At 49.3% G+C, this 60,948-nt stretch overlaps 1 protein-coding gene across 1 annotated transcript; it reads right to left on the bottom strand.

The window, feature by feature from the left end:
- Positions 1-1,141: 1,141 nt before the first annotated feature.
- On the bottom strand, positions 1,142-38,994 carry ALX4 (ALX homeobox 4; the record flags this gene model as incomplete). Its single annotated transcript, XM_083862678.1, has 4 exons — positions 1,142-1,465; positions 3,527-3,655; positions 11,764-12,074; positions 38,595-38,994. The coding sequence occupies 4 exons, from the start codon at positions 38,992-38,994 to the stop codon at positions 1,142-1,144; spliced, it is 1,164 nt and encodes a 387-aa protein (XP_083718804.1).
- Positions 38,995-60,948: the final 21,954 nt, after the last annotated feature.

Raw genomic sequence — 60,948 nt, 5'->3', positions numbered from 1 at the left:
CTTCCCAGCCAGTTCCCTTTGCTGTCCCTGGTGCAGAGATACCCACAGCCATTGTGTGCAAAGGGCACTGGGCTGGAGGGCTGAGGACGGCCTGCCATTGCACATGTCTGATCCCAGGATGAGGTGTATGAGGAATTTGGTGGCCTTGTGCCACTGTGGCTGTGTGCTAGTGCTTGAGCTCTTTCTTAGAGCAGTCTTTTTGGGGACTTGCAGATTTACATAGCAATCGTGCTTCCCTGCCAGAGCTGCTGTCTCTAAATTGAAGTTAATAGTTCCCGACCCTGTGAAAGACAGAAGAAATCTTTTCCTGTACCACCATGCTTGTGAGCCTCAACATAGACCACAACCAGGGAAAGCAAAGCCCAGGCACTCCCTGGGACATTGGGCCATGCTGGGAAGCTTTTGTTTGCTGGGTGTATCTCCATCTGGGTCACTAGAGGGCTGGCAAAGACTCTCAGCATGATAACACCATGCCATGGTGGGTAGAGAGGCATCCCCTTCACAGGCCTCTACAACTCTGTTCTTCGTCTCGGAGTACCAGATGGACAGGGAGCAGGGTAGAAGGGGGTGGGCTAATGTTGCCCTTTTTCTAGCTTCAGTTATCTTCCCAGCCCTGCTCCCCAGTCAGCTGTGGGAAGGTTGTAGCTCCCACTAAAATGATGTTGGCAGTGTGAGAGTCTCTTTGCTGGTGTCAGAGTCCCCATCTATTCCCCTGCCCAGGGAAGAAAATGTGTGTGTGAGTGTGTGTGTGGGTGGGCAGTGGGATGGGAGAAGCTGCTGAAAGGCCAGTGGGCTCTTGCTCTCTGGAAAGGCAGATCTGGTGTCAGAAAAAAGAGTGGGAAGAAAAAAATGCCCTGGTTATTGGGGAGGTGGCAGTGAGAAGGGATGGACCCCATCCCAGATCTTGATGTTAGAGGCGCTGCTCCACAGCCGCCTGATCCCAGGAAGCCAGGAGCTGCCACGTTCATGCTGGAAACACTCCACTTACATTAACATATGTACTTTATATGCCTAGGGTAGCTAAAAGTGCTGCATTCAGATCCCCGAGGAGGCAACTGCTGTGTGGAGTCCGAGCGGATGGATGGACGGGGCTGTCCCCTGTGCTCTCTCCGTGTCCCGCGGGCGCTGGGCTGCAGCCCTGTCATGTGGCCCAGGAGATCGCGGCGCTGTGCTCCTTCGCCTTCATCCTCAGGGCAGCGATGCTGGACGTCTTGCGGTCCGGCTCGCTGTTCAGCTCGTAGCCATTGAGGCTGGGGCTCATCCCGGCCGTGCCGAAGAGGCCGCCCATGTGAGTCTGTCCCACGTGGCTGCCGGGGCCGGAGACCCCCAGGAACTCGGAGACGCCGCCGGCCGCGTGGGGGTGACCGTGGGGGGACATGCACGACGGCACCGACTCGCAGGGGACGACGCAGGCAGGCACAGGGGAGGCGGCTCCGTTGTTGCCGATCCAGGAGGGGTTCTGGATCTGGGGGTGGGAAAAGAAGCGTCAGGGCTGCCCCATGTAGGATACATTGGGCAGCTGGTCCGGGTGAGTGGAGTGTGTCCAGCCCTGGCCTGGCAGGGCACAGCCTGGTGGAGGGGCAGGCAGTGAGAGGGGCATGGAGTCTGCTTGCCCCTGCAAGCTGCGGCACCCTCAGCCCTGCTGCAGCCAGCAAATCCACTCCAAAACCTGTATGCCAGCCCGGACAGGGGCAGGGAGTGCAGCGGGATTAGTCACCAGGAGCAGAATTGTGCTCCTTCTCTGCCACAGCACCTGTTTATTTATTCCTCTCCCAGACACTTCTCTTACTTTTTTTGTACCATGAGCACTTTTCTCAGCACAGGAAACTTTGTGTCATCCATGGTGTTTCTGTGGTCCTACTCATTACAGAGGGATCAGACAGTGGTGCTATGAGGCTGCTCATCCACCTTCCTTCTCCAGCTCAGGGCAGCCTTGCCTAGGCAAGGGCTAGTTTGTACCACACAGACTCGCCTATAGGAGCTGAGCTGCCCACAACCCCCAGCACAGGGAGCTTCGTTGCCCCTCTCCCCCAGCAGTGCCCATCGAGGCAGCATCACCCACCCTGCTGCAGAGCAGAGCCCTGCAGGGCCACCTAGAGAGACCATCTGGGATCCTGCAGTGTCACTTATCAAATGACATTGCAGAGGGAGAGAGGACTCAGTATTTGGCAGTGGGCATAGGTGTGCTGCAGGAGGGGGCATTCAGGATGAAAGCAAGGAGGAGATGAGCAGCTGGTAGGAGCAAGAGAGCAAAGGGCCCTTCATCCCACTGCCCCTTCCCACTGCTTGCCCTTGGGCCCTCTCTGATCTCTTACCTCCTGCAAATTGCTTTTCAAATTTTTGATCTCTTGTGCTGGGAGAGGAGGGCATTATGGAGGGAGAGAGCAGCGTAAGTTACAAAGGCAAGAGAAGGACATGCTAAAAAGGCTGCTGAGAGTGTTCTCTGCTTGAAAAGCTGCTTTGGTATCTCAGCTGTTTCAAAAGGGCTTCTTGTTCAGTTTATGGGAGATGCCAAGCAGGAGAGAGGTCAAACACTCCCGGCTTGGCTGCAGGGTAGCAGTGGTGCAGCACTGGCTGGGCAGGCAGCTGACAGACAGGGTGTCAGGGAGGGAGGACTTCCAGCAGATCTGTGAGGACGGTCAGGTTCAGAGCATCATGCGTACAGAATTGAGCCCTTGAGCAAATTCTGGGTGGTGGGAAGAGGAGTGGAGGATGGAAGGAGTGCTTTCTGGGGCACAGCCTAGCCCTGGAGCTAGCAAACCCCAGTCTGCCTGGCATCATCTGAAGTGTTGTGAAACTGGGGCTGGCTCAGTGTTTAGGAGGCTGTTGTGCTGACAGGCTTTCCAAGACAGGAAGCTAAGGAGGGGAGGCAGCCCTGTGACTGGCTTCCAGGATCAGGGCAGGAATGGTTTCAATAGGACTCAGAAGCAGCCCCCAGGTACCCTAACAAGGCTGCTCCCTCCTTTCCTTTGGAGCATAAAACTACAACTCCCTTGGGAAGCATCCCCAGATGTCACCAAGTGTGCTGTGTGTACCACAGCCCATCGCTGGGAGACGGCTGTGGGAATTTGCCAGGGGAAAAATGCTTTTATCCAACCACTGTGTCCAAGGGGCATGGAAACCAGACATGGTAACAGGAGGCCTCCCTGGGATCTGCCAAAAGGCACAGATTAGCCTTTTGGATCTTTTGCAAACCAGTGGAAAGTTAATGGAAAGCAGCACACGTGATAGGATGTGCTGAGCAGGGTGACCTGTGCCCAAGGGTGCTGCTCCGTGTCACACAGTGCTGGGCTTGGTACCTGCTTTCAAGGTGACTGCTTTGGGTGAGGGTATGAGCAGTCCAAGCTGGACACTTGACTAAAAGACTTCCAGCCCTTCAGTGCTTGACAATATAGCCGCGGCATCCTTGCAGCCTTGCCTAAGGGCACGTGGACGCACCTGAGAAGTGAAGCATTGCCTGGGGAGGACTGGGACCAGAGGCAGCGTGCCCAGCAAGCACTGTGGCCAGGTGGGGGAATGCACTCACCTGGGCGTAGTTCTCAGCACGGGTGAGCAGAGGCAGCTCATAGGCAGTGGAGAAGTGGGTCCGGACCTGCTGCATCTGACCGAACCGCTCCCGCTTGCGCCACTTTGCTCGCCGGTTCTGAAACCACACCTGGGGAGAGGAGACAGCAGGACTTTGAACGAGGGGAGCCCGGCAGCGGCTGGCAGCCCGGCAGCCCTTAAGAGCCCACCAGAGGGCAGGGCTTCACCAGGCGGGTGGTTTTGTATGGCACAGAGATGGGCACTGCTCCACACACAAGCCCTGCTGGGGTGAGACAGTCCTTCCCTGCTTCTCTTGAGGGTCTGGGGCCAGTCTGTGCTTCTAGAAAGGGGACGCTCCAAGCAAAAGGGGATGCTCATCTTCTGGTGCACAGCCTCTCTGGGGACATTCCCAGCTCTTGCCTCCCACAGCCTGATTTGCCCTGGGATAGCCCATCTTCCTCTCACCCTAAATCTGTGTTACCCAGGCTCTGCCTGCAGCTCTCCTGCTGTCAGGCAGTCTCGGACAAGAAGTGTGAATACACCCATGTGTGGTGCTGCCAGGCTGAAAACAGCAGTGTTGGGGCTTTCCCCAAGACTAACCCTGGCTATGATGACGGCATTGTCTGCAGCTTGCATTTCTCACCAACTCTCTCTCTTAACCGCAACAAGAAACACAAAGCTGAACACCCCTTCCCTCCTTAGCTGCAGGAAAGGACAGGTGCCCTTCTATAGCATCTTTTGGTTTACACTGAGTTTTCTTTGCAGGGTTTGCTACTCTTTGCTTCACGGTGCTGCTCAGATCCCTTCAAGGCAAAGACCAAAACTCTGTCTCTGCTCTTATTTTTACTGGCTTGACATCAGTGTGGACTATTGCACTGTTGTCAGCACCATTGCTCCTGATTTGCATCAGCCTAAGAGAGATCAGAGCCTGGCCCAGTGTCTTCAAAGCCTCTTGAAGCTCGTGAGTCAGGGAAACACATCAATCAAGAGCTGCTTTGAAGGCACTGAGAGAAGAGGGCGATCACCAGGGGCTGGGTTGTGCAGGTCACGCCAGTGCATGAAAGGAGCACTCCTAGAGCCTCTCAGCTCTGCTTCAAGTTTTACACGGTGACTTGCTGGGGGGGGGCCAGAGGGGGTATTGCTGACAAGCAGCTTGGCCCTTCCCACGCCTGGCCGTGGGGCAGCTTCACTGCTTGCCAGGCACCTGAGGAAAGCAGACACCAGGTAGGAAGCTCATGTCTTTGGAGGATAGCAGGACAAGCCAGGTGCTTGGCATAGGGCGGGATAGCAGGACAATTTTTGCAGGGGCAGGAGAGCCGTGGCACGTGCAGCCTGAATCAGTGCAGCCAGAAGCTGCTACAAGGAGGGATAAGGGGCTTGGGTTTTTGGTCTGAGCTGCCCTTCCTGCTTGTGCTGGAAGAGTTGTTTCAGGCTCTTCTGCTTCAGTTTCTGCCTTGCACCGCATAGGCAGCCTCATGCTGGTCTCTCACAGCCAGGTCTGTGGTATGAGTAGGCAGCTGAGGGTCTGGCCATGCACTGTGGTCTGCTTGGGGTAGGGAGCCGGCAGTGCAGCAGCCAGGTATGTGCTCTGCATGTGGGCTGTGAATAGCATAGCGTTTAGTGCCCAGCCCCATGGCCATGGCAATGCCACTGGCATGGGCCATCCACAAGCTGGCCAAAGCAGCAACCTGCTATGAACCCCCTACCTCAAATCAAAAACCCTGTAAGTGTTTTCAGTAGGTACAAAAAGCATCAGCAGAAACGTCCTTATGTTATCCCAGCTGAGCACACGCTGCACATGCAGAGTGTCCTACTGGAGCAGGTTTGATGCCTCAGGCATCTGTCTGTTTTTCTTCTACCTCTTCTTGGCACAGCCACACCAGCCCAGCTGCAGGCCAGTCCCAGGGCTGGCCTGGATCACGCCGCTTTGATCTGCAGATTCAAAGTTAGCGGTGGTGACCCGGTTCCTCCTCAGGTGGAGGAGGCCCCGCTGTGCACAGGGGGGTGGAGAACAGGTAGGGAGCAGAGTGCTGGCTGTGCATGGGGCCAGGATGAACATATGCCAGGCATACGTGGCCATTCCCTGTGTGGTGAAGGCACCGGCTGCCTTACACGCCTGAGCATCCCACCTGGGAGCAGGGCAGCCCAGCTCAGGCCCCTCAGCAGTGTGAGGCTCTGCAGTGTGACCTTTGAAGTGTCAGTGCAGGGTCTGTGCCCTCTTCTTCCCGGGACAGCACAACAGCTGCCTTGACAGAGCCGAGTGGAGTCTTGGCCTCTGCCTAACACATTTATGCGTTGGATTGAACAGAGCAAAGTGATTTAAACTGGCAGTTCCCAAATCACCACGTGGCTGAAGGGCTGGGAGGATGTGGCAAGTCATTGCATTAGGCTGAAGAAGAAAAGTGTCTTCAGTCCAAGTGTTGGTGTCACAGGCACCGGAGACACTCAGAGCTGACAGTGAGCTCTGAAGCACTTGTGACAACTTTTTAAAGTTCTCCTTTCTCCTCTGGTCCAAATCCTTATAGGCTTCTTGGTATCTTGCAGTTGGGTTTTTCCAGGCCTCCAGAATGCTCCGGCAAAAACAAGACAGGCATGGCAATGTATAATGTGAAAATGTCAGCAAAAAACCCCGACTAATCCTCAGTATTTCCACAGTCTTAGAAGACACCTGCTTTTAAAAAGCAAATCTAAAGACAAACAGAAGTTCATTTTCCTTTCATTGCCTGTCACTACTTGTCAAGAGTGGCTGTTGTGGGATGGGAATGTGACAGCAGAGGTTGCAGTGGCTAGTGCAGCATGTTCCCTGGGGTGAGGATGGGCTACTTTGTGCAGGGGCCAGCAGTCGGTGTGGGCTGAATTTCAGTGTTAACAATTACAGTAGGAGTGTATGGTAATGTCATGTATCTGACTCCTGCAGACTTTGATAAGCCCTGGTGTACCAAATCAGCCCTGTAAAAATCTACAGAACAGAGAATGTTTCATGTCTCCATAAACATTCAGCCATATGCTGGTACCTAAATCCATATGCATACACAGCTGATGTGCTCTTGGGGGTGGAGAGCTCAGAAGTGGCCTGAGACAAAGCAAGGAGGCTCCTGCTCACTCTTGCTGCCTCTACCCTCACACCCAGTGGGCACTGTCAGTCTGCCCCTGCCACCGAGCCCCACGTGCACTGCAAGGGCATGAGTGATTTGGCTTAGCTGGGACTGAACCTAGGCCACTGACCATGTCTGGATAGTTGAGGACTGCATCACTGATTTGTCCTTCCTCCAAGTTAAAGAAAAAGGTGTTTCCCCTTCTCTCCTACTCTCAGTATGGCAGTGGTGAGAGGCTGACCTCTGCACCTGTGGTAGTGGGCTGGTGGCTGCTGTGGGATTGTGCTCATGCCCTGTGTTCAACACCCTTACTGCGCCACTGCTCTGATGCAGGTAAGAGCTGCCCAACATGTTCAAGTCTCTTGTGCTTTTGCTGTCTTCTGGCAGCCTCACAGCATCCATTCTCCCCATTCCTGTTCTCTCACCCAATTGCCCTCCTCTCTCTGCTCAGCCTCCATCTGTCTGTGTTCAGGACCCCATCCCTCTGTGAAAGGCCAGGCCATCTCCCCTCTTGCCAGAGATGGCCACCAGCCCTTTGCTTTTCAGACTGCAAGAACAGAGCCAGAATTCATCCCTGAGTGCTGAAACTGGACACCATTTTATCAGTGGCCTGGAATGGGAAATTGGAGCCTGGGATGAGAGAATTGAATAACTCGAGCTTGTTTTCATTTCATGTTTAATTTCCTGCAGGCTTAGCTCAGTCTTTCCGCTCCTTCCACCAGCCTCCCAGGGTTTTATGGGGGAAAAGGGATCAAGATATATTACTTCTTGCTTTGCTTTGCTTTTTTACTTTTCTTTTTTTTTCCAAGGCGGTGATTTTGCTACAGCAGAGTTTGACATTTCCCTCTCACTTTCAAGCCCCTGCTGCATCAGAGGGTCACCGCCAAAAACATTTCATTAATGGTCCCAGCAATCATAAAGCTGGCTCTGAGGGGGGTTGGCTGATGGTTATATTCCCTGGCTGTGAAGCCTCCTCCCAGTCCCACCCCTTTCTTCTCTCCCAGACAGCAGTCCAGGAGGCAGATACTGATAACTCAAGTGAGATAAGCAGCCAGGGCCAGGCTGGCATGGGCTTGGGATGTGCCTGTGTGTGCTTCTATGCTGGGGGAAGGAGTACTGTGTGAATACACGTATCTACCTTGTTTTTCTAGTGCCACTGCCTCAGATATCTGCTGCATGGATGGGCTGGAAGACCCTCAAGCAGAAGCTCTTTCTGGGGCTCTGCAGCCCAGACGTGGAAGAGAAGAAAGGAATTGGATATATATGTTGTGTAGGACCTACATGAACACAGCACCCCCTGTGCACCCTTGCAGGTTTGTGCTTGAGCTGTAGCAACCTCTTCCTGGCTGTGCCTCTGCACAGGGCTTATGCATGGCTCCCACTTTGGAAAACAGAGATGTGCAGTATCTTAATAGTACATGGAAACAAGTGGCAAGGTTGTGAGGAGTAGACAGGAAAATGTTGTATTGCATCACAGGACGAATTAGCTTTGACATCATCAGACACCAGTGCAGATGGCTGGAAACTGAGGCAGGCAGGGAAATGGAGCAGGAGAGGGCTATGCCATGGAATGTCATTGCTTCACAGACAGTATGGTTCACCTCATGTATGCTGCTGGCATGGGCTCTTCTCCAGGCACCAAGAACTCCAGCAACTACTTCTCTAATAAAGCATGAGCTTGGGAAAGGGATGGAAAACTCAGAGCTGTGAGCCTGTCTGGGCTCCACGTCTGCTCCTGCCTGCAGTGCAGCTAGTTACACTCCCCAGGAGGCCAAGCCTGGCCAGAGGGGATGACCTCCAGCCAAAAGCTGTGGGAGGGAGCATCACACCTTAGACCTGTGCCTCACTATTGGGAAAGATGAGATGGGAAAAGCTTACAATTATGATTGCCTGGCAAGAAATACCTAAAAAATATAAAACCTGTGAGTGAAATAGAAATGAAAGCCAGTTTTGAGATGTAGGCATGGCAGGCAGGAAGATGGTGATTAGCTGGGAGAAGGGTTAAGTGATAACAAACAAAGGGACACCAAGGGACCCAAGGGTGTAGCCCCACCAAGGTATCTGGGGGAAAAGGTACATAAGAGAGTAACCTTTAGAGTTTAGAATACAGAGTGATATGGTAATATAGCAGTTCTCACAGGCTATATGCAAAGTCTGTAGGTTTTGTATCTCGTGCCGGTTGGTCACTGTAAATTAGAATATTCAACACAAAAGGAGATATAATGTATTTTAACTCTCTCTCTTACCCTGTTATTCCTCTTACCCTCTGGCTCTCTCTCTCTCTCCCTCTCTCTTTGAGGCCTTCCTTCAGCTAAGGCTGGTGGCTGAAGGCAGGCCCTTTTACCCATGACCCTTGCAACAAAACCACGTGTTTCTAGAATGTCTCAGGTCTGCAGAGTTCCCTCTCCCTGCCATCCACGGATGCTCCTACACCTCACATTTCTGCCTCTTTGCTTTGCCTAGTTCAGCTTTGCAGGCAGCTGAAGCTGACTCCCAAAACATCATGCCAGGGTAGGATTATCCCTTAGATGACCATATCTTCCTTGGGAGAGGGACTACTCTGCTTCCCTCAAACCCCATGGGGCTGCAGTAGGTGTGTGCCCAAACACCCCACAGCAGCTAGAGCCTCTCCGAGCATTGTGGAGAGTGTCTATCAGCTCTTTGGCTTGCAGGATAAAAGTAGTGAGGGGTTTGTGGCTAATTTGTGATTTCTACCCTCTAGCCCTTGGTTCTTGGTCCTTGCAATAGGCATTTACTTCACCATCAGCCTCCTGAGCTGCAGCCCCATGCCTGTACCCACTCTTGGGCTGTGAGCTAATGACCCTTGCTGTCACACTGCTGATGTTGGAAGACCCCACAGAGCAGAACTGCCCAGGGGGTAGGAGTCCAAAGTCAGGGCTAAACAAGATACAGCACAACCGAAAAGTGGAGACAGGCACTGGGGTGATTCACTAAGCCTTTGTCTCCAAAAGCCACCCTTCACAGGAAGACCAGCCCTGTGCCATCAGCGGAAGAGCCCTGTGCCACCTCAGACTGCACCTCCACACCTCCCAGGGGCTGCCACTGCCATGCCAAGGCCAAGCAGCTCACTAGCCAGCAGCCTCAGCCCTGGGAACACATTTGAGATACCAGCACCTGGGCTGCCTCTGGGCCTGCCCAACCAGCACCCGCTGCACTGGGCACAAGCCTGCTGTTTCTTGCTCTCCAGTGACAGGAGTCTGCACTGCTACTGACAGCACAGCCATCCTTCATCACCAAGGGGTGGCCTGATGCCAGCCTGTGGCCCAAGTAACCAGGTCCTTCCTGGCAGAGCTGCGGAATGACTGAAATGCAAGTGCTTACCCCTTTCACCATGGGGTAAGTGCTCGAGCAGCCAGGCCACTTAGACAAGCCCTTCAGCAGCTCTGTCACACGAGCCCTGTCATCGCTGTCCCCAGTGAGAGGCGTGCACTGGCACTTGCAAGAGCAGGGAGGCTGTTCTTGGCTGCCTGTTGCAACAGGCACACTTATCTCAGAGCAAACTGAAATCCCTCTTTGCCAAATATACTCCTGGCTACCTAGGGAGCTCTTCTGCCCTCAGCTGAAGTGTGATCCAGTGGCAAAGTGGGGAAAAACCCCACAATGAAGGGTCATATGTAAGGAACTTGCAGATTAAATCTGCCTCACCTGCCCTGGCTCTGATGGCCAGCCCTTCACACTGCCTGGGATGACATAGTAGCTGCAAACCCTGGCTCAGAAGCAAGCAGAAGCAGGAGGAGCTTGCCACCCTCCAGCACCTCATTCTCATTCCTGAGCTAAAGGAATTTCATGCACTGTGCAGCCAGTAACCCGATGCTATGCCTGGCCTCCCAAGAGACCCCATTAGCACTTGTGGCGTGTTCTTGGGAAATCAAGAGCTGCATCCAGTGGCACAAGAGAAGAGATGTTTGTAATACCGCCTTGCTCTGCCCATCCTGTAGTGCTCAGCATGCTACACACAGGACCAGTGGGAATTGCACTGCTGCCTACTGAAATGCAGCCATGTCCAGCCTGAAGAGAAACAGCTGTGGGGAAGAAGAGCACACCAGCCCTGCAAACCAATTTAGGGAAGCAGACAAGAAAAATCCCACTTCTGGTTGAATTCAGAAGTGAATGTACAAACTAAAATGAACTTAAGCATGAATGTGGGCCTTATTTGCAACAACTGCTTGTAAAGGTTAAAGCAGAGGCTGCCTGCAAGAGCTGGGAATATTCCTGGTATAAAAGATAGAATCAGGTGTCTCCATGGGCCAGTTATTCTTGATGCTAATGCAGTTTCTGAAGGTGGTGGGCTGACAAATGCCTGTAGATGGAAGTTACAGGATTAGCTGTACTGGAGAAGGAGCTGGCCACCAAGGTGTGAGCTGTGGATGTCCGCTCCATGTAGTGGTGCTCCTTTTTGCACATGCTTCTGAGCCCTGACATGCCTCCTGTTTAACCTTGGCTCAGAGGAAAGAGCAGTAGTCAGAGAATCATTCCCTCCTCTGATGTGGATTTTGGGTCTGCTGGCCTCCCAGGTTAGTTCAAGGGAGCTAGTTCATGAGAGCTGACACCTGTGTGGGTGGAGGTGATTGAGACTGTCAGCAGAGTGGGACTGTTTGACTCTTCTGCTCCTCCTAAGGTGGAGGGTGTCCCTTTTGCCTCCAGATCTCCAGCTTTCATGCAGTTTCAGCATCTGCCAAGCAGGAAACAAGAGCTGCCTCTTTTGTATCTCCTCATGTTCTCTGGTACTGAACTCCCTGTCACCTCTGCAGCCCCATCTTCCAGAAAGAAGCATCCTGTGGAAAAGCTTGCTCCCACTCAGACTAATGAACCTGTGTCCCCTGAAAGCCTCCTGAAGAGAGCAGGTTTTGTGCAAGCTTTGTTCAGGCTGAGGCTTACCCACCTGGTGTCCCATTAGCTCAAGGGCAGAGGTGTTTCTGTGAACACTGGGCTGCAGGACACCAGACCAAATAAAGGAGCTGAGACCAGTGTCAGACGTGGATGTACCTCCTTGTGCTTTCTCTGCACCACACGCTCTGATTAGGGCTCAGCTTTCTGCAGCTTATGGTGGGACTGCAAGGAAACCTCAGAGTTTTTTTGCAGCTCCTCCAACCCTCACCCAGCTCCAGGATTTCCCCCATACCTGTACACGAGCCTCAGTGAGGTCTGTCCTCATGGCTAGCTGCTCCCTGGCATAGACATCGGGATAGTGGGTCTTCTGGAAGACCTTCTCCAGCTCCTCCAGCTGGTAGCTTGTGAAGGTGGTGCGGTTCCTCCGCTTCTTGCCCTTGTTGCTCTCCGAGTCAGCCTTGTCCATGGGGCTGGGCAGGTCTGTGCTGGCCCTGTCCTGGGGCACCTTCACCCCGGCCTCTTTCACGCTGAGGTAGCTGCTGTCCATTGCTGAAGGGTCAGAGCTTGGCTGCAAGTCAGGCTCTCCCAAACCGCTTTCCTTACCTATTTTGGAGGGAGGTGGGAGTGGGGGGGAGCGGGGGTGGCAGGGGGGAGAGGAGAGCAGGTTTGGCCAGGGGTAGGGGGCAGGGAGAGAGAGAAAAGGAAACAGATGTAAATGTTTTGACCAATTTTGAGCAGCACAGATTGGCAAGAGGAGGTTGGGGCAAGCTCCCCAGATCCTGCTCCTTCTCAGAGATTCAGGTGAGAAGATGAGCCCTGCACACTCAGGTGCACACATTCCAGCAAGACCCTCCTTCAACCTCTCAACACCCACATGAGGGTCGAACATCATGGAGCACTACATTCTTTGGTCCTGGCCACAGGAAAGGTCTCTGCCTCTCAGAGACCCATTCCTCCTTGCACGATGCAGGTCCTCTGTCACCAGCCCATCTGTGCTCCACTGCTGAATAACACAGAGTATAAAACCAGGAGTACAGAGCAGCCACATGTGGTGCTTGATGGGGTCTGTTTTCTGCTCCTGCATCCTCAGGCAGTGGTGGTGTGTCAGCAGAGGTTCTCCTGACTTACACTCCCAGTTACCCCCACAGACTTGCACTACTTTTGGCAAAGAGGCTGTGAATGGGGCTTAATGCCACAGAAAAGGACAGTATGAGACACCTGCAGAAACAGTACCCCCTGTGTGCAGGGCAGAGGGAAATGCAAGCAGTGTGGCAGCAGTCTGGGAGGCTGTTCCTGCCTGGTTGCCCTCAATAATTAATAATTAATGAGACATGACATGAGACCAGTATAACAGTGCAGGAGAAAGAGTTTTCAACCACTGAAACGGTGAACTAGTTCCTTTCTAGGGCTTAGCGGCTACAGTAAAGCCACCTTTGAGCTTTGTAACGGGATATATGCATCCTCAGGTGTAGGCACTATGTGTGTCCTCCCCTGCACACCTCCTGCCTCCAATAACAGTGGTGTTCCCTTCACTAACAAGAGTGATGCTACACCAGCAGGACCTGGTGGGGACCCATGGCTCTCCCTTATCTGATGCCACTGCTCTGCATGGTGGGCTGAACCCAGGACAGAAAAAGAGAGAGTGTGCGTGACTGGCCACCTGGTATTTAGTGCACATCCAAGTGTCTCACCTGGCCACATTTCTGGCTGCAATCATTGGGCAAAAATCATGGTAGCCCTACTGCAGGTTTTAACCTTGAGCCACTATGCTGAGTTCCTGAATGTGTGGGAAGTGATACTGTGGTATTATCCATGCTGTCCTTACCAAACCAAGAGCACATCAAGTGTCTTTCATATGTTTTTGAAATTTCACTTCAGTCTATTTTTAAAAGTTACCAGGCCAAGATCAGTCTTTCTGGGAATTCCACTATTTAGTAATGTCCCCACTGGAAGCTTTTCCCAGGCAATGTGATAGCCAGGGTCATCAATGCCAGCTTAGGCATCATAGCCTGTGTCTTTGGCAATACTCATCTCTTTTTACAAAATCCTTCTGCTAATTCACTGTATATTTACAGTTTAGCCCTTCTGTGAACAGCTCTGTCACATCTTCACAGCCAAAAGCTCATGAAAAGTGTTGTGAGAAGGTGTACAGAGTACAAGTCCTTGCCTGTCTCTCACTCTCGTGGCTGAAAGGCTGCACTGAGACAATTGGGATGAAACCAGGAGGATGAAACGTGGCTGTCACCCTCAGGCATGAGAGCAAGGGTGGCCCAGGTTTAAGCCTAGGGGGATGAGCTATGAAAGGGATTTGAGAAGAAAATTGCCCAGGTGGTACAGAGGACTTGTAGGCAGACCTTGAATGAAGGCAATGGAGTTACCTGCCACTTTCACCCTATTGTGATTTCAGGTTTATTGCTTTCTCTAAAATTGTTCCTTCAGACTTTTGAGGAGCTCCCTATAAAGCTTACCAAAGCTTGATGTCTACCTCATCTCTCTTTGCTTTGATCCTTGAGAACATTTTGCCAAAATTTATGCTCCCTATGTTCCAGGACCAGTGTCTAGGCCGGTGACTGACACAGTGCCTCCTCTTTGAACCTGCCTCCTACAACTGGCTGACCTCTCCCACTGCTCCTGGGGGATGCAGGTGGACAGACCTGTCCAAAATGGGCTGAGACAGTGCCCTGCCCCACAGCCTTGGTAAATCATATGCTACAGACATGGTATTTATAATTTTTATGACTGAAAATAAGGCAGTTCCAGAAAGTCTGTAGGAATGGACTACCACCTACGAGACTCAGTAGAGACAGAGTAATAAATTAAATATTCCAAGAGGTTGTGGGGTGGGGGGGAGGGTTTCCCTTTCTCTCTTTCTTTTATTATTTATGATGTCAGGAAGCTCAGTACATTTTCCCCCACAGCTTTGTGTTGGCTGCCTCCCTAAGTCCCCTGCAGCTCCAGCAGCAGCAAACAGAAGACCTGAAGCCTTTCTTTGGGAACTCCTCTGCTGGTTTTTATCTGCTTCAGGAGCTCAGTTAGCTGGGGAAGGGTCTGCACAAATGTAAACACAGACACACACACAGATAAAAAAGCTCTGTGTCTGTTCTAATTTTGTTGACAACATAGCTGAAACTGCAGCTGAGAGCTGGGCCCCAGACTTTCAGCAGTGGTAAGTTTTCTCCATCACAAACCATCATCCCCAAGGAGCAAGGGCTGTCCCTGCTGCACACACAGTGGGTGTTCCCGTGCCTGCCCTGCCAGTCCAGAGCCCTCCTTTGCAGCTCAGCCATGCTCTCATGGGCTTCTTCACCTCTAGCCCCTGGTAGGGATGAACTCTTTCCATGGGAGGGGCAGAATCTCTGGGAAGGAGGGCAGGATGGCAGCATAGGGAGGGCATGGCGTGCATGCACCCTCAGCTGAGCATCCCAAGAAGTCATTCTCATTCCCTAGAAACAGGCTCCCCGACCTCAAAACAGTCACGCTAACTGCTGAAGTGAAACAAATTGCATACATCTGCATATGGATATGCCCAGACTTCCTGTAACTGGAGATGGCCTCAAAGTTTCAGTGCAAAGTTTGGGGTGTCTGTTTCTAATCAAAACTAGAGAGACCTTGAGTTACATATTGTGAAGATCTCTATGACAAGGAGTTAATGTGAGCACTACTGCACCCTTACAAGCCCGACAGGACTGCTTGGTGCCTCCTTCACTGCTTGCCAATCCATCCTTGCTCTCATAGCAGTAGAAGGAGGATATTTTCTGACTTCCCACAATTATACCCTGCTCTCCCTGTGCCTTGGCTGTCTGCTAGACCATCTGCACTCCCAAGACCTTCCTTGAGTCACCCCGTGTCAGCTGCCAAAGGGCAAGGCCAGTCCAGGATAACTGGGCATGTGGGCCCCAAACATCTTGCAGCTCCTTTTGGGCACGAGGGATGACTGCATTCCCACTTCTGCAGGGCATATGCCCTTCACATCTCACCACATCTGTCCTGGGAACCCTACGGAGGAGAAAGGGGATGCAGGAGCCACAAGACCATGTTCACCAGTGACCATGAGGTAAGGCCCTGAGACAGCCAGGCATTGTGCTGCCCTGCTGACACACTCCTGGAGAGAACAGTCATCTTTATCATGCTGTCAGAATGTTTGGATTCACAATTGTATCTGTTTTGTTCCTCAGGTATTTTGAGAGGGTGATTAAGTAGAATCTTCACTATGTACAATCTTACAAATGGAATTTAGAGCAAAGTCAGCTTGGTACATCCACAGGGATGGAGACTGGGACATTTCCAGCATGCAGCTTTGGGCTCAACTTGAAATGGTAGGTCGGTTTTGCATTGCACATGCATGACAAGCCACAGCTCCTGCATGATAGGCTTCTTCACAGAGATCCTGTGATGGCAGCCCACAGCCCATAAGGCTGCAAGAGAGCTACATGGCCAACACAACCCAGGGACACAGCCAGCCTAGGACAATTCCCCTGGGCTCCAGGCAAAAAAGCCTGCTGGGTCCTGGCACTGCTTATGTACTGCTCTGGCAACACCTTGTCCAGGCTATTACATTCTCAGTGAGGAGCTGATGCTATCCCAGTCCTGGGAGGCTTCAAAAATAGCCTGGAACACCTGCCGGTAAGTGGCAGCTCACAGACATTGTCTGCCTGTGAACAACCCGTGTCCAAAGACCATGGCGCAGGTGGCGTGGGCCTGCACCAGCCTGCCCCTCTGCTCCCACACTAAATGACATTGGGGCCTTCTGCCTTCCTGTCCCAGTGTGGGCACAGGAGCGTTCCCCTCTGCCCACCCCAAATTCTGTGGCTTCCAGTGCTGGCACTTGAGGGTGCCTCTCCTTGCCTGCATGGGCATGGTCTGACTCTTTATAGCAATGGTGCTTAAAAAAAAAAAAAAAAAAAAAAAAAAAAGCTTTTGATGTCATTCTTCCAACTCTTTCTTAAGTACCAGTGCTAAAATTTTGCCTAGAGAGGGTTTGGGCAGTGTATTTTACATGACTTACTGGGGCAGATTTGCACCACAGCCCAGCCAGCACTCAAAGACTTGGCCAACCATAGGAACCTTATCCACCTCCTGTGATCTTGCCTTAACACGTGCTGAATCCATTATCCTTGTTGCTAAGCTGTCTGTTGCAGTCTTCTGCCTCCTATCTATCATTAAAGTCTAGAAGTCAGCACAAGACTATTATTTAAAAAACATCCACATTTTGGGTTATATAGGAAAAACAAAGTGACTGAATTTTAGAGGTGTAAAGACCCAAATATTTAGGTTTATTTCTGTTCAGGCAGTCAGTACTCTTGCAATCTGCACATATAGAAAAGATTTTAACACATTTTCAGTTGTATGTGGCATCACTGATTTTATTAGCAATGATCAGATGCTTAATCATGCTTTCACTCTTGTGCCCACCTGAAGTGTAAAACTGGGCAGCATTCATGTCTTTAATGCAGATGGCATAGTTCTACATAGGACACAAACCATTGGCTTCATTCTGGAAGCTGCAGTTTCCATTTGCTGCTAAGCAGAAACTGGTTGGAGTATCTTCATTTCAAGTCTGGATGAGGATGAATATATGGCCTGTCCATCCCTCCCAGACAGGGACCTCCTTTGGTTGATTCTGCAGAACCTGAAGGAGGGCTGAATATTGTCTATGCTGTTCCTCTGCTCATAATACAACATTCACTGACATCCCATTATGCTCAGGAGACCACTGCGTGAATGTTTTCACCTGCATGGACACCATCCATCTCTGCTGAGCTTGTCAAAGCTGCTGGCACTGCTGTCTGCAGCTTCCTGAGGCTCTACAGCAAAGGGGGGACATGCTCAGTGCTTACTGATGGTGGAATTCACAGACAAAAAATAGCTGTGAAATGCCTGATCACTTTGGGGAGCTAATTACAGACAGAACAAAGTCCTACAGAAAAGTCTACTTGAAAGCAGTGTTCCTCTCTACTGTGCTCCTCCTGACCACACCTGGGGCTCCCCTCTTTGAGCAAAGACTTACTTTACTGATCAGAGCATAAAGCAGGAACAATGCTAAGGCCTGGAGCAGAAAGGTCTAAAAACCTCCTTCTGTTCCTGAAAAGCAGTCTCAAGACAGTGTCAAAGGTCCCACACAGTAAGTCCATGGGTGGTTTTTTGGTGGCCCTGAAGCTTTGAGTCACTGGTTCTACCTCCATTGTGTGCCTGGGAGATGTTTCTGTGGGAGTCAAATTCACCTCAGCCCTGGCTGCACTTAAGCCCTCTTGTTCCTGGCTGGCTGATTCTCCTAGAGTAAATCACTGAATGAGTTTGGGGACAGACATCTTGACAAACATTAACTCTAGTGCTGCTGAAAAGTTTACATCACAGCAAGCCTGGGGAATATGCACTATTTGCTTGGGAATAATGCTGTTCCTCTCACTTTTATTCTGAACTAGCTTTTTTTTCACCCAATACAAACATCTGTTTTTGAGGGCATGTGTTGCTTTATTGCCTGATTAGTTGGATTCACACACCCTGTGGCTACTTGGGGAGAGCTCAATGTTGTCTGCACAAATGCAACATGTGCTGCTTGCTCCTCTTTCATGTTTTTTGAAGGAAGCTAACAAAACTGGCTTTTACATAAACAAATCAATTCTGAAAATGCTGCAGAGAATCTGTGGCTAGAGAAAAAGGCACAGCTCATTCCCCACGTCCTTTTTCATGTGGCACATTGATCTGAAAAGCAGGAAAGTGCTGACTAGCAAATTTTGAAGGCACAAAAATGCTTCTAGCAACCTGCTGCAATTGCAGTTGACTTTCTGGCTCTCAGAACATGATATAAGGAAAGAGCAAGAAAATGTAGTGCCATTGCCTCCATGGAGAGAAAATGTAACTGCTCCATTGCATACCATGGCTTCCTTGCTACTGAATAGGAAGGGAGATTATTGCTTATGCCAATATTCTGGAATTGGGCATCTCAGTTCTCTCTGATGAGCCCATTAATTTCCCAGTGCCATGGTTTTGTCCTCTCTGACACCTGAAGGTCTTCAGTGTTTCAGGGGGTGACACAGTGCCTTGGGAATATGCCAGGATCAGCACAGGTGCTGTGGAGCTCTGGGGCTGACAGCAGGAAGTGCCATGCAGAGCCTGCAGTAGCACTGAGTGCTGTTCAGATGTGAGTGACAGATGAAGTTGATTCAGGGCTTAGGGCTAAGCTCCCACTCTGAAAGGATGAGCATAAGTGTTCCCATCATATGCAGATTTATGTATTCATCTTAACCTCACCCATGCTGTTTGGCCACTGAAACATTCTAAAAAGGTCCCTCACCTGACCACTGCAAGACTGCAAGAGAAAAGGGGGCTCTTCTCTGCAAGCTGTCATCTTCTCCAGATGTTCCCCAGCAACCAGTCAGTGAGTCTCTCTCCCCCACAACATACCCTGGACATTTCCCCTACAATTTCTGCCCCAGCCTGTGTGCTGGGTGAGCAGAACCCCTGTTCTGTCAGGGTGATAGGGAGTATGATGCAGTCATGCAGCCTTCTACATCCCAATGTGTGTGTTGACTTCCATGCTAACCACATGCCAAGTGAGGCACCACCAGCCATCACCTGTGACAGAAGGTATAAATCAGCCATCTAGTTAAGAAGGGAGTGGGGGATTCTACTTCCTGCTGGTGAGACAAAGCTGCCTGAAGGGAGTTGATCCTTGCTCTGATGTCTGGCTATTGCACAGTTTAATTCCTTGCTGCCAGCTTGTAGGGTGATTCACCCCATTCTGTGGGTCGGTGCCTGCCTGGACGCTGTTCACGTCATTGGTTTGGTTGGTCTGTCTGCCTCTCTCTGCATTCTTCTCTCTGCTTTGCAAAAGCAACTTCTCTGCATCAGAGACAGCCATGCATTGCTGAAGTTTAGCTGCCTCCCACAGGTGACTTCTAGTTGCCTGTTTTGTGCTGCTGGTAGCAGGGCTGGACCTGCAACCTGAAATTTCTGGCTGAGAAGAGGGGCAGGAGGAGGGAGGTTAGGGGCATTTTGTAATGGGCTGGGCAAGAGCTCAGCTCAGCTGCATTATGAAGTCCTGGTTCAAATTAATGACAGACGAACTCCAATGGCTTGTGGGCCTCGGCCAGGGCAGTGTCTGAGTAGGCTCTTCCCAGCTGAAGCAGCCAGCCTGTGGCCCTAGTCCAGCAAGGCACTGCAGCATATGTGTGTCCCTGGACTACCCTTACACTAAAGTGCATCGTTATGTACTTTAGATGGGCAGTCAGGCAAGCCCAAACAAATCTTCCCAACAGTGCTCCCATGGGGCTCCTTGCACTTCTCAGTTTGGGCCCCCAGGTGCCCCCACGGAGAAGACCTAGGGACTCCTGAGTCTGGATGAGATGCTGTGGCAACCCCATTGGAACCCAAGTACAGCACGTCTCAGGGGGATTTGGGTGCCACCAGTTACACTTGGAAATTATAAAGTAGAAGTGATAAAAGGCTGGAGAAAAAGCAGAAAACAACCAAAGTTGGCTGAACCTCACAGAACCACAGAAAGGGTTGAGTTTAAACATTGAGACAAAGTTTGGGCAAGATTTCTTAGCAAAGTGGTTCTGTTGTTCTTCAGTTTTATACAGCTGATTAGTAAAGAAAGGCCCAGATGAGGGAAGAAAAACATTCAGCCTTCCACAAACCTGCCTGTTCTTGGAAGAACATCTATAATTTATTTCCATTCCAACTGCACATTGCAAAACTCAAGGCCGGCCAGGTCTGGGAAAATTCCTACAAGCACTAGGCTTTTAGAAGCATTCCAGAAAGAAATTAGGCTTCTGGCTACCAAACCCACTAATTCACAGTCACTGGGCCTGAGCAACAGACTGGCATCAGCTTTTACTGGCAGAGAGTAATAGGGCAGCGAAGTCCCAAACTGAAGCAAGAAGCAGCACAACCAAACTGAGAACTTGCCAGCCAAGCAGCAAGATACAATAACCAACAGCAAACCTGAGAGCAGCAGGTTGTTTCCCCTGACCTTTACACATTCATCATGAGAGGGGGCAGTGCTGCAGTCTCACAGGGGTTTCTTGCAGAAGAGATGCTAATGCCAATTGGGGTGGGAAAGCCCAGAGTCCTGACAGGGTCTGAAGGTGGTAGCAGCAATGGCTGGTACCAGGGACTCTCATCCCTGGTCTCCATGAGCCCATGTGCAGTGCAGGGGATACACAGTGACCTCAAGGTCTCTCTGAGCTTGAGATTTGTTTTGAGGTATTGAGGAGACATGGCTGCGCTGCATGGCCTGGCCATGCACCACAGTGTGTCTACACTATAGCTGGGGAGAAAGGGCAAAGACAGAAAAATCCATCTAAGACTGGCTTGCTTGGAAACTCCAGTTGACCCTGATACAGTCTAAACGAATATTTTTTTAAATTACTCAGAATGCCCCAGTCTTCTTATATGTATCCCCAAAGACTGTCATAAAATGTCTGCAGAAATGACTCCATGAACCTCTGCTGCCCTGCTCTAGAGGCACATATTTCAGCTCCAGTCAAAGTGAAGTTTAATAAACCCTTGGCCTCTGTAGGTTCCCTCCAGCCTCTGCAGCAAACAGTTCTCTCCTGCCTCAGTCTGGCTCTGGGTTTGTGTCCACCACTAGTATTTGCCATGAGCTGCCAACACCACTGCAGCCTCTGATGGGAGACCACCATTAGTTGTGAGTGCTGTGCTCTTGCACCTCAAGGTTTTTTTTTGCTGGGGCTGTGAGGAGTAGGAAAAGAATGTTTGAAACTCTTCCTCATTTGTCATCAGCTCTGAAACATGTACCAGCTTAGAACTCTGGAGCTTTTGCTCTACACTCTTCATATCCCAGAAGAGAGAAGATATATGTTGACTATGAGAGCCAGGTTAATCTAAGTCTTTTGAACGATACCAATAGCTGATGCAGGCCACTGTGCTTGGTAAAATACTGGGAAACCCTGCTTGCATCATGATTTAAGGGCAATGCTTTCCTCATCCAAAAAATACTCATGCATCATTTAATAATCTCCCTTTAATGAGGTTTTGCCAATTCATCAAGGAGTAAAAACGATACTGCATGACTTGACCAATTACTCTCACGAGACACTTGTGCAAGAGCCCAAACACATGGTTCCCAAAGGAAAGGGATGAAAATGATTTACAGAAGCAGTGAGGCAAAGGTTTATTGATAATGAGGCACTGAGAGGAAACGGGATGAATGTGCCTAAGATTCCTTTAGTAAATGAACAACAAATAATATTCGCAATCAGCAACTTACAGTTTTAATTTTGATTTGAGAATAGCAACGTTCACAGACTCACAGATTATTCTGAGTTAGAAGGGACCCACAAAGATCATTGAGTCCAAGTCTGAAGTGAATGGCCCATATGGGGATTGTACCCAAGATACAGGTCAAATCACAGTTATTAAGGAAAAAAATCCATTAGGTAGTACTGAGCAAGGAAAACATCCACATAAGTGTGCTCTTACTTGTGAAAGGGGAGTCATGAATTGCTCAAAGGGTAAACGGTGCTTGTCAAATTCAGAGAGCTATTCACTCTGAGGTCAGAGAAAGGGTTTTCATTTCACTTGAGAACTGCTTCACCTTGCAACATATATAATTATCACCAGGGGGGGAAAATTAAATTAAAAAACAAAAAACCAAAACAACAAAAAATACCCAGAAGTAGGTTTGCATGAGCCAAGAGCACTCGACCTTTATTTTCTACTCCATCTCTGTGTTTCAGTTATTTTCCCAGACTGTGCCTGGTGAGCCACATTCCCACAGTGTCTGCCCATCCTGCACATGTTCTCCAGCTGCCTGACCCTGATGGCCAAAGTTACCAGAGTCTGGCCACTCACTGTACTTGGTAGTGACCAAACCAGGCCAAGATGTGCATCTCCGACCATCACCTGCACCACTAAATTCATTTATAAGGCCACTCCAGGACCAAATTTTTCTAGGGAGAAGTTGTTGCCCTTGGTGCTGTTGTGGCTGCAGATGGTTACATCGTGTGGAGCCTCTGCCAGCTGGAATGGTCCCTGGCTGCGTGGCACCACAGTTAAACACAGTGCCAGGACTAAACATGTCTACTGGACCCAACAGGATGAGCAGTGAGAGCACTGTCTGAAGGGCTTTTGTGCCACTCCTCTTACTTTTTTTCTTAAATACTTCTTGCTTTCTGGGTCTTCAGATCACAGACACTGCATGCCTCTCTGTGGTGAGCATTGCTCCGTTTTCTCATCATCATCCAGTGTTTGAAGGTATTGAAGTTTTAAGAAGTTTTAAAATTCAAGGTTAAGTTTTAAAACTTAGCACTGTCTAATATTTTTGCAGCCTGGAGGTGAAGGTCCTGTGTCTCTCAGATGCCCTGAATTGTGCAATGCCTTTGTATCTTGGCCAAGCAGGTCCAAGCCCACATTCAATCCAACACACTCAGTCTTCAGAACAAGTTTCTGCCACATCAAAATTCCTTATCCCAGCATACCACTACTGGGGTAAATGCAATAAGAGTAAGTTCAAACCTGGCTGAAAACACTCCTAGAACATGAGGAATCTGCAGTCTGTAGGTGTGAAAATCAAAGGTGTCACTACTGAAACAGTTCAAATCACAACTCCTTATGGCTAGTTGCTAGATAATCTTTCAGAGCAAAGTCACAAAGTACATTTCCTACCCCAAACCCAGCTCCACTATAAATCTGATGATCTTGCTCCAGAGCACAGTGCAGCAGAGCTTATGAAAAAAGTCATAATTGGATTTTTTTCCTGACATAGAGAAAATAAAAGCGTGCTTAGTTTTAGTTACATTCTTGGAAATGGCTTAATTGATTCAGAAGAACTTTTTTTAAAAAAAGTATTATAAAAACAGCTAGAGGCAAACAACTGCTGTGGGAGCTTTTAGGCAAGATTGTTAAGTTTTGATTAAGTTAGAAGGAACTGGAAGCAGGATTGTGGTATGAAGTGTCAGGCAGTAGACACAAACAACAGTGACTCTGGTAACGCATTTTCCTTTGTTTCGCAGAAAACAAAACAAAACAAAAAAACATGACTCTTGGAAGGAAAGGAACTCCTGGAGCACCAATAGTTCTCAACCAAACTGGATGATTATGTGAAATATAATGACCATGAAAATCAGTCTAAATTAAAAAGCTGAGTTCATGCCCACTTTTGTGTTTGCTTCCAGTTAACATTACAGGACGGGATCATATTGACATGAGTGACTATGAATGTGAAGTAAACATTAGCAAATATTTACATAAATCATCTTTAGGGACTTGTGAAAAAGAATATTTGTCCCAGAAACCTGCTTCTGCCAAAGGTGCTCATCCAGTCAGGGAACAAGGACTCATCATTTCTGTCCACCATGTACCTATCTGCCTCTCACCACCACAGATGCCCTTTCAGTTGCCTGCTCTTTGCATCAGTTCACACTCATGCTGACCAAAGATTACTCACAAACATCATCCCCAAAAAAATCCTGTGTCCCAGACAAGCCTCAAAAGCTTATACCTTGCTCACGATTTGCAAATAAAACACACGGGGCATTCATCCCTCCTGCTCCATGTCTCTCAAAATACTTCCTTAGGGAAGCCCTTATTTTGGGAGATACCTGATCTGCATAAAGGTGGCTGTGTGCTGACATGGACCACAACTCAGAAAGTCTCTGCCAGCGCACAAGCAGAGCTTCAGTGTTTAAAAGCTGCCTTTTCTAGCAGGGTGGGAAGCAACAGGAGGCCTTAAAAGCAGGTGGAAAGAGTGACTGCAGGCAGGACAGCCTGGAGAGGAGAATAAAATACACAATCAGAAGACATGGCCTGGAATCAATACATCTGGAAAGCACTGGTTGAAAAGGTACATGCTGTTTCAGTTTCCTAGATGAGAGCAAGCAAGACCCCTTTTCACCAGCTGTCTTCCCATTCTCTTCAGAAACAAGTCTGTCTGCAAGGGTCTAGAAAGGTTGAAATTTAGGAAGAACAGATAAACGCTTCAGTTTCCAATGTCTGAGGGCTTCTGGAATTAGCGTGGCCACTAGTGGCTGGCCTCTGTTTCCCCAAGGCATTTCCAGCTCATGGGCTCAGAGTGCTTGCAGGGGAAGATGCTGGGGGCTGCAGTGGGTTGCTTTCTCCTTCCTTCTCATCTCAGACTAGGCTTCCCACACACTCCCTTCTCAGATTTACTATCTCACGGTATGTTTGGATCCATGTTTTTTGGACTTCATGAGAGGCAAACGTGCCTGTGTGGGAATGTGTGATTTCTTCTGCAATTCATTTGGTTTATAGGGCTCTCAGGAGAAAATATACAGTTGGATGTAAACAATGGGACTCTAAACTGCAAAACCCCTTCAGTGAACACAGTTATGAGAATGTAGCTTCCAAAAAGCCAGGGTTTTAGAGCCAAGGTTTTAGTGCTAGAGGAAAGTGCCCTGGGCTGTGCCTGCTGGTAACAAGAGACTTGCCTGCAATCAGGGACCCTCTGAGTATTTGCTGCTTATGCCCTCTGTTTTCCGAAGCAAAGATTCAGCTTCCCAAACTGGCTTCAACCACATTGTTCTTCCCACTGACACCTCCTACAGCTTATGGAGCTGAGGCTTATAAACTGCTATACAGTCCAATTTGCTTCAAACTACAGTACTCTGTAGACTACATGAGTTTGTAACTTTGTAAAGAACATGATCCAACAAACTGAAAAGAAAAAGTTACCTCATCTCCTGTCAGCTGATGGACTGTGGTGTTTGGATGCTACAGTAGGAAGCTTCATAGATTATTATCAGGCAGGGAGAGTCTGGAAGCCAGTGTGCCGTCTTTTTGTTTAATGGTTTTTGCCCCAGGAGAAAGATGGACCAGGAGAGATGAAGGCTGTGGAGCAGAACTGCCTGCCAGGAAAAGAGGCGTGTCCTTTGGACAGGACACAACAGGGCGAAGAGCTGGTCACCTCAACCATGGTGCTATTCTGCCATCACTGTCATGCTGCCAGATCCCCTGCTTTCCCCTGCTGCCTGAGCCAGGCATGCTCTGGGATGTGCTTTGGCAGGCTTCAGTGTCCATGCTCACACCACTGTGTTAATACTTCTGCCACAGGACTGAACAAAAGGGAACTGCCTTGCTCACCACTGTCAGGCATCCATGCAAAAACAGGCTCTGCTCAGCCTCCTTCCAGAAGAACCCAGACCCATGGACCTACCTCATGCCAGGAATACAGGGAGGAAGTACCAGGGCAACCAGTGTAGTTATTTACACACTCATCTCACATTTTCCTGGGACATTTGGGACATTTTCATAGAACTTAGATTGACTTTGCTTGCACTGGAATGCCACCACAGGCTTTCAGCTGCTGCTTCCTTTTCTTTTGAACTCTTTTGAGAAAGAGTTCTCAGCAAAGTTCTTGGTTTTAATGAAATCTATGGGCTAAATTAGGCCATGCTCTGTTTTTCCCCAGTGGGGAACTAATTTCTGCTAGACTCAACATCCTTAGCTGAATTCTTGGCTTTCAGGACCCACTCAGTTACCCTCATAACTTCTCCTTGGCCAGGACCCACTGCCCTCTTACACGTTAATACATGTACATAGTCAGTGCTACAGACCATGGTTTATGTGCTGCAGGCTCCTAATATCTCCATCTCTGTGGCATGTGCAATCAGCCAGGTTTCCACTCAAAAGCCTACATCAGAGAATATCCACATTGCCTGAGGCAATATTTGCATCAGATTTTCTCTTGAAAAACCTAGGCTATTCCACTTGATCTTTGCAGAGTCCAAATAGGCTGGACTTACACAGTCCAGATTCATGAATTTCTCACAAGGACTGTGCTGTTTCCTGGCTGATGTCTGAAAAGGAGAACTGGGGTCGGACAGTGCTTTCCCTTTACACTGAAAGTCATTAAAACCCAACAGAATAGACAAAGGCCTGGATCAGCCCTGGTCCTTTTGTTACTCCCTTGTGAAGTGTCTGGGGGTGATTCAGTTGCACACTCTTGAGGTTTTGGTGCTGTGCAGAACACACTAATGTCTCTCAGTGTGGGGCAGGTACCCAAACCTTGAGGAGCAGCACAGGGACAGCAGGGAGTGTAAATGGAGGCACTTCAGGCCAAGTGGCATGCAGTTGGCTCAATGTCTTCTCTCAGCACCAGAGAGAAGCTTCTCCTCCCTATCATCTTTAGGATGCTGGATGTCTCCTATTGCCTTTACTAGCATCTGACAAACCTGTTGAAATACTTCAGCATCAAGGCCTCTGCCCTGTTGCATCCTCTTTGTGTCTTGGTCCCCAAATATGGTGAAAAACTCTGCCCTTAGAAGCTTGGTTGCTGTCACAGCCTCTTGGTTCCTTTTTGGGTAAACTTCAGGTCATTTTCTAAAGAAATCCATAGCTACCAACAAATATTATCTGGCAGATTCTGTCTCAGGCAAAGGCCCAACAACCTCAACAGCGATGAATTGCAGTAAGGTCCCCAGGAGACACTGCTCAGTATGGGTTTGTCCCCATCTTTGGGTACCCACTTTAGAAATACAACACATGCAAGAAAAGCATCACGCCTCCTTGTAGTAATTTCCCATCATCTGTCTGCATTTTCCTCAAAACCGGTTCTCTCATGGCTTGACTAAAGACTTTGCAACTTCAGGACATCATAGCAAAACATCAGAACCTCTTTTTGAGTGTTTTGGTGATAATGAGTTCTCATGAGTGCTTGTCACATGTTGTTTTTTTTCCCCATCTCCTGTACAACATTTCATCTTTAAATTCCAAGCTTTCCCACCATGACCAGAGGGCTTTTGCTTTGCTAGTCAGAAAAGAGTCAAAAAGCAGACAAGGTTGCCAAGTAAGGGTTTGGTTTTTTTAATCACACCTTGTCTGACACCAGGAGTCTTTTTGTGGAACACTCCCCCTTAGTTCCATGAACCCTGCTCTTGCAAACTTGCATTTATGGGTGAAATAGGAGAGTTTTCATTCCTGCACACTGTGGAATAAGGAGGTAAAAAAGGATGCAGTCTCAGTTTTTCCTTGCTGCCCTGCTGAGGGATGTATCTGCACAAAAATAGGCCTTTGAACAAGGCACTGGTAGTCTTTGGTGATTGTGCTTCTGTGTCAGTGCTGTTCCAACCCCACAGGCACCCCCAGCTGTGTTCAATGGAAACTGCTTCAGCCCTGAAAATGCCTGGCTGCTCTCCTTTCACCGTCAGGGTAGCTTTCTCTTCTCACAAGGGCCATGTGGAGCTTTTGTAATCCTGGCAAGTCTGCAGCTGAGCCTCCAGGAGCAGGATCTGGCCCTTCAAGGCCAGATGGGCAGACAGTTCCATGCTCCCTTCCCTGACATTGGGAAAGCACTGCCCCTTTGCTCCTGACTGAGTTTGTCCAGAGTGGATGTTATGCTTCTCTTCAGCAGTTCACCTTGCTCTGGGTTCAATTTAGCTTGGCAGCCTGGAGCTCCTGACAGCCTGCTTATAAAACATCATTGGTTCCTATTAAAGGTCACACCCCACACCAAGACATCCCAGCTGTGCCACAGGGACTGGGGGGCTGCCTATGCAGTACCTGCTGTCCTGGTCTCTTGAGGGAGGGCTGCTCTACTTAGGGGATGGGAGACCCATGCTACAGTATTTTATGGAATTGTGCTAGCATGAAAGCCATTTTCACCTCCAGATATTCACTGTGGAAACCAAAATGAACCTAATAAGGTGCATCCCAGATATTATTGAGTAATGGTAAGACACAAGCACCCTCTGGTTAGTGTATCACACAGCAAAGCTCTTGCTGGCTTTCTTTTCTAACCAGAACAGCTGATGAGGTCCAAAAAACTGTGTAGAAGCTCAAAGAGAAGCTCAGGGCCTGCCCACAGAGGCAGGAGCCACAGATTCACCAAATCTCTTTTTTCACATGAGCCATGTTTTTGAAGGAAAACACTGCAGGCTGGAGGCCCTGGTGCTGACTGACTAGGTCCCAGCCACAGTGATGTATATGCTCAGTGTTAGTTCATCTCCCACCTTGGCTATGCTGAGCAATTTCCTGGACCCCAGCAGTCTGGTCTGCTGCATGCATTTTTTGCCAGCAAGGACACTTTCCTCAGTCCCTGCCTTCCCTCAGAGCCATGCAAGGGTGAGGGCTACATGTTGGATTGACCCATCACCTCCCTCTCTGGTTTCCATGACCAGCTGCAGTAGGATTTCTCCTCATCTTTGGGTATCCACTTTAGAAATACAACACATGCAAAAAAAATTGTCACACCTCTTTGTAGTAATTTTCCATCATCTCTCTGCATTTTCCTCAAAACCAGTTCTCTCATTGCATGACTAAAGGCTTTGCAACTTCAGGACATCATAGCAAAATATCAGAACTTCTTTTTTGAATGTTTTGGTGATAATGAGCTCTCATGAGTGCTTGTCACATGTTTTTTTTTTCCCATCTCCTGTACAACATTTCATCTTTAAATTCCACACCTGAATGGATACCTGTGATGACTGTAAATTACACAGGTGATAAACCCCTCTCCTGCTCCTTGGCTGTTCCCATTGCCTACCCTCTGAGGTGGACTCCCTACAAATGGAGAAAAAGGTTGTTCGACCAAGAACTCTGATTTTACCACCCAGGCCAAGGAAAAGGGGATTTCCAGGACAACCAGCCACAAAACCAAACTAATTAAAGGCTGCAAGGGAACAGCAGGGTTCTCTGGATACCAACTTAATATCCAAGCCTAGGCACAAATAAGCTTTATTATAACCTAAACTCTAACTTAAAACCAGCATCACCCAGCTTTACATGTGCAGCTACAGGTCCCTCTGTTTCCTGAGATGACTTTGGGCCTTTCAGTAGATTTTTATGAGGCTCTGTCCTGACCAGTCATATATTTATATACAACTTATGTACCATTTATATTTATATATACCGTTTATATTTATATATATTTATAACAACCCTCCCTGTGGATATTTGCCTTCCCTAACAGAGCCACAGTTAATTGAGTCACTGCACTCATGTTTGATGTTGCAGCCAATACCCCATTGCTTTCCATCCTTCATAAGTCTCTTTTTCTAATAGCCTGAAGTGGTATGAACTGGATGGAAATACTCATTTCTCTAGCACAAAACCTCGTACCTATATAAAGCAACCAGCTCTTTCAGTAGCAGCTTTCCAACTTCTGTTCAAAAGCTGAAATGCAATATTTAAGCTCTGCCATAAATCCCACAGCTTCATGGAGTGTTTCTGGCCTTCTGCACAATCTGTCTAACTGTCTAGCAATTGGTCCATTGGCTATTTATCTTGGAAGTCCTCACTGGAGATGTAAGAAACACAAAATATCTGCAGGTCCTCTGCCAATTTAGGTAGGTTGTTCTTCCTCTTGCCTTCTAGCATTTGGCTATGTTCTGTCTAGCTCAGACTGATATCTGGCTCCAATCTGCCTACCAAGGTTCAGACCAAATCTTGATAAGCCAGGTTATGTCTATAGTGCAGTGCTTCTCAGCTCTCAGCTATGGGTCCTTGCCACAGCTGTGCTCCTGACTCCAGGAAGAGGTCTGGGCATGCACCATCCCAGGAACGGCTGGAAAAGAACCACACGGTGCTCCAGAAGGTCCCTCTGCCTCATGAACTGTAGGCCAGCACTGTGCTCCAGGCTCTAGTGCATACCCTGCCCCACTGTTTGGCCTCAGGCTCTCCTCTGGGATCAAGCTCTGCTGAACAAGGCTCTGCACAGTTCCTCTTTCCAGCCAGCCTCACAGGGAATGGACATGCATCAGCCTCCCATGCTGTATTTCTTGAGTGGCATCTCTAGCACAGGAAAAATCTGATGCTGTGGGCTTGTGTGCACACACTGGAAAGGACCAGTCTCATAGGTAACCCATCCCCACCTGGCAGATCCAACAGCCTGAGACCAGCTCCATGGCCAGCAGGCTGGTACCTCTGTGAGCCTGTGGTGTAATCTTTGAAATGCTTTTCCATTCTTTTAGAAACCTTGCTGTGGCACAGGTCTCGTATTAAGTTTTGGGCTGAGCAGTATTTTCCTGTTTCCCCTGTTTTGTAAAACAACTTCAGGCCTGTGTGTCACACACATTCCTCAACACCTTGCAGAGTCATGGTCTTGTAGATGGGCCTTCAGACCTCTCTGAGCACTGTTCCAGGACAGAGTCATTCTCTGATGTTTTTTGACCCTTTTGGGGAAAATTCTCGATATTGCAATCTTTCCCTGTGCATACTGTACAACTTTGGTTTGTTTTGATTGAATTCTGGTGTGAATTTCTTTCACTTCCCACTGCTCTTGAATAGATTAGATATCTGCAAGCACTTTTGTTATCTGATCTCTCTTGCATCAAAAGAATGAATACAGTTCCCCATTTCCCTTTTTGGAAACAGCATCCTACCCTAAAACCGATGTTACAACTCCCAAGTGAAGCAGTCAGTCAATATCCAAAGTCTCCAGGGGACTGCTTCCACTATGTGCAGGAACTGATGCAACACAAGATACTTCTTTTAGGCAGCAGTGCTTGTGCCTAGAGCCCAGATCGGGAACAACAGCAATAAGATAGGAGTTATACTGAGACCGTACAAATTTATTTTATTTCCCCCCAACACCAGTCTGCCCCAAAGCATTTGTTCTCTTCCTCAGTTTCCTCATTCCCCAAAAAGCACTTCTCTGATGGGCCTTGATGCTGTTGACTCCCTGCCCTTTGGTTGTGTAGGGTTTTCAGGCTTCCACTGAATAAAGGTGGCTGTTGTCTTAAGTCCCACAGAGTTTGCACCCGGGCCCAGCATACAGCATACTGTCTGTTGGTGAGTAAACCAGCTTACCTTTCAGTCTCCACCACCAGCTCACCCACTGCCTTACACCTAATGAACCCAGTTCTTGCTAATAAAGAATATATTTAGAAATAATACTGATTCAACCATCTGTTTCCAATAAGCAAGAAATTGTAAAATAGGTAAGGTGTAAAAATAAGAAAAGATTTTAAAATAATAACAGCATCTTGATAAAAAAACCGTATTAGATACAAACACACTTAAATAGACACTTAATACTGAGTTGGGCAATGCAACAGTCTTCAGTCAGTGCAGATGAGAGACTGTGATATACCAACTTGTCATGACTAAGTCCTGCTGGGACCTGAAGACAGCAGCTACAAAATGTTGAATCACAGCTATTCTCAAGGGAGATATGAAGAATTTGATACTGGTGGGTTCATAGTTAGTTCATAAAATCAGCTGCAGACCACCTTCCATAATAATGCTGAGTCTGTCACTGCTTATTACCCATCCAAGATATTCCCTTTTCTTCTTCCCCTGCCTCTCCTCATTCATCTCTTCTCACTCCTCTCTCCATCCTTTTACTCTATTTCACTGATTCCTCTCTTTGACCAAAAAATGACCTTAGAATTATCACGGTGATCACAATTGCTCTTTCACATTCTGTCTACTTATATGACAGTCAAAATATGAAGATGATTTTCAAGCATGAATGAAAATTATGGCCAAGCAAATTCAACTGTCTGTATAATACTATTGAATAATCTGAACTTGCACAGAAAATAAAGCAGCGGTCATTTATTTATTATATATAACTAGCTTTCCTTCTTTACTTATGAACTGTATGAACCTCAACTTTACAAGTTGAGGCTGCTGAGACACATGTAACTATGATAAATTGCTCTGACATTTTATTAATATGAATATTCCTATCCATCTCTTAGTAAGTGTTTCTTAAGTCATGTATCAGCTGCATTACCACTCAGGCTTCTCCTAATCTAGAACTATCTCTTTTTTCCATTTGAAAATATATCTACATAAAGATATTAGACTTGGGCTTTCCAACATGACTCACAATTAAGATGGGACTTTTTTTTTTTTTTTTTTTTTTTTTTTTTTTTTTTTTTTTTCCCCAGATGTGTAGGAGGAGTACCTTAGAAACATATGACTTTTGGAACAGGGATTGCTCAGCGTTTTCTGAAAAGCACAACTCATATCTTGTGTTGGCCAATACAGGTTGCCTACGCTGATGAGTTGCTTTTTAAAGATTTGACCATTAACGTGGATTGGCAGGTTGAGCCTATTTTACATGCTGAAAAACCCGAGGATATGAGCTTGCATCTTTTTGCACAGAATAAGGGTATGACTGTGAAGAAACCTAAGTTAAAGCTGCTACAAAATCACACACGGGACCTCTGCTCTGAGAGTTTCTGGCTCCAGCAGTGGCTCCTTCTCAAGCCGGCTGAGCGTCCCTTTCTGCCGGAGCCACCCCCTGCGAAGGTCACACTGATGCCACAGAGTGGCCACAGCTTCACCTTGCACAAGCCACTCGGGTATTCCCAGTGTCAGTTTTTCCTACTGTAAAATGAGAATAGCAGCCTCTTACTGCCCCGAGGCACATTCACACTTTTTACCTGAGGATTGCCAAGCTACAAAAAATGCCCTGAACAAATAATAAAGCATCTCAAGAACTCCAGGGAGTAAAACTGGCTAAAGGGCCGGGAACTGGGGTGACTGAGTGGACAGGTCTGGAGATGTCCTTTAGCAGCAGACCTTGGCTCCGAGCCTCTCAGACACCACCTCCCTCTTAAAAGGAAAAGTCATCATGGCTTTGAACGCAGGGCTCGGAAAATGGATAAATGCTCACGATCTGAGGGATTGAAGTCTTCGCGTTAGCTCTCCTCAAACCGTGGGTGCCTTTAACTTGGGAGGTTAGAAACCACAGCCAAAGAAATCTCTTTTGATTCACAACTTGTTTTGAGCAGTCACCCATAAAGCAGCCAGTGAATCACTCCAGCCAGTTAGTCATGCAACCACACTGAACGTACACTCAAAAGGCTGCACAAAATAAACAGCCTGCAGCTCCAGATAACACACACACAGCTCATTTGTGCTATCTGGCATCAGCATGGATTGTTAATAGGACTCCTACACCAAACCCTTAGGAAAAAAAACGCACTCAAATAAGCATCTCCAAATCTCTCTCTCCATCAGTATTTTTCTCGTCTGCTTCGCTCTGTGTTGCTTTCAAAATAATTAAGACTAGTAAAAGTTTTAAGACTCTTTCTCTTTCCGCACCTTTTTGTTGCTGGTAACGTCCTGCTGGGTTTACAGGCGTGCGCTGCTCAAGTGCAGGGCTAAAGCGGAGTTAATTCCAATCAGCAGCGGACAAGTCGAAAATAAACAGCTCCAGTGCGAAAAGAAATCTTCCAGCAAGGAGGGAGCGGCGGGGATACAGGGGGAGGGAGTCTCCCGGTCCTTTGACACATGAGTGTTATAAACAGCTCGGGTCAGGAATCCTATAAAAGCCTCCAGCCTGATCTACCGTCCAGTTCAAGAGAAGCGCAAAACACCTTTGGGGAAGAGGCGCGAATAAAGCTTCCTGCGCGGCCCTCGGGGTAAGGAACGTGAGCCCTACCTTCGCGTCTGGCTCCCTGAGGAAATCCCGCAGCTTTCCGCGGAGGAGATTCCGCACCTCCGAGTGTCTGTTCAAACAGAGGCTTAGCCAAACTCCTGGCGAGAGCTCCCTCCCCTCCCTGGGAGGGTGCCGGAACCCTTGAATGGCAGATCTGGTGGCCCTATTGTGGAAAAGAGAGGGCTATTGCCAGGGCGGCGTCAGCAGCGCGCCGGGAGCCGGCGGCCGAGCCTGGCCGGGCAGCCGGTCCCACATCGGCGGCAGGGAAAGGCCGGCTCTGCCGCCCTGGAGCTCGGCTCCCCGCCCTCCTGGCTCCGCTTGCCGGCTCCTGCTCCCTGATGCCAGCTTGGATCACGTCCCCCCTTGTCCCCGTGCCCCGCTTCCCCAGTCTCGCCTGCCTCCCGCGCACTTCTCCCCTTTATAGTGCCGTGTTTCTCCCCGCGGGGATCGGGGCAGCGGCATCTCCCCACCCCGGCCGGGAGAGGTGCGGGGGAGGCCGCGCTCCCCGCCTGCGCCCTCAGCCGCGGCCAAGGAGCCCGGCCAGGAGCCGGGAGCCGAGATCAGAGCCAAGGGGAGGCAGAACCCAAGGGTCGCCGCAGCTAGGGACACCCCTCCCCGAGTCCGCTGCTCCCCGGGCTCTCGGCGGGCGAGGGGCAGGGCCCGCATCCTCCTCCCGGCAGAGCCATTCCTGCGGAGATCCTCAGCAGGGTGGCCTGGAGCCCGGTGCGGGGACACGGCACCGCCCGAGGTGGGGGAGCCCTGCGGGAGCCCCGAGGGGAGCGGGCGGCCCCGTTACCCCGATCCGCAGCCGGGGAAGGGACAGACGCCGCCGGCCCTCCCCGAGCAGGGCGAGCCCCGCAGAGCCCCGAAGGCCGGCGGAGGCTCTGGCGGCGCCGCGGGAGCCCCCAGCGCTGGCAGCCCGCGGTCTCTCGCGGGAGGCGGAGAGGGACCGCCAGCGAGCTCGTTCCTGCCGTGCCTGCAGCTTACATTACATCAGGGAAGGAGGAGGAGGAGGAGAAATCCATTAAAAGTGTCAATTTAAAAAGCACGCAGCGAGCCGCCGATTCCTACAGCAGTGGCTTTCTGTACTGCTAATAATAACGCATTTACGGCCGCACTTTTTATTTGCTAGCTATATTTTAAAAACGGTCGTTATTTGCATAACGCGGCACTTAAAGAATTTCCCCTGTTAGAGAAAGCCGTTTCCTTTCTCCTGTTTCCTTTGAGCAAATATCCCCATCACATTCGCCTTCACTCCCAAAAAGATTTTGTTCCAGCCGGTATTTCTAGAGAGCAACACACGTACACATTTCTGTGTGTGTAAGGGGGGTATTTGAATACATATGTTTCAAGAAATATAACTTACTTCAGCTCCACGCAGTAGAAATAGCAAGTCAGATTACTACAGCACATAAATCACCAGAATGCTTTCCCCTCCCTAAGCCAAGATATATAACCTGTTCTCAGGACTAGATGATCTTGAAGGTCTCTTCCAGCCTTGAAGATTCACTGATTCTATGACTTTTATTTAAGAATTCGGTTTTCACTGCCCGTGCCGGTTTGGGGAATAACCTGTCCCTGTATCCCCGGCAGGGAAGGCGGGGTGAGCAGTGCGGGGCTGCCGGCCCGGCCCAGCCCAGGGCAGCGGGTCCGGGTGGGCACAGGAGGAGCCGGGAACCCCTCAGGCGGGTCCGGGTGGGCACAGGAGGAGCCGGGAACCCCTCAGGGCCGGGCCGAGAGCCAGGGCCGCTGTCCCTGCCAGGAGCCGGGCTGGAAGCGCTCCGACTCTCGCCGTCCGTGTCCTCCGTGTGTTTATGACCGCAGCTCTCCCTGGCCTATATTTATCCGTACAATGCAGTGGAAGGTCTTAGATCTAGAAATAGAAGCCGAGAGCTATAGATGGCAGGCTAGGGCTTTTTATAACTCAAAAGGGCTTGTTTATTAAAGAAATAAAATGACATTAAACTACTAAATAAAGGAGGGACACCCTGTCCCTGCGGCCATGGCAGTGCGTGCCCCGCCGGTCGCTGGGCTCCGGGCCGGCCCAGGCCTCCACAGCCACTGGGGAAAGGCGAGGGCTCCGGGGATGTGAGGGGGTGTTTGTTGCCGCCGTGAGGGGAGCAGCCCGCCTCGGGAGGTGACCGGGCCGGGCCCTGGGCCCGCCTCAAGGACGGGCGCAGGGAAAGCCGGCCGCCTGAATACCGCCTGGCAGGAGAGCCCGCCTGCTGCTGGCCTCGGTTTGTGTTTTGCTTGGTTGGGTTTTTGGGGTTTTTATTTTTCCTCCTCTTTTGGGGTTTTGTTGTTTTTTAAATTGAGGGGTTTACGGTCACGGCGTTCAGCATCCCGCGCAGGCCCGGACAGCAGGGGCCGCGGGAGCCAGCGGTGCCCGCCGCGCTCCTTCAGCTCTGCACAACGCACCAGCACCGGAGCTGCGGCGGGGTGTCGGCGGGACAGCCCCTGTCCTCGGCTTTCCACACAACCCCCTCCGGGCAGCTCCCCCAGCCGCCTCCAGCGCCGTGTGCCTGTGCCCGCCCGCTGCAGAGCACGGGCACGGCTGGCTCTTCCCCCGGGCTCACCCGCTACATCCGAGGGGATCTACCCCGAGCCGGAGGTTTCCCGTCCCTTCAGCCCTGGCGGGTCCCTCGGGCACAGCTCCTGCCCGACGCGGTGGTCCCGCGGTTTGGGAAAAGGCGGAGAGGCGCCTACGGATGTTGCCGTCGTTCCGCCAAACCCCGATCTGTCTGTTATTAGCGAGTGTCTCTCTTCAGCCATTAAGCACTATTATTATCACTATTGCGATTAATTATCCTTGCCGAGCCATGTGTCTCTGATTACAGCCCACCGTCCCCAGCCACATCACACGGGGCTCACCAGGAGCGCGGGCTGGGCCGGGCCGGGCCGGGCCACCCTCCACCGCCGCGGGGCTCCCAATGAAGGAGAGCCCCGAGCCCCGCTTGAAAATAAATGAGGGGAGCCCCGGCGGTGTTAGGAGGGCAATAAACTCGTGTGATTCTGCCGCGGGGTTGTAATGTGTCATCCCAGGCTATGCCGGCGCCCTGGGCTTTGCAACCTAGGGAAACAAGAGAGCCGGTTAAGAGAGAGAGGATGTCGGGGCGGTGGGGAAGGCACCGGGGGCTGCCCTGCGAGCCCATTCCCGGGGGGAGCGGGGACCGGTTACCTCCTGCACCCTGCGGATCTCCCCGGTCCCACCGTGGGTCCTGTCCCGCCGAGGCCGGGCTGGCCCCAAGACACCTCCGCGGGTGCGGAGCGGGCCTGGCGCTGGTGCGGGTTGTCCGCCCACGGGGAAAGGGCAGGGGAAGAGAGGGAGCGTAGGACAGGGTCAAAACCACAGTTCTGGCCAGAAAAAGTGTGCAAGAAGCCCTCAAAAGAGCCCTCATGCCATTCCCCGGCCCGGTGGGGAGGATGGTTGTGCCATGGGTGTGGGAAGGACCCGCGCGGCTCCGGGCCGGAGCCCGACCGGGCACAGCTTAACCGGGCTGTGCTGCGGCTCCCGGGCACCTCTGTAGGGAGAGGAATTAATGTCCTTTCCTGTGAACGGGAGTCACCTGTGCCTGGGCGAACTGGGGCTGTGGATCTGGGTCCGGGGACACCTCAGCTGCAAGCAGGGGGCGAAGGACGGCGACTGAAGGCAAACCTGGCAAACCGAGTTTTGGGGGACAGGCAGAAGTAAGGCGCCTCTACCCTCTTCTAATTCTAGAGATGGGGGGAAAGGGTAATGAGGAAAAAGAGTGCTCAAATGACGGCGAGAGGCTAGAAGTGGCCTGACCCGGACCTCTTCCACCTCCTCTCTGCCCGTCTTAGGCTCTCCCTGAAGACGCGGTCCTGTATCTGCCCTTGCCTTTGGAATTAACGCATCGAAAATGGGACCCGTCAGCAGAGACGCGCTCTGAACCTAAGCCGGGGCAGCCCCTCTGCCCACAGAGAGCTCACCGGCAGGGAAAGGAAGAGCTTTCATTTCCACCTTCTATTATTGGGAAAACTTAGGGGAATTTATTTGTTTCGTTGTTGATTTTTTCTGGTTTTTTTTTTTTTTTTTTTTTTTGGGGGGGGGTGGGGGGGGGGTGGGGGTCTGTTTATTTCTTTGTTTTGCTTTTCCCTAACCGCCCCGACACAGAGGAAACCTTCCGAAGAAGCCTTTTAAAGGCACGGTCGGAAGCGACCTGAGAAGCGCCCCCGTTGCCGGCGGTTCTGTCGAGCAGCAGCGCGAGGGAGTGTCTTAATTGCCGCTAATGACCCACGGAGGGGATGCGAGGGGGTTATCTGCAGCCGGCCTGAAATCAATTAGGGGAGTGGCAATTAGGGGAGAAAGTGAGAGACAGGAGAGGCCGTTACCGCCAAAAGGGATGATTTCGGCGAAATTTTCCAGAATTTTTTTCTGTGGAAAAGGGTCCCCTCGGAGCGTACCCTGAGCAGCCTGGCGCTCCGCTCCTTCTGTTTCTGTCCCGCTTTCCGCCGAGTTCCCCCCGCTGCTCGAGAGCTCGGGCGGTGCGGGAGCGCATCGCCCGAATTCCAAAATTCCCATTAAGATCGCGGCTAAGCGGGACACGGGGGAAGGAAGGGCGGCTTCCCGCGGGCACCGCGGGCTCCAGACCCGGCTGGGAATGAAGATATTCCCGGGGCACGGCGAGAGGGGGCTGCGCGCCGGAGCTGGGCAAGGTCTCCTTGACCCCGGTAGGGTTTGTCCTGCCGGGCAGCTCCCCCCGCGTTCCCGGGAGGCCCTTCCCAGGCCCGGGAGCCTCTGTCCGCTTTGGCCTCCTGTGCCTGCCCGCCGCACGCCAAGGACTCACCGTAACAGGAGACCTGCAGGGCTCCGTTGTGGCCGCTGCTCTCTTGCAGCTTGATGTTGCTGTCCGGGGGGGTTTTGCAGGGGCCTCGCTGCATGTAGAGGTGCGGCTGCTGCTGCTGCTGCGGAGGGTATTTGTTAAAGGAGGCCGGAGAGGCGGCAGAGCCGGGAGCCTGCACGCTGCCATCCAGGGACTGACATTCCTGCTGGCTGTAGCGGCTCCGGCACTTAGTGCTGCTGTCACCAAAGCCTTGTCCTTTGCTGGCCAGGAAAGTAGGGCTGAACTTGTCACTTGCTTGAAATGCCCTAAAAGGCGAGGAGCCTTCTGTGTCCTGGGAGGCTGCGTTGTAGTAGGAATCCATGGCAGCCGGATCACAATAAGAAACACAAGTATCAGCATTCATTCCTAAAATTAAAAGGCCCGAGTGTCCTTAATGCGCTTGGAGGGGCACCAGGAACCTCTCTTTCTCTCTCCCCCTCGCATAGACACACTCTCACAGCTGGGCCGGGGAGCTCTAAGAGGATTCAGATGTTGGTGAAAGCTGACCAGATCTCCAAACCCCCTTAAGTTCTCGCACAGTAAAAGGGGTCTTTTTCTTTCCCTCCCTCCCTCCCTCCCTCTCTCACATACGCTTGCCCTCCGTGTCTCCCTCCAAACTACACTCTAAAGAGCTTCTTCTCTGCACTTTCCCCCCCACCACATAGGAAAAAAAAAGAAAAAAAAAAAAAGAGAGAGAGGGAGACCTCTCCCCCAATTAATATGTAGATGATGACAGTGGAGGGGAGGGGGCCCAGGAAGGGGGGTGTGTATGTGTGTGTGTGTGTGTTATGGGGGTGTGAGGAAGCAGAGGGAAGGTGGAGGTCGTATCTTTCGCGTTTAAAAAAATAAAAATAAATCAAACCAGAAAAACAAACCAGCCCCAAAATTTTTATGACTAAAAACCAGAAAATCAAGCAGATGACACAGACGTCTCTAAGAGATGAGCGGGGGATCCGCGGCGGCGGAAGAGCCGGGGACTATTTAATAGTGGTGACACGCTCTGTTCCCTCTGGTTCGCTCCTCTGCTCACTGCCCCGGCTGTGGGGACCCTCGCCTCTGCGGCCCCCTCCTCTCTATTAAAGGCAATAGGGATTTTCCCCGCAGTTATCTGCCTTTAAGCCTCCCGTTAACCCCTTCAGGGCCGCCCGCTCTCCCAGCGCTGCCGTGAGCTGTTTCCGTACAGTGACACGGCGGTGCCCGCTCAGAGCCGGGCACAGAGCTGTCCGTCGGGTCTCGCCACGGGTTTATCATGGTTATTAGCTATTTACCTCTAAAAACGTGCTCTCTTCAGGTGTAAAACTACTGGATCCGAACGGGAGGGCAGCAGGGACGGATTTTAATAGGGTCACCGAGCACACAGAATTGGACCGAGTTTCTGGAATTGACAGAGGTGACTTGCGAAGGGACAGAGGCTGGCAGGAGCCCTTTTTGGTTTGAGAGGTCAATTACAACCCAGAAAGAGCTTAAAAATAAATCAATACTCACCTTTCGTCGTCCTTCTCCCCCCACCCCTCCCGCCCCAATTCAACCTGATTCCCCTCCTCCCCCAGTTAACTCCTGCTACCCCTCACTTACTCTTACCCTGCCTTCCTCCCATCCCCACATCTGGTTTCTATTGCTCGCTTACCTTGAAGTTTTCAGTAATAAAGATATTACGCAAACTAAACCCAAAGTCGAAAAGAAAAAAGAAAAGAAAAGAAAAGAGAAATTAACGAAATAAAAGGGAGAAAGAGTAAGACAAGAAGAATGTTAACCCCTTGGGGAGCGGAGCGGCTGCGGGCGGGGAGAGGGGCACGGGCGGCTGCTCGGGGCTCCCCCCGGGGCCCGGGCCATGTGTCCTCCCTTCTCCCTCGTAGCTTCCCCCACCCCGCGCAGAGCAGGGGGGACTCGTGGCTTTCATCTGTGTGTGTGTGTATATCTGTGCGTGCCAGGCGGAGCGGGATGCGGCTCGGGGGGCAGCGGGACGGCAGAACGGGAAGGCGACCCCCGAGAGCGCGGCTCGGGAGGGGCCCGTGGCCACCGCCACCCTTCAGGCCTTCGCTCCGTGAGCAAAACCGGCACCGCCGTTTTCATTAGCTCGGGTTTGACAAGAATAGGCGCCCACCCCTCGCCCCCCAGATGCAGAAGGGATTTCTAGCGACGTCGTCATTAAAAACAGCCAGAGACGGATCCATTTACGAGATTTTAAACCATTTTGTGAGTTTCCCTCAGAGCAGGGCCAGGCTCGCTGAGTTTTCTAGTTCAAGAAACCTTTCAGCGGATTTGCCTTCCTTATTCTCTTTATTACCCCTACTTAATTCTTTTCTCGTCATTTCTCTCTCCCCTCCCAAACTCACCCACCCCACTGCAGGCCCCTTGCTTTCCCTCGTCCACGACATAATAAAAACCAAACCAACCCAATGCATTAAAGCCTTTCTAAAATCCGCTTCGGGACGGGCAAGGGAGCGTGGGCACTGCCGGTACCGCAGGCTGTGAGCAGCTCTGCCCTGGGTACCGCCCGCACCTCAGCCCCGCATCCCCAGCTCCTCCGCACCGGACTCACAGCATCGCTTTAAATATGTGTTTCCCAGTTCCTTCCCCCGCGATTTTTTTTGGGGGGAACGAAAATTGAGCCTGAATGAAATGATGCGAGGGCAGTTCTCGACGCTACAGCGTTGTACTCGGCCTCGGGATTTCGCTTCGGCAAAGTTAAAACAACAGTAAGAGCAAAAAAACTAAAGGGAGAGATTTGGGGATCCGGTAGGAGATTATAAACACACACACACATATATATATGTAACACACATATATATACACATATACATATAATATTTTCATTGAGAAGCGCTGCAGTGCCCTGGCTCGCAGAGACAGAGCAGCACGGCCGACCCGAAGGAAGCCTGCCCACGGTCCCTTCTGTGGGAACGCTGGGCTAGCCCCTCCTTGCATTAAATTATAACGAAAAATCCGCTAATTTCAAGTCAGGGCTAATCCGCAGCCCTCGGAAACGACAGCGACGGAACCCTCTGTCTAAGGGGCGATTTGCATCCCTAGAAGCGGAAGGTTAATTCGGGAATCGTTACCGGGGGAAAGGATGTGCGCAAATACCTGGCGATCTAGCGGGCGAGGGGGGGAATAACCGGGAAACCACTTTTCCTGACTGTTTTCGTTTAGCTGGACTAGCTCTGGCGTGCAGTTCTCTCAGCAAGTGTGACGGGGGATTCCCCTCAGCCCCCGCCAGCCGGGAGAGGAGCTTTGCGAGTACAAAAGCTCCCGGGGAGTGGATAGCCTGTCGCTAAAGGAGGCGATGGAGCAGCGGGACAGCCGTGTCCCTGCCCGCCCGCGCTCCCCGCATTCCCGCCCGCGGGACCCGGGATCCGCAGGGAAATGCCGCAAAGGGATCTGCACCATTTGAAACAGGATCTCATCATTTTTCCTCCGAGTGACCCCAAACCTGCCCTGTCCCTGCAGCAAATGCATCCAAAAGGGAAGGGAGCAGGAGCGGCCGAAAGGTCTGCGCTCCGTAGCGACCGGTACCTATTCCATGGGTACGTGGGCTTTATATCGAGACAATTTTCAGGTACGGTCCCTGTTGGTTTTGGAAGGGGTCACTCCCGAGGGTCCTTTCTCCCCCGGAGCTGGGGGAGCCCACGTGAGAGCCCACCGGTCCCGCCTGTATGGACGGCAGCTTTCGCCGACCGAGTACTGGATGGGGGAATCGACAGGAATCTACAGTTCCCGCCGTTCCAGGTGTCGCCTGCCGGCGACATCCCAGGGAGAAGGGACAGCCCGGGGCAGCCCTGACTGGCCCGTTTCCGAGGAGCTGTTTCCTTTCCGCCGAGGGAAGGGCGGGCGTCACTCCCGGGTGAGGACCCGGAGCGAGGCGCAGGCGATGGCGGGCACATCCCGCATTTCGAGTTCTGGAAGAAAAATATATCTTTATTTCCGCGTGATTTAAACACTCAGGCTTGTGTCCACTCCAGGGAAAAGTCAAAGGTTTCCGCTGGTCCCTGCACACTGGGGAGCGGGCAGGCGGGACGGGATGAGCCTGGCTCTCGCAGGAGGCCGGGGGGAGGAGTGCGGAAAAATGCTCTTCTCCGCTTTCCCAGTCACCGCCGAGGGGTGACTCGCTCCTCTCAAGCCTCCACCGTCCTCCTGGTATCCCGATGGGTGCCGCAGGAGCGGCGGCGGGATGGCTGAGGAGTCAGGGCAGGACTGTGGTGTGCGGATCCAGCACCCCGGGTCCTGCCCCCTGCCTCTAGCCGTGGGAGAGTAAATCCCTCGGTTCAGGGAGCGGAGTCATTTCTCTGGAAAGGGGGATGGAGAGAAGGGTGATCTTTCACACCGTTCCCTCCTGGCGCTTTGGCAGAGCCCTGTTCTTGGAAACTGTTTCGAATTTGTTTCCCCCCCAACAGATCGGTTTGTTTGGTCACTTCAGAGCTGCGGGCTCCTTTTGTACTGGACTGAGATCTGAAGGCGACCTATTTATAACACACTGCAAGGGGGGAGTGAGGGAAAAAAGTACTCGTGCTAATCTCCCCCAACATTTTTTTTTTTTCCAGCGGGGAGAAGGTTGCATCTTTATTTCGAGAGTGGAGCTCGCTTAGTGACCGTGCGGCCGGTACCTGCTGCCTTGTGCTCTGGCTCCTGCTTCCTGCCGGGCCTGAGCTGTTCGGTGTGGGGGGGCTTTGCTGTCCTGCCTTTTGAGCCTTTCCTCGGGAATAAATACCGAATGTTGTTAAAACACGTTCCCCGTGCAGAGAACTGCAGCTGACCCGCTCCCCTCCTTTCCGGGAGAAAGGCAGGAGCAGGCTCTGCTGCTGGCCAGGCTGGCCCCTGCCTCCCGGAGCTTGTGCGGGCAGAGCTTTTCCATCCACCTCCTCACATCCCGCCTCGCTGCCTCTTACCGCCACCTCAGCATGAGGGTTTGGCTTCCTGCAGGCTCTCGGCCCCAGCCCTGCTGCCTTTCGGCCCCGGCCCGCAGCGGGGCCCGTCCTGCTGCTCCGGGGACCGAGGGCTCCACGGGCATCCCCAGGCCGTCTGTGCCTGTATATCTGTGTGTTGTCACCAAAGAGGGCACCTGCTCGGTGGCTGGGGCGCTGGTGAGGGCCCGCCGGACCCGGGCTGCCCCCGCTGCCGGCCCGCGGCCTGAGGGGCTCACGGTGGGCCCGGTGCCCGCTCGGGGGAAGGGGCGAGGGGGGGTTCCCGGCCCTCTCCGTGTGGGGCACAAGGGGGGGCGGCAGGAGGGGACCACAGCCACCATGGCCTGCTCCACTCGCACGGCGCCGGGCCCCCTAAGGTGCCTTAGGGGTCTGCTCCGGGCCGCCAGGGCTTTCTAGACGAGAATTGTGTTCCCTTAGGTTGGTGATTTTTTTTTTTTTTTTAATTTTTAGTTTGCGTTTTCTTTTCCAGCCAGTGTGGAGCTGGCGCCCAGCTGCGGGCAGCGAAGAGCATTGATGTGCCCGGTCCTGCCCGCAGACCCCGAAGCTGCTGCGGCCGGAGAAGGGCGGCTGGGCCCGCTCCGGGTGGGCAGCGGAGCCCTCGGTCCCGTCCTTTCCTCAGCGTTCCCAAAAACCACATGGAAAATCGCCTCTTTTGGCATCCAGGTGACGCCAGTACGTGAGAGCCAATGGGATGATGGAGCAGGGGCGGCCCCCGCACCCCACTGTGCCTTGTGTCCCCCCGGGCCCGGCGGAGCGCCCCAAGCTGGCACCGTGTCCCGGGCCGGCCTGAGCCGGGCCTGAGCACCACAGACAGAGTTAGAGCCGTGCTCACTTGGTCCCGCTTCAAAGCACCCCGGGGCGGTGAGGGTGTCTATATTTAATATGTCATCCCTGGTGGCTGTCTGTAAATTCCTTCACGCGGGAAAATACGCACTGGCTATTAATTTGTTCGATACTTTCCTTCTGCCTGTGACCTTGCCAACACTGGCTCGGAAACCTGGGGCTATTTTTCGCTCAAATCAGAAGTTAGGGCGCAGGGGAGGCAGGGCGGCTCTGCCTTCGGGGGAAGCGGTGGTTCTCCGAGATAGCGGCAGCACCGAGAGAGCGGGCGGGCTTTCCCCGCGGCTCCTGCCGAGGGCTCCGGGCAGGGCGCAGGCAGCAGCCACGGCAGCTGAGGGAGGAGACGGGCCGGGCAGCTCGGGGGCCAGCGGAGCCCTGGGGATGCGGCACCGCGCTCTGGGGACCGCCCGCCTGTCCTGGGAATGTGCTGCGGGCCCAGGGGACCCACCGCCCCCAGCGCCCCGCTCTGCTCCCAGGAGCAGGATAAGGACAGCCCCCGACACCGGGGACCTTTGGGGGCCGGGGCCGCGATGAGCCGCAGGACAGGCATTTCTCCTTGGGGTGCGTCGGCCTGGGAATGTCCTCCTTGCCCTACGCTGGAAACAAAGAGGTCGGGGAGGAGGGAGCTCGGAGCCGAAGGCATCCAGTGGCAGCTGGTGCACCTGTCAGCGCGGCGAGAGCGGCTCCCCCTGACCTTTATGAGCAGGGCAGAGCTGGGACAGCCCGCGGCGCTGGGGGCGAGGGAGAAGAGACGGGGACACGCTGGGACAGCGGGGGAGGTTGAGCGAAAGGGAACTCGCCCTGGTCCGTCACTCCCGATGCCGGGATCTGGCCGGGGACGGCGCTGGCCCAGCCCGGAAACCCACCTCCAGCATCCTTCGGCAAACAGCAGCTGCTGCCTGCTGCCGAGGGAGGATGAAAAGCTCTCCCAGAGAAGCGGGGATGCATTTTAGGACAAATACGAGGGGCTCAGGGCCGGGCGAGTCCCGGTGTGGGAGCAGGGCAGCGGATCTGTGCCCGTCCCCGCGCCCTGCAGTGCTCTGCAGAACCTCCGGCTGCCCCATGGAGCGCCCGGCTTAGCCTCGTCCCCGCTCCTGCCTGGACCTTAAATTTCGTTTGCTCCTCTCCCTGCCCCACTCCTCGGTAGGGATTTCCCGCATCGTTTGTAAAAAATGCACCTTTCTCGTTGCAATCTCCAAGCAGCTCCCTTAAACCATCGCTAAACCAAAGAAAATCAGATCTTCCCGAATAAAGCAACTCCTGACCCAGTGCTGGGAATTATAATCGCGACGATTTTTTTTCCCTCATAACAATCGCGTACCAATTACAGATACCACAGCACAGTGTTAGGCGGACAGTACACTCCTCACAAACTTATTTTCCTTGTGATTTGCGCCAAAATCTGCTGCCCCAGCACGGTTTCAGTGCTCAGGGCGATGGCTCAATGCGCAGGGGAGGTCCTGAGCTCCAGCCCGGGCGAGTATCCCCCGAGATGGGCTCCCGCGTTTGCTCCGGGGCCACGGCAGCGGCTTTCCCCCACATCCCCCTGCTCAGAGCGCCGCTTTCCAAGGCACTGTCGCCGGAGGAAACCCCCTTTTTATCAGCAGGTTCATTCGAGGAGAAGTACAGGAAGGGGAACGTAGGCTTTTTGGGGGGCTTAAGCAAGCCCTGGAAAAGTCTCTTTCCAGAACTGTCTCGGAGAGGGAGGGGAGCGGGACAAAGGGGATTTGCAAACAAAATGTTCGGCTTCTTCGCACGCTGTTTTGTCTCGGGACACTGTGCCCTGCCCGAGGGCTGCCCGGGGCTCAACTTCCCTCCACGGCCGGGGCTGGCCCGCGGCATCTCTGAGTAAATGTCATTCCTAGCAGGGGCTTCATGCTGCTCTTCCAGTCTCCTGGACCATAGATATGACCCCTTCCTTCCTGTTACTCGTTTGCTTGTTTATTTTTTCCAAGCCTTCCAGGAATATTGCTTTTTTTTTTTTTTTTTTTTTTTTAACTTGCAAAAAATCCTATCAAGGCTTATTGTGTCAGAGCCATATTTAATTAAGGGGGAGTCAGTTCACAAGGTTTACAAATTTCCTCTGCAGGATGGTCCAGGATTGGTCTTACGGAAAGCATCCAAGATATTTTCAAGCAGTGGAGCAGGCTGAGGAGATGCCTGTGTGAACACCCCACGAGGATGTCACGTCCTTACTTTAAAGTCTCACACTGAGGGGAGAACCCTTGATTTAAGGCAGAGAAAATGAGACTCAAACAGTGATTGCCTGAACTCAGCCACAATATCTGCTGTCCACTGGAAGCTGGGAAAGAGTCCTGTGGGTCTCTGCCCCTATCCCCAGTGAGCTGCTCAGCAGTAACAGCCACCTGCCCAGGTGAGTGGCTCGGCCAGCCTCTGAATTTCAGGCAGAAGTACCTTATCGACTGACAGACACAGGGACAAAAGTGACTGGTACTTCTCTAGGTCCTGAGCTTCTTCAGCTTTCCCTGGAGCCTGAGAAACCTGCAGCAGCTCACCCAGAAATCTGTACTAAGTTAGCAACCTTGGTGAAGTGCACCCAAATCTCCAAATTGCAAGGTGACAACCTTGCCCAGTCACAGCAATAGACCTGTGCCCAACTGCCATCCTCAGCTTTTAGGGGTCATCCACTCATGAAAATCAGGACACACTGCTGCCAGGGCACAAGAGAAGATCCATAAGGGAACAGTATGTCAATGACATCATTAGGAAATTTGCTATCAAACCAGGAGCTATCAAACTCAGTCTGACTGGTCTTTTTGGAGGCTTAAAAATCAGCACGACAAAAAGAGGGAGTAAACTCAACAGCAACAACAATAACAGCAAAAATCATGGAATGGTTTGTGGTGGAAAAAACCTTAAAGATCGCCCAGTTCCAATCCCCCTGCCACGGGCAGGGACACCTTCCACTAGAGCAGGTTGCTGAAAGCCCTGGTCACCCTTGCCTGGAGCACTTCCTGGCAGGGATGGGGCATAAACACCTTCTCTGGACAACCTGTTCCAGTGTCTCACCATCCTCACAGTGAAGAATTTCTTCCTAAAATCTAATCTAAACTTTGCCTCCTTCAGTTTGAAGCCATTCCCTCTTGTCTTATCACTACATACTCTTGCAAAAAGTCCTTCTCCCTCTTTCCACTTTAGGTACTGGAAGGCTGCTGTAATGAAGCAAAGGCAGAGCCTCCACAGCTATTGCAGTCTGATGGAGACAGCCTGTGGCTGTGCTGATGCTGGGATGGGGTGGGAGGACAGTCAGACAGACCTTCCCCAAGTTTAAAATGACAGTCCAGTCAGCTGAGCCCCAGGGCCACCTGTGTCCTCCCTGCTGCTCAGATTTATAGAGTGTAACATTTTAATAAAAAACACACACACCTCTCCACTTTGGTGCATTAAGAGATTTCTAGCAAAACACAGTAATGTTGCTATAAATTTCCCTCCCAGCACCCTCACAAGTAATAACTCAAGCCCCAGCATTTTGCATTTAATGTTTATTTTGATGGCTACATTCCAGAAAGAAAAGGGAAAAAGAGGCAAAATCTACTCAGCCACTCTCCCTATTGCTATTAGCCTGATGTTTTCAATAAAATTTAGTGCAAACTGGGAAACAAACACTTGGAAAAAGAAAGGAGAAAAACAAGCACACTTGGGCAAAATTCTCCTAGACATCTGCCAAGGCCTGGGTTCAAATCCTGACTTAAATTACAGATGCCCTGCCATGGGTTCTCATTATGTTCCACTCCCTTGGCATGTTTGAATGCACCCTAGGAGCCATACCTGTGTTAAGCAAGGTTCAGTGGTGGGATGCTCTGAAGGACTGAGACATATGGAGGCTTAAGATTGAAATGGCCAAGTCTGGAAGTTACAGGCTGAGGTTTCTTGGCCAAATAATGCAGGGCAGAATACTAGGAGTGCTGCCAGTCATGTTTGAAGTATGTGGCAGAGCTATTTAAAGATTTCAGAGCACCTGCTTTTCTGTGAAGCCACCAGTCCTTCATGTGCACCAGCACTAAGCCCACATTTGCCACTGAAAAAGGACAAAACCATGCAGACAGATGATGATACACCCAGACAAGCCATGGGCATTTGCTTGATGACTCCTGACTCTGCTGAGAGCAGCTTTAACCCCTATGTGATGGTGAATATTTACGCAGATGCAGTTAAAGCTTTTGATTGCTTACCCAGAAGTAGTAACCCTCATTCAGATGTGATTAACAAAAATGTGCTGAGAGCAGCAGCACTATATCAGCAGTTTGCTCACTACTGAGAGATGTGTCCCAGGCCCACAGTGAGATGTGTGTGTGAAGTATGCATGGGCTAATCATGGAGAACTGCACATCCAGAGCGTGTGGAACACATTTATGTACATCAGACCAGGAGAAGCCAATGGGTTTAAGGAATTACCAGATTTAAATGTCATAAAAGCTTTTGGGTTGCCCATTCTCCAAGGCACACTTCACCTAGCATGCCCTGTCCAGTAACTCAGACACATGCTAGTATGGCTCTGTGTCTGCCTCGAGGTGTGTATTAATCCAGTTGTGGCTAGACCTGAATTTTTCAGATTTCCTTCTCTCCTCAGATCACTCTAGACCCCAAGTAGATTCGGAGACTGACCATACTGTGATGCTTCACTGAACCATCAGTGCCTGTACACATTCCCTTGGAACAAATTCCATTGGTTCATGAAGGCACTACCAGCTCAATTGGCTCTCCCTTTCCCATGGATTATCTCTGATCTCTGAGTACTTTTATATTCACTTCTCCCCATTTTTCAATAGTGAAATCGGAAAGATTCTCTGCCCTGGGTCAAGGGCACCAAATTCTACCAAAAAGTTCTGCTATGGTGGCACAGAGTGACTTCAACCCCTTTTTGCGTTCAGGCCATTTGTCTCTTGAGTTCACATCCAGCACTTGGGGTTTCTATGGACAAAATGACTGTCTTTTGTTTGGCTTATGATATTAGATTCATTGGGCAAGTGGTATATTATAAATTAGATAATGTCATCATGACTTCCATATGTGGAAGAATCTGTTATCTCACACTACTTCTTCTATTTTGACGTAAATGACCAATTTTTAAGTCAGATTCTCCTAAAAGGGACTTCATGCTCTCTGTGACTCTCTGAAATTTCCATGCCATCTGAGTGAACCTCTGCATTGAATCCTGCCATCAAAGGCAAAAAACCGCCAAATCCTAGAGATAAAAAATATATTACTCCTGCCTATGGCATCTTGCAGTGTGTCTCTATTTTTTTCAATAGTATGAAATGAGCGTCAAGACTTGGTCCTGAGCACACTGGTCAGAGCGAAGGTGTCACTGCCTGTAAAGGTCAATAAGGTTTTTGATCTCCATCTTTGAACTAATGTGATTATTTCTATTTGAATTATTCCTAGTGAGACACGTCATGAGTGCACGAGGCATGCACATGATTGTGAACTCATGTCTGCTTTGCTGGAAACAAAAGGCTCATGGCAGTGGTGAGCTGCCCACCGGCAAGGACTCTACTGACAGGAATGGGAACAACCCTCAGCTCCTTGCCAGTGATTGTCAAAAATACGTCTGCTGCCAGAACATGGCTAGAAAATGTCAGATTTTTCCTTACTTCAAGTTGTTAGCTCTCGTTACTTCAGAGTGGTTTCAATGAGGACAACACTAGTTTTACACCTAGAAGCTGGGCCTTTGCTTACTTTTCACTCTCCTTTTGAACAGAAATTTAATTAAACAGCCTATAGATCCGTGGGGCAAGTTTTAAATATGCTGGCAAAACAGTGTTAATCAAACACTCCTTTGCTGTTACCTGGAGAACATCTGCTCAGTGAACAGTGTTTGTGACTTTTTGACTCCTTTTAAGAAATACATCAATCTGTGACCCCATGGGCTTGAAATATGAACCTGCTGTTTCTAGAGGAGTTAAGGCACATCTTTTTACCTCTTATATTTTCACATCTTCCTTCCCAGCAGAACTCTCTACAGCAGCCTTAATGGACTGAATAGCCAGGATGGTTTTTCACCTCTCAGAAATTAACATGGCTCTGATGGTATCATGGCAATTCACACAAGGCAAGATTCTTCTGTATTCGTCACAACAACAACAACAAAAAAGGTCTATTTATGTTTTAAAAAATTAATGCTGCTCAAAAGGAGGGCAGCTGGGGTTTGGGTTGATTGTATTTCAACAGTCAGAATCAGCAAAACTTCCAGCCAACCTGGACAAAAGGAGAGAGTTCAGTGGTGTGTCTATCTGATTTCTTTTTTTATACAACACATGACACTGAAAAATATTGGAAGAAGTATAGTAGTTCCTCTTCAAGGCCTCAAGCAGCGTGAGGGAAATATATTCACTAAAAACCTTAAATTGACCCACTCAACTGATAGTCAGTTCCAAGAAAGTCAGCATTTTGTTTTTTTTTTTCCTTTTTACCCTGGTTAATATTATTTTTATAAGGAGAATGGGAATAAAAGTTCACTCTGGATGACTGGCATGATTTACTTCAACTGCATCAGCATTCTCCCAGGTCATATTTGAGGCAGTTTTTCGGTGATACTTCCGGGAGGGCAATGGAGTTGTGTGATGCCATTTAAACAAAACAGAAAGCTGAAATATGATTTTTTAGGTTCCTTAAGGGACAAGAAGAGATTTGTTTTAAAAACCTTCAGTCACCTTAAATCCATAAATTTATTTTATCTTGGGACAAGCAGCAAGGATGAGATCACTGAGCTGCACAGATGAACAGAGACCTCACAGATACGAAAGAAACATGAATCCAGTTACTTCCATGGCTGAGGATAAAACGGAACTCCATCCATTGCCTCGTGTCCAGTTCCTTCTCTCCAAGGGCATAATTTCTCTGTTACCCTGGGTGCAAGCCTGGCAGGTGGAGTCAGTGCCCTGGCTTTGGCAACTACCCAGGAAACCTGGTCCAAGAGGCTGTGGGGATGATTTGGTGGTGTCTTCTTGGACACTTGACCCTGATCTGTTTCATACCTACATGTGACAAGCTACAAAGAACTGTCTTGGTTTGCTAGATGGGGTTTGCCAAGCTGATCCTTGATCTAGTCCTTCAGACTGCCCTCTGAAATGCCTAAATAACTACAGAAAGGAAAAATGGTGTGGTTATGACTGGGTCTGCAAGGTTATGTCCTTCTTTGGCAGGTGTGGTTGTGGGGAACTGAATTTACCTGGAAATGAAATTAATCCTCTGGAGGAAAAGCCCTCCAGTAAAGTTTGCTGCAGTGATGTTGCTGTTCAGGTTTGCTGAGGATACACCTCTTGCAGAGTGTCCTTACAGGAGCAGAGGCCAATTCAAGGCTGTTGCGCTGATATTTTCATGTCCTGAGGGATTCCTCTGGTAAGAATACGAAGGACCACATATACACAGCAGTGTGGACTCTCTGCGGCTCTGGCTGCACACAGTGTTAAATCTGTAAAAAGATGTCTGACCTTGAAGAGTGCAAGAACATGCAACAGTCTGGAGAAGTGTTAAAAATATCCATTTCTTCTGCTCATCTTCACACAAAAAACACACCCACATGTACGTTCTACTAGTACAGATATGCAGAATATATACTTTCCTATCAGCTGAAAAGAGACATATGTATGTTTTTTGGAGCTGTCCAAGAATATATCCAGGTCTGTGAGGGAAGTTGAGTTTTGGGAACTATCTCCTTCTCTTAGTCATAGGAAACTGCAGCATTTCAAGTACTTGGGTGGATGTGTTTCCAAAGGGAAATCTCCCTAACCTCTTGAGACTGCATTATGTTGGCTCATGCAATCTAGATAGCAACTTTTCCTAATTTCTCTGTGCCTGGGCCCAATCTGGCCTGTGCTAACGTCAATAAAATTTTTGCTGTTCAACTTCTTGGCAGCAGGATTAGGCTTTCTCTTTGTATTACTTCTTTATCTGTGATTTAGATTTTCTGCCAAGGTCTTTAACCATTGATGTCAATTGATGATAGGAGAAGTGAGAGGAGAGGGAGAGACTATTTATTTTTTACCTGAAATACTATACACCCAGAATTTAAGCATCTTACTAGTTGTGTACAAAACTTACAGCTCTTTATGCAAATGCCTGCTTTCCCAGATTATAATAACTTGGCAAAGTTACTCTGTACTTCACCTTTGCATAATGGTTCTTAACGATACTTGTAGATCTTGCGCACTTAGAATATTATGCAAATAATTTAAGAGCCAAGAGCAGGAATATGCCCATGAGTTGTTCTTCAGATATTGGGTAAAGAAGAATCTAAATTTAACTTCTTTCCTCTCTCTCTTTCTAGCTGTCTCTGTCTTTGTCTGCCTCATATGGGCCATAAACCAATATCCTTTACTCTCCAGAAGCAGGAGGAACAGTGGCTAGTAGCACAAACATGCAGATATTAAAATTTGAGCTTATTCAACCATAATTGACCAAAAAGAAAATGAAGTGAAAATAAAAAGCTTAGTTACACAGCTAAGAAAAAAATAATGTATTTCCTGAACCCATAAGGGTACATTTCTCTCTCTCTGATTAGAAATCCTCAGGAGATTTGGGTTTCAAGTGGGGTTAAAAGCTTTATGATTTGTTTAGCCAACACGTGTAAACCCAAAGGCTATTTTTGGCCCGAAACATATCCTTGGTGAGTGGAGCATTTGCAAACAGACAGGGACACTGTCCCCTCTGTGCTGCTGCCCAGCTGGTACGTGAGCATCCTTTGTCTGCTGTGCTGGGAGGGAGCTGCTGGAAAGGCAGCTTGGGAAGGGCAGTTGTGGGAGTGGGGTTTCTGCACCTCATGTGCAAAGACCAGGATGGCCAAGGGCTCTGGCAGGGACTGAGAAGACACTGTGTCCTGGCGGGGGCAGCTGGGTTACACCCTGCTTTGCAAGCAGAGAAAGGAAAACTGAGTTCCTGAGGGTTGCCTCTGGCTCTCAGCCCTTCCTCCCTCCTGAGCAGGAAAACTTTATGTCCAGTTCCAGGGTGGAGCCTTAACACAGCCCAGCTCCACGAAGCTTTGACAGAGAGATGCTCTTATATGAAAAAAAATCAAAGGACAAATGCAATTTTTCTCTAACATAGTAATAGACCTACAGGCACAGGAATTTTTTATGGATTTGGATCATTGCTGCAAAATGTTAGTGCAAAATGTGAAAGTATCCTTGCTATGTCCCTTCTCCAGCGTGGATGGTTAGACAGAACTGCTCCTGAGTGGCCAGACTGGGCTCTCAGTTACACAGAGGTAAATCCAGGGCCAGTCCACAAGACTTTGCGAATAAACATTGCCAAGTCTGAGATTGAAAGATGATTCAGGACTCTATAGACAGAGTAGTCTGATATTGGTCATGGATTAAAAGTGCAATAGTTTTGGCAAAACCAAAAGTATTTTGCCAATACACTGTTTCACAGGAATGAGTCTTGTGCGAGGAGCTGCTTGTCCTTTTGGAACAGGCACAGCCTGCTTGGTAAAGTCAACTTACATTAAATCCATCTACTCATATTTCTTGACGATGCCTGTCTTAATACTGCCAGACTAAAAACTTCTAATATGTGGAACTAAGATGGAACTTTATAAACTGAAAGAAAATTTGTTCATGTATTTTAATGAAAATACTGTCAGTGTGACACCAGTAGAAATGCATATTTCTGGGAGCAGAGCTTGTATGACATTTGGTAAGGTTGCTACTCAAATGTTGCACCCAGTTCTGCTCTCCTCTGGCTGGACAAGTGCTGGAAGAAGTTGAAAAGATTTTTAGCAAGGCAATCTAATAAATTTCATAGAAGGAGGCTGTGTAGAACATAATCCAGTCATTTTATTGGAGACAAAATGTTGGGAGATCACTGACTATGTGCACTTGCAAACAGAAATATCCACCTCCATGGGGCTTTTCCATCCTGCAAGCAAAAATGCTTTTTATGATGTGGTGGCTGGATTCTAGAGGCAAGCAAGTTCATCTTTGGATCAAGGTATCATTTTATTGTCACAAAGTCACTGCTGCCTATCCTGGGCTCTGTCCTGCAGCTTCCTGGAATTTGGGAATTTTAAGATTAGGCAGCTTTCAGAAAGATATGCTTTGACCCAGATTGTGGGAAAAACCTATTGCCTCTCTAATACATGAAGCAAACAAGCAATCCCCCCTGCTCTGGGAGCCTGGGAATAGAAGAGTGGAGGTACTTTGCTTTTGCAGTGGCATGTGGTGATACGAAAGCTTCTTGGTCATTTAAGAATTTTGGGGTCTTTATTTTATGGGCAGGGATAATGTCTAAATACACATTATTTTTTTAACACCACCACCCCCTCTTGTGCTTTGTAGAGTCCCAAGCTACAGTTGCAGAGCTGTGGTCAGGATAAAAGCCGACAGTCCAACCATAAATCAGCCAGAACCGAGTTCCTTAACCTTTCATATTAACCTCTTGCATTGACTTGAGTTAGGTGCTACGCTCTGCTGCTATAAATTGTCCTGCAGTGAATTTATGAGCCTCAGCACAATAAAGGAGTTTTTCTTTGCCCCCCCTCCCCACCCCTGCCCCCTACTTTTCTCTTAGTGCATTTTAGAAATTATGCAGGAAAGGCCTAATGACTGGGATCTGTGAATATTGCTGACTCTCCTTCCCCACCAAAGGGATCTGACAGGAAGATGTGGGGGTTGGGAGTAGGGGTAGAGAAATTCTTAATTTCATGTATTGGTGACATGACGAGGAAAGTCTGTTCTAAAAATCCAAGAAAACTGTTAGCTGCCCCTTAGAATAAGGCAAAAATTCTTAGTAATTAAATCCGTTTGAGGGTTAAAATAACAATCTATTCACGCAGTTGCAGTCATCACTCTGTTTCCCCTTCTCCTCAAATTATTTGATGCATAAGGATGGCGGGATGCTTTGCCCCATGGACTCGCAGCACTCTGCTCAGGTCACCCCTGCACACTTTTCCAGGGGCAGAAACTCTCTGTGCTCCTGAATGGCATGTGTAGGAGCCAGGCTGCAGCAGGAGGAAAACCCTTGGAACTGCACTTTCCTTTCTGCATATCTCCAGAGAGGCTGTGGCACTGAAATGAGAGCCAGCAAGACCCTATGGCTGGCAGGAGTGCAAATGTGCCTTTCTGCTCCCTGGCACTTGGGGAGAGACCTGGGGCTGGAACTGCTGAAGATGGGTATGCAGGTGAGATGGCTTTGCAGTTCTTTGGTGCTGTTGGGAGGGAGGAGATATTTTTGCATAGACATCAAACACCATGGATGCCTTTTGGTGTGAGTGGGGGCCTGCCAAATCCTTCCTTCCTTCCTGCCATTAATCTGTAATGCCGCAGTTCGCTATCTGCTGCCCTTCATCCCAGAGCTGGCTACATTTCTCTGTTATTCAGAGGTTTGGAAGTATTTTGAGATATTTATACAGTGATAAAGTATGTGACTCACATCTGCATCCTGGTGTCTTTGAGCCTGTCAATCTGCAGTATTTCCATGGTGCTGGTGACTGCAGCACCTGACCCAAGAACTATAAAGAGCTGGTGTCACTACCACTGAGTTTGCTCCTACCTCTAGATGTGACCCTGCAGAGCAATTAATGCTGATGAACTTCACATTGCATGGATGACCAAGACCTGCTTGGCCTTGCAAACCCAAGCTCTCTGACCCCATGGCTAAAGGCAAGACACTGTGCCCTCTGAAGCTTTTTGGGGTTTTTCCACCCTGATATTTAGATGGCTGATGTGACAGCTGCTCTCCTACACAGCAGTGCTGCTGGGGCTGGGCTGTTAGAGGAATTATCTACTTCTCTGTGGAAAATCAGAAAATGAGTAAAAAATGAGCCTTCTTCTGTCCTACCTGTGGTACACACAATTTCAGTGGCTCTTTCAAAGATAAAATGGCCATTTCCAGTAAACATAACTGGAGCTCCAGAAAGCCTTTTTTTTTTCCCAGGGTAGATGATTTTATTCCGTTATCTGCATTTATAAATATAGCTGGTTGTCCCTAAAACTAGAGTGATTTTGCTGAGATGCAGGGAGCCATCTGGGCTCTCCTGGCTGAGTGATGGTGGGGAGCAGTGGCTGCTCCCTGGAGCTGGGGATAGTTTAGGGGATCACTGTAGCACTCCCAAAGGAGAGGTGCAATCTTGAGCACTCTGTTTCCCCATGGGAGAGCAATGCAGCTGTTCCATGCTTAACTGGGCAAGTGCAGCTATGTTAAGAAGCCAAGCAAGTATCCAGCAAGGAAAAAGTTAAAAAAACCCCCAGGTTTCCTGGTTATGTGCAAGGTGGGAGTGAGGACCTGCATATTTTTATGTTGTTTTGGGTTATTTTTTTTTTTTTTTTTTTTTTTTTTTTTTTTTTTTTTCATATTGTGAGAAGAAAACTGAAGAGGGTTTAGCTGAAATTTTTTCTTGGGCATTCTGTTTCTCCTGCCCTGGCCACCACTCTTGTCTCTGTGTCTGTGTGTAAACTTGTTGCTTCTCTCCTGCCTCAGATTTCTCCAGAGCAACCCCACTGTGTGCCTTCTTATCTGTCCCTGGGTCATGCAGCATGGCCAAGCCGTGCCCTGTGGGTTCCTCTGCCTGCGTGGGACTTTTCAAACTGCGGAGGACCCTGTTGAAGCCAGCAGTATTGGAGGGACCACAGTCTGTGATGGTGAGCAAATGCTCCCATTCCCTCACTATACAGTGGTCTCAATTTATGTTATCCTCCTCAGTGCTGAGAAACATCTCAAGTCTCAGAAGTTGTGGTGCACCAAGGGCAATCTTCGGTCCAGCCCTGGGCTCCTCTGCGTGCCTTTCCCAGCTGCTCTCACGAGCCCCACAAGGCTGGGCTGCCTCCCCAGCCCCTGCTCTGGTCCCCTCGGAGCCCAGCCCGGGGGGCACCAACTCTGCCCCTGCCCCAGCGATGCGGGAAACGGCACCGAAAATAAAGGAAAAACAACAAAAGGCCGGACCCCTCCAATCGGATCATTCGCGGGTATATTTCTAGTTCCCTGTTTGTTTACCTTATACAAAAGTTAATTGGCTCCTTTTGATCTTACAGTGAAAACCACAAAGGAAATTTTGTTAGAGTAGGAGCAAACTGAAGCCTGTGAGTTTCTCCGATATTCATTAAAGCAATTCTGTTCGAGACTTAATTTAAAGAAAACATTAAATTTTTTCCCCCCTTGCTTATTATTAAGAGCCCACTACGTCCCTAGGCTAAAGCGCTCGCTCCACAAATAACCTTCCCGACAGCTGCCAACTGCATGGAGTTTATAACCTGCCTTTGGAATATACATATATTTGTGCATTTACCTGGTAATACAGAAAGAGCTGTGTTTATAGTGGTATTGTCTTTAAAATTTCCAAATAGGCAAGTCAAGATTATTAGGAAGTTTAAAGGGCTAAAGGAAAATCACTATAAATATAGAGAATGCTACTTTTTTGTTTTTAAATATAAGACTTCCTAGTGTACCGAAATTAAAACAATTTTTTATTCCAAGTTTGAGGCAATTAAACTGAAAATGTGATGAGAAAATATTTCTTTTTTGAGGTTGATTTAATTAGCAGAGCTATATTAGGAAAGCAAGTAATGCAATCTATTTATGGACAGATGTATCTCTACATAATAATAGACAATAAAAATAAATTAAAGAGAATCACAAGGCAAAAATAGCTGATGTTTTTCTCAAGTCTATTCTAGTAATTTCTTAAGGGCACTAGGCAGCACATCTCTTCTGCTTGCATTTGTTTTTTTCCAAACAAAATTATTCCCTCATTCTTTTTATGAAATCTCTGTCTATTTTTATGAAGATGGTTGAGGAAAAAAACAAGTCACCAAGTGGTCACCTTCCCACCCCTCACTTCATTTATAACAGTTGTAGAGCAACAAAATGAATTTAGTGAAAATACGGCTTGTGACAATTGATGACACAAAGCGAACAAACAAATAAGATCTGACCTCATGCTCTGAGGAAAAAAAACTCCACGTTTTGAGCAGATAAAAATCTAAAGGACAAACTCAGAGAAAACTTGTGTGCCAAACACACAAGCCCCAACGGTAAATCAGTAAGGCTCGAAGGCAGGGAAATAATGGAGCGGGTTCCTGTAGGATTTTTTTCTTTTCTCTGTAAAACTTCACTATACCCGCTGCCCATCCATCTGTGCGCACACACACATGGGGACAGAGAAATATGTATTTGCAGCTCGTTGTCTGGACATGCTGCCACACAAATACAAACTCTTCTGAGAGCAGAAATACGTTGAAGACAGAAAATGAATTGCCATGTAGGAAAGCTATTTCTGTGTGATTATCAGAGAAGAATAAAACAGGGAGTCATTCTGGAAAGGGAACAAATGCGCTGTGCATAATTACAACATCATGGTCAAGATATTTTATTTTCATTTTAAAAGGCTACATAAGTATTAGCCAAAATGTGACAAGTAAGCACTACTTAAATATGTAACATATTAAAGAGAGTTTTACAGCTTTCTTGTTATGTTTTTCATTGGTAAATTTTAAATCAACAAATGGCACATATCAGACGTTCAAAAATAAATTGCAATATTTGTCCCCCTTGTTTTAGCATGCATGTATAAGAAATATGATGCTGTCAAAATATAGTTTTAAATAATTAAAAGAATGAAAATGGAACTAAGTTTGATTTTTTTTTTTTTTGGTAGCAGAAAGAGACTTTAGAAAACATCCTGGAAGATGTTACAATTCTTACAGAAATTCTTGTGCTGTTTTTGGCATTTCTAGTTGCCTTTTCCAAACCATGAATAATTGTCTTCTTTAGTCAATATAAAGATGCTTGCAAGCTATTATGTCAAGTAAAATAATGGCAAGGAAATATTTTTGACTGTAAAATGGGAAGGTATTTTTCAATATTTTTAGTGAAAAAATCATAATAAGAACACATAAGTGTTATCTAATAAGAAACAAAGCCTACTTGAAAAATAGTTGGAGCTCTTCAGATTTATCCTCTCCAAAATATTGTTCTAAACAGCATAATTTTCCCCATTTTCACCAGCAGAGAAAAGTTTGTAGAATTACTGAGAAATAACAAATTTTTTTTTTAACATTAGGAGGAGAAGGAAAATAAAAATTGCTGTAGGTTGGTGACTAAAATAAGATAATCCTTAGAAGGGACGGAGAGAGGGAATGAGAGTGTTGAAAAGCACAATCAGGCAGCAAAATAAAAGTGTCCTTCTTGCCAAATACAGCTCACTGTTAAAGCAAATAAGTTACTCAGCAAAGAAAGAAAAGTTTGGACCCTACCTTTGTCAGCTGAAAAGTAATGGGGAACGTCTTCCAATACTGAGAATGACCTGCACTGCCTATAGGGTACTCCTTACCTTAAAATCTATACATTTCTAACCAAAACAGCTTGGAGCAATTCACATAAAGCAGACCCAAATGTTGCCCATTCCATGTAAAAGATCAGGTTTCTGTCTCAGCTCAGCCTGTGATATCAGACTTGGGCTTTTTTTTTTTTTTTTTTTTTTTTTTTTAAAATATGTATTCTTATGTTTCCAATCCTCCAAGACACTTTTTTCATCTCAGTAAAGTTTGCTTTTTGGAAAGGGTGTGTGGGAAGGATTTTCAACTTGTCAGGACTCTCTCTTTTCAGTACAATTAAGCTTTCACTTGATCATTTTGCAGGCCGAAATGATTTGCTCTGGTCACCGGCTCCTTATTATTAATATTGTTTCAGATACATAAAGTTTACTGCGAGCTGTAAATATGTCAGGTTTTGCCACGGGGTTCACTAATAAAGAACTCTTAGAGGGGGATTATTGATGGGAAAGATAATCTTTTCAATAAGGGTTCCAGCTTTTTTTGTTTCCCTGGGTGAGCGCAGTGCAGGGCTCCCCGTGGGGGATGCCCTGATCTCCGTGCGCGTCCCTGCACAAAGCACAAGGATCCCGGGCTGGGTCCTCCAGCTCCTGCCTTCCTCCCAGCCTGACACATTTCTGTCGTTCTGCAGGATTTTAAATGGCCTATTAATTCTTTTAATACCTTTGGTGCTACGTTTTTTTTTAAATGGGTTTGTGACCATAAGGAATTGATTGATTGTCAAGTGACACTTCCAAGTTATTTCTGTAGGTGTCACCTTGGGTTAGCGTAGTGGGATTAAACTTACTGAATAGTTCTGTTTCTTTCAAATATGGCCACACAGCTCAGCTAATTAGTTATTTTTCTAAACAAACAAATAAAAAAGAGGCATATATGTTTGAATTTCTCTTCTGCCAGCATTTCTCTTTCTTCTTTTGAAACATCCTATTATTAAATATGTATATATTTGGTCAAGTCACAATAAATGTCTGATCAATCATTCTTAATTCACTTTGGTATTTACTGTAATAATAATAATAATAAACATTTTTAGACTCATATGATGTTAATGTGACTGTCATATGGCTGCTCAGAAAACTCCTATGCACATTTACTATTAATTAAATGCATCCTTATGAAAGAAGAAGAGAAGAGAAGAGAAGAGAAGAGAAGAGAAGAGAAGAGAAGAGAAGAGAAGAGAAGAGAAGAGAAGAGAAGAGAAGAGGAAGAGAAGAGAAGAGAAAGGAGTCACACGGAATGCTGTCTGGTCAGAAGCCTAGTTAGCTTACA

This window comes from Zosterops lateralis, assembly GCF_965231275.1.
Source record: "Zosterops lateralis genome assembly, chromosome: 6".
Taxonomy (NCBI): Eukaryota; Metazoa; Chordata; class Aves; order Passeriformes; family Zosteropidae; genus Zosterops; species Zosterops lateralis.
Note: the sequence above shows the minus strand (reverse complement) of the source record. Positions and strands in the feature narration are given on the sequence as shown.